This window comes from Zalophus californianus, chromosome 10 (genome assembly GCF_009762305.2).
Source record: "Zalophus californianus isolate mZalCal1 chromosome 10, mZalCal1.pri.v2, whole genome shotgun sequence".
Taxonomy (NCBI): domain Eukaryota; kingdom Metazoa; phylum Chordata; class Mammalia; order Carnivora; family Otariidae; genus Zalophus; species Zalophus californianus.
The window spans coordinates 11,689,827-11,757,097 of record NC_045604.1 but is presented as its reverse complement, the minus strand read 5'-3'; the positions used below and the strand labels follow the sequence as shown (position 1 = coordinate 11,757,097).

The following is a 67,271-nucleotide window of genomic DNA, read 5'->3' as shown; positions in this document are numbered from 1 at the left end:
GCCGCCACCCCCGCTTCCAGCCGCTTGCGGCCCAAGACTCGCCCTTCCCGAAAAGCAGCGAGAATTCTGCCCGAGTCGGATCCTGCCTCCCAGCCGCAGCGGTTCCCGCGGCGCCGAGCCCTCGGAGCGAGGTTACTGAGGCGCAGCTCCGGTGTGCTGAGGGGTGGCGGCCGCGCGTCTCGCTGGGGACTGGAGGGGGTCTAATACCCCCTTGGGTGCACGCGCGTGCACACCACAATTACACGCGTAGCTCACACATCCACATGCTCACATAGGCGCGCAGCAACGCAGACCCAGACGCACACAGGAGAGCCCAGGTACTGGCCATTTCAGCCTCTCTTGAGCAAAACTACACAAATAACGTTCTCCTTTCTCCAGACTGCAAAGCCGAGGAGCCTCACGCCGCCTTCTTCTGTCACGGTGGGTGGGTGGGGCGCTGGTCTCCAGAAAAGTTTCCTTGCGCCAAACCTCGCCGACCAAAGCACTGAAAGCCGGCGTCGCTCCATTTGTCTGTCGCTGTCCAGAGCGGGCAGGGACCCGGAGGCCGGGAGTTGCTGGGAGCGCGTGGCCGTCGCTGCCCTGCCCGCCGCCCCGCCCCCAACCTGGGACCAAAGCTGTCCGGCCCGGTGGCACTTCAAGGCGAAGTCTGTCTCCAATGGCCCGCAGACCAGTCAAGGAGATCACCTTCTGTTCTCACCCCACTACCACGCAAGGATTCGTGGGTACCGTGTGTGTGTTGGGGGTGGGGGCTTGCTCCGACTCCGGTTATCATCAATCCCTCTCACTCCTTGCGCACCTCAGAGGGGACCAGTGGCTTTGGGATCTTTCCTGTGGCTGTTCCCTCTAGCTGGGGTCTGAAGTGGGGTGTTGGGGGTTCTGGTTTGAGGCCAGCGCAGAGCAGGTGAGCTCTGAGTGCCCAGCTCGCTGGTCCCTCCTGTTCTAGGTACCGGAAGTCAACCTAACTGGAAGGTGACCCCAGATTTCCTTGCGGTCAGTCACAGTCTCAGGGAACTTAAGGGTCCCCAGGGCGGGGCAGAAACCAGAACCTGCGGGGGGGGGCGCTATTATGGGGCCGTTTCAGACTTGAGCTTTAACCCCTGTGGCTTTAACCTATTGAGTTTGAATCTATCCCCGCATCACACCCCGCTTCCCCTCAAGCCCATGCCGACCTCCAACAGACCCCTGGTCTGCGGGGCAGGGTGGTGGTGTTGGGGGGGTTGCTGAGGCAGCTCTGGAGCAAGAAATGGGAAGAGAGGTGGGAGGCTGAGGTCGATGCACCCTCCTCCCAGTTGCCGGCGGTTCTCCTCCACCTTCGTCCTCCTTTGAGAAGGAAGAGCTGGCTGAAGGACTGAGAACTCGGCCTTCCCCATAGGACGCGGTGACACTACTTTAAAGAGGGTAGAGAGGACCCTAAACATGCAGGGCCCTCACATCCCCCCTTCTTTAGTCTTTGGGGAGGAGGTTGCACACTCCATGATCTTTGTGAAGACCCAACTATTGGGTTTCGGAGGACTTTGACTGCAGGTATTTGGGCTAGGGGAGATACACCCCGACTTAACCGTGCTCGCGCACGCATCTGGCTCACCGTCTTCCCTTTGAGGTTGTAAGGGGATTGGCCTGGTCCTAAAGACCAATGAATGGCCTTTTCTGTGGGTTCTCCCAAAGCATGGGGATATTAAAACTTGCATCGGGACCCCCCTGTAGCCACTCTTTAGACTTCCTGACTGTTACACAGGGCTGGGTGCACTTTCTAGCTTATTCCCTCCCCTTCTCCCACCCAGGTTCTAACAGGCACAGGCTTTGCGCCTCTGACAGGTGAGCTCAGAGAATTGCTGGCCCTTGGGTCCCTTAGATGTTCTGCCTTCTGTCATTTTATGAACAAGCATAGATGTCCTCACAGGTGTGATTACTTCTGACTTCCTCATTTTAAGGATGAGGTAACAGAGTCTGGGTTCTTCACACTTGCCCAACGTCCCCTGGAGAGTGATGCCAGGACTCAGATAAGGCTGTGGGGTTAGTGCTTCCTGAGGTGTAAAAGGAGAGGATCCTCTGGGACACACTTGATCAATCAGATTCTGATCTGGATTGTTACAGCTCAATGGCTTTTTAGAAAGGGCATAAGAGGTGCTGAGACTTTGTGTGTGTGTGTATGGGGGGGCACTGTGAGCTCCAGTTGGCACACTTGCTCCAGGAGTTTCAGACCTGAGCCTCTCCCTGATTGATACTCCACCCTTCAGCCTGTGCCACCATTAGCTTTGCTAATATGTCTAAGGTCGGGACCACAGCCTGCTCATGGGCGAAGGCATCATCCTTGGTGTTTTTTCAATCCCATCAGTGGTTGCTGACATGTGGGATTCTGGGCAACACAAGGGGTTCGAGGCCTTATCATTTTTGTTAGGCAACTGCTGTGCTAGCACCTTCTTCCTCCCCCTGCCCTTGGACCTGGTCCCATCCGGCAGATACTAAGCCTCCCCTTTGTGCACTGTCCTCCGTGGGTGACATACCTGTAATAGAAGGCCATGGAGGTGACAGCGGCTACACCACCTGACCCATGACCAGAGCTCAAGGCTTTGGTGGCTCCAATGACTCTGGGGGCTGGGTATGAGAAGAAGCCGGCAGGTAGAGCTTGGAGTTAAGGGAGTCAGGATCATGGCTGACCCCAACGCAAAGTAGCCCAAGAGGCATCCATTCATTCACCAATTACTAAATGTGAGACCTTGGGAAATATAACCATTTGGCTTCAGTTTCTTCATCTCTACATTAGGAAATAATCAAAGTCACCTAACTTTGATTTTTAGAAACTGCTGTGAGAATTAATTGCATTATAAAATGTGAAATGAGAAAGTGGATGGCATACAATCAGCACCATACACTTATTATTCTTCCTCTCTTCATTTATTAATTGTGGTATTCATTACCTTATTAGTACTTGCACAGTTGAAAAAAGTGTCAGAAAATCCTTACTCTCCCAGAAATTAAATCCTTAGATGGAGGCTCATTAGAATTCAGGGCAGTCACAGTGTCCCCCAGAGAAACCTTTTAAAGGGTAGATCGGAGTGTTTGGATAGCGGTGTCCACGGAGGTTGAGCTCAGACCCACTGACTCCATGAGAAGCTCAGTGGCAGTCCTTCCTCTCTGTCCTCTAGGCACTGCACCTAGCACTCTGTGCACACAGCAGGTGTTCAGACAATGCTTGTAGATAAGGTTGGGAATTTTCCTTGGGACTTGGAAGGGGGAGGAGCTAGAGTTTTCTGACACTTCTGATTTGAGGGAAACTTAAGCAAGTATCTGGGGTCCAAGGAGGGAAAACTATGGGCCCGCTGGTGAGATCACGTCAGGACAAATGGCATTTTGTGAGTTTTTTTATTAAGTTCTTAACTAATCGCATAGAGGGAGAGACTTCAAAACGGAAACAGGATATCAACTGTCCATTTAGCTGGGAAAAGGCATCCTCTGCTTCTTGAGGGCAGGGTTGGGCTCTGCTTCACGTGGGAGTAATTCTAGCACCTAGCACAGCGCTTGGTACAGGGAAGAAGCCTTAAGAAGTGTTTATTGAATAAATGAGTGACACATTATTGTGGTCCTTGTGGTTATTTATAGTCCCAGTGAATCCTCAGGAACAATGTGATCCCGTGGTTAGCATTGTAAACACAGCAAGAAGCTGAGCAACAAGGCACGGGAGCTACTGAGTGGTGACCCCGGGAGGAGCGGACTTGGAAGTCCCAAATCATCTGGTTGAGGATACACAAGGGTCCCCGATACTAAGTCCATTGCTCAGCAAGAAAACGAGTTCCCAAGTTGCGCTCCATACAGGTGACGGCCGCACTCGTTCGCGCACGTTCCTCTGTGTGTAGAACGTCGCGCGCAGACTGGCGTCGCTGGCCTCATTCTGTGTATGGAGTGACTCGTCCACAGTCATCTCGCTAGCAGTCAACGTAAGGACCAGGGCGGAAGGCAGAAACTTTGTGTGCTTCCCGGGGTGGCAGCCTCCGGGCGTTAAGATCAGCGCGAGGGTCCCTCGGCACAGCGAAGCGCAGGGAGCTTGCTGCTCTGAATGTGCACCTTGCTTACTCCCTCTGCTGCACGAAAGCCTCAGTTAGTTTCCCGGAGTTCCGGAGCTGCCCTCACCCCCTACTCGCCTCCGGCGATTTCAGCGTCCGCAAATTTCAGCCTCGCTTTGATTTGTCAGGGCTGTTTATTTTTGTTTGTCGGAATGCGGTAAGGAGTGCACCGCGCACTTTCCAGCACGCGATGCGAGCTCAAGAAATGAGCCAATGAATGAACGAACGAACGAATGAATTTATAACTGAATAGGATTCCTTATCTCGCAATCCCCACAGGCATCGGTTAATCATCTGGCCATTTTCTGGATCCTTCTCTGGAGAGAATCACAGGCCTCGCATGCCCTCCAAAGGAGTGTCCCAAGACTCGGTGCGGCCCGGCTCTCCCAGCTCTCCCGGCTCCCTGCGCAGACCGCGCTTGAAGCCTTAAGCTTTTAGCGGGGGCCTACTCCGCGCCGCGATCACCACTCTTCTCAGATCCCCAACCCGCCGGCTCAGCGCCCAGTCCAAGGTCAGAGAGGGCCCTCAGGCCGCGACCTCGCCGGGGCTGGTCCCGACATCAGCCCCGCACGGGTGTGCAGCGCCCAGAAAATCGTCCCGTAAGCCCTCCTTGGGTCCTCTGCAGCGACCTAAGCCAAATCCCTTTGTTCTCATGGCCCGCAAGGTCCCTGCCTCCTCTATTGACTTCTCTCCCTGAGAGCACAGTTTTGGGGTTGAACAAATGGGCAAAAAAACTAGAAAAGAGTCAAACTAAAGGCTTTTCTGTGGCACACAATTTTAAAACCGAATGTCGACTGTAATGTAAATGTTCCCACTTCCTTCGCTCTCCACTCTCCCTTGTCCCCCTCCTCGCTTTGGGCATCCCTACCCCTTCCCATTTTTGTTTGTTTGTTTGTTTGTTTGTTTGTTTGTTTGTTTCCTCCTCTCCACTCCCTGTGCCGGGCTCTTCCTTTCATCCTGCGCTGGTGCAAGCTTCCACTTAGAATTTTAAGAGGCGCTGGGCCACGCTGGCTGGGTTCCGGGGCAATCGGGGCAGGCGATGTGGATGTGGTGCCGCTAGGGTGTGTGACGGTAGGTTTCCGGCAACCAGGCTGCTCCAGAGATGGTGGACTCCAGCCTCCTCCATGACCCAAAATGAAATGAAAGGCAGTTTTGTTTTTTTTATTATTAAAAAAACGAATGGGCCCGTAAGATTAAAAAAGAAAGAGGTGCAAAGATGCCATCCTCATCAGAAGCTTTGTTCAGGAGACAAGGGAGATGTGCCGGCGCACAGGGGCCACCCAAAGCCTCCGTGTCATCCATCAACACACGCATACACCATTTGAGCGCCTACTACGTGCTGCCGGGTTCTGGGTTAGAGACCACGAGCGGCTCCTGGTGGGAGTTGGAGGGAGGTGCCCTGAGGTGCATGGTCTGAACCAACAGTTTTAGCTACGGGAACCTTTCTTTCTCAGTCTTCCCCACTTCTTTTGGTTTTTCCATTGCAGAGGAATGGTCCTGAGGACACCCATCCTGCCTTCTGAGTCTTCTCCAGCTCTCCCACTATGCCTTCCCATTTTCTTCCCGTCAGTTCGCTCAGCAACCTGGAGGCAGTTCCATATCCCGGCTACATGGGTTAAGGGAGCGTGTCTGATACGGTGCACAGTCATTGAGGTAGGCACGGTCTCAGGCACACTTACCCTGCGCTCACTAAGTGAGACTGGTTATTAGACTATCACCGCTGTTACCGCCATTACATCGCTAATTTCTTCTGTCCCGGACGCGTCTTTACCTGGAAGTCACCCAAGGGAGGGGGCTGTGCAAGTGAAAACGGAGGAAACAGACTCAGTCGTTTCCCACTTTTTAAAGCAAGAATTTGAAAGTCTTGTATCTCATTTAACCTTCCCAGCAACCCTGGGCGAGAAGATACTATTCTTCCAATCTGACACATTATCCAGTTTGGGAAACAAAGAGGTTGGGTAATTTGATCCGGGTACTGGCTGCCGAGGGGCGTGGCCACGCCTCTGACCCCGAAGACCACCAGTTTCTTGTCCCAATCCTGAACTGGTGGGCTTCCCTGACTCTCTCTTCAAAGAAAAAGAAAAGTTCAAAGTTCAAAGAAAAGCTCTGCTCTCTTTTTTACTGAATTACTCCATTCATTATTTCAGATATTCGCTTGACATTGTGCGAGTGGACACCACCACAGAGAAATCCATTAAGAGTCGTCTTGCTGTACCGCCCCCGCCCCCCGCCCCAAGGGAAAGCGCGTTCCTGGTGGGCCCTGGCTGGTGTACAAGGTTGACAATCGAACGAGGGGAGAGTTCACTACAAAAGCATCTTTGAGTGAGTGGTGGCCACCTCAAGATGGAAAGAGATGAGTAGTCTAGAAGGCACAGAGGCTTGCCCCTCTGAGCTCCTAGTCACTCCTAGTCACTCCTTTCTCTTTCCATCTTCACCTGGCCTCCCCCAGGCCTCGCCTGCCTCCGGCTCTGCTGCCTCCCTCCGCCTCCTCCTCCTACGCAGCGGCCCGGAGCCTCTGGCGGGCTGTGACCCGAGTCCCCACGCTGCTCTGGTGCCCGTGCAGCGGCGAGACGGAATGCGACCGGCCTGGACCTGAGGCCAGTCCCAGCAGCGCTTACCGCCGGCCGCAGCTCCCAGGGCCGGAGCGAGGGGCCCGGCGCCGGCCGCAGCTCCCAGGGCCGGAGCGAGGGGCCCGGCGCCGGACGCGCAGGAAATTTATGGTCTGTGTACACTTTCTGGCTCCAGAGCCCCGCTCACCAGAAGGATGGGGCCCCGCGCGTCCCCGAGGCCGCGAGCTGGGGCCGTAGGCGCCGCGGCCAAGTATGGTGCCCACGAGTCTCTCCTTTGCCGCGCTCAGGCCATAAACCTCCCCGGGAGGGCGCGGCTGAAAATGAAAGTCCTGGGGGGAGGTGGGTGCCGGCCGAGCCGCCCTGACCCAGCCCCTCAAGCCTAGGACACCGGTTCCGAGGCCTGCGTTCTGTCGCCCTGGGAGGGAGGCGCGTCTATACCGACAGTGTGGCCTTGGTACGGGGTTAGAGGGTGGGATTCAGGGCCCGGTGTAGGACTGCGTGGCCCCAAGTGCGGACAGGTAACGCGCCCCGGTGTCCCCACCGCGCCGCTTCCTCCCAGCTTCAAGTCGAGGCCTCGGCTCGGTCCTCCTCCCGTGGGCCCAGATTTCCTTCTATTTCTCGAGTCCGCCCGTGGCCGATAAAAGGGCCCATCAAAAAGTCGGGGCAAATTGAGACAATTGCTTGGGCCTCAGGTACTGGAGGAGTCGCGAAGATGGTCGGGGCGGGTGGCCAAAGCAGGGCAAGACCAGAGCTTCGAGTGCTCCTGCTTCATTACTGCCGGGTTAGCACGAAGCCTGTCCACACTCTTTCCGAGGCCGGTCCACACCGGCGCATAGGAGCTGTGAGTGAAGCCAGGCAGCCAGAGCAAGACAGGTCCTTTTTTGTTTTGTTTTGTTTCACGTTTATATTATATTATATTAATTAATTTATTAATTTATCTATTTATTTATTTTATTTTATTTATTTTATTATGTTATGTTAATCACCATACATTACATCATTAGTTTTTGATGTAGTGTTCCATGATTCATTGTTTGCATATAACACCCAGTGCTCCATTCAATACATGCACCCCTTAATACCCATCATCAGGCTAACCCATCCCCCCACCCCGTCCCCTCTAGAACCTTTAGTTCGTTTCTCAGAGTCCATAGTCTCTCATGGTTTGTCTCCCCCTCCGATTTCCCCCGCTTCAGGTCCTTTTTATTCACGGTGTCACCAGGACTGGTGTCATGGAGTGTGACCGCCTAGCACCTTGAAGGACAGTTTAGCCTAACTCAGTTTAACTAATAATATCGGGCACAACTTTTGATTCACACGTAGCGGATTGTTGCGTGCCTCTGTGGCAGGCACTGTTGTGAAAACTTTATTAATTTATTTGCTTTTTACCAAATTCCAGTTAGGTGATGACTTACAGTGTCCCCATTTTACAGATGAATAAACCGTGGCAAAGAAAGGCTAATTAAGTCACCAAGGGACAGGCAGTTCGTAAGTGGAGTTGGGAATAATTTACATCTCCCTCTCTGCACGGCCTACCTTATCTAAACCAGGGAACTAATGACACCACTACTTATTTTGAATCTATTAAGAGCCACGCAGGCGAGGGCGGGCTGAATTTCCACAGAAAGCCCCAGGGGGTCGGTTTACCCACCCTTAGTCCTCTTCGGAAGGGGCTGGGCACTTGTCCCCTCCATGGGAGCCTCGAGCTGTCGAGGTCAGGCGGGCGGGGGTGGCCCAGTCCATAAATACGGGCCATTGAGCAATTACCCCCGGGGCGTGTTAATTGCGCTCGGCAGTAGTCATTGTGAGTCTCTTTGACACTGGCTTCTCGCCCTCTTGCTTTCTTTTGATTTACAGCTGGGCCGGGGCTTTAGGGCCCGGAAGCTTTTCGCTAACCCAGGCTTAGCGAAAACGCGTGTTCTGGGATCCACCCGGCCGCTCGGGCCGGCGGTGAGGTGCCTGCGCTGTTACTGCTTCTCTCCAGGGACATCTAACGACGCTTGTGGGTGTCTTCACTTTGCTCGGGGGAGGTGGGAGCTCATCAGGTGCGTCCATCAACGGAGGTGGCGATTTATTTGAAAATATGAGGAGAGGTAGAAGCAAAAAATGGAGCAGGGTGAATTACGAAATAACGGAGTGAACAAAGAGGAAGAAGTAAGAGAGAGAAGATGGAGATCACGAAAATGAGTGGAATTTTGAAACATTTCTCACTTTTTTTTTTTTTAAAGGCGGTGGGCGGGGTTGACACAACCGGTTTGGGGCTGGGCCATAAATTAATAGATTTATTCCTCAATCAGGAAAAAGCCATTAAGATATTCTTGGCTTCGTCTGTGGGAAAATAATTTCTTTGATTGAGTTGCCCCAGAAGACCCTCCGAAGCCCTCTCCTCTGCCCCTCCAACGGCCTCCTCTTTCCTGCCTGCCGGAAGGAGGGGAAAAGCGGGACACCCCGGGGAGAAGAGGCCTTTCCATCTTTTCCAGCATCTTGAATTTCACTTTGTAAGTTTCTTTCTACTTCTTGATTTGATCCCGCTGCCTTGGAGACTTGGAGCCTCTGAGGGAGAATGCTCTCGCAGCAAGCCTCACCACCATCTCTGCTCTCCTTACCCCCCCACCCCGTTCTCAGCCTTGGGGGTGATAGGGCGCTTCACCCCTGGCCAGCCGCAGCGCGCCCGACTGGGTCTGTGAGCGAGAGAACCGAGCTACGGGGGGCCCCCAAATGGGAGGAAGGAGCCCCGGGGGGGGGGGCATGAAGAATGGTTCCTTCTGAGCAGGAAGGAGCAGTGCGTCTGTCCAGCTCCCCCTAAGACTCCCGGTATGGTTCCGGGACCCCTCCTGGTCTCTAGGACACTTTCAGAAGATCCCTGAAGTCAAAACTATTCTCACAATAAAAGGTTTTTGGCTTTTCCACAAGGGTGCAATGGAGTTTCCCAAAGGTCACATTAGGAGTGGTGATATCATGGCTCCGAGGCCTATGGAATGCGTGCATATTCTAGTACGTTCCAAAAATATGGTTTGGTTTTCCATGTGTGTCTGTGCCACGTGGTTATTTACACTTAAATTAATTAGAATGAAATGAAATATTTCTTTCTTCAGTCACCCCAGCCACATGTGGCCAGTGGCTGTCACATTGGACAGTGACGATGTACAGAGATGTTCTATCATCATAGAAAGTTCTCCTGGACAGTGCTAATTGGAAGTAAATGGAAACGGGCAGAATCACACAGATACATGTCCTTTAGTTACTTCAATACTTTTTAAGATCGTAAAGGAGTTTTGAGGCCAAAAATGTTTGAGATTCTCTCCTGAGAGCATCTCCAAGTTTATAGCTCAGACATAGACCTTGGAACTAGAGAGGCTAGATTTGTGTCTGGACTCTGCACCAGCTATCTTCCTGGTGATGGACCATTTTCTTAACTCTGAGTGTCAACTTCTGCTTTTGCGAAATGAGGCCAAGAGTTTCTGATAATAAACTTTGGAAAGGCGGTATGGCTGGTGGTGGGGAGCTTACACTCAGGAGAAACTGAGTGGGCTTGTATCTCAGCTCAGATGACTCTAGGTTAGTGTTAGAACTTCTCCAACACTGGCTCAGTTTCCTTATCACGGAATTGAAATAATAATAGTAATGATAACAATGCTTTCTTTATATGATTATTGTGAGAATTAAATTAGATAGTAAGTGAGTGCTTAGGTACTTAAGTACTGGCACAATGAAACTTCTAACTACTGTATGCAGGAGATATTATTATTATATATACAAATTGCAAACCTTACTGGGCGACAATAAAATTTAATCCCCCTCCCCTTTCAGATTTATATCTGTATTTATCCGTTTGTCTATAGAATTGTGCATAAAATACACAAAACACAAAATTTATCATCTTAACCATTTTAAGTGTACAGTTCCCAATCTCCGGAAATTTTTCATCTTACAACACTGAATTTCTATATCCATCAAATGATAACTCCCCTTCAGTCATATTTTTATGTTGATGTGAATGGAACTCCAGGTATTAGAATTTTTGTCAATACTTTCGTCTAATATTAACCATTCCAGTTAAGAAATCAATTAGTCAGTCATTCAGAATAGCTGAACTTGTTGGGAAAAGATAGCCAGAGTCCTCAAAATGTAATCAGGCTCCACTGAATATGCCATTTCCACGGATTCCTCTGTCTCTAACCCCTTGGATCCCAACAGCCCACTGCTGACTAAGCACTGGATATCCCCTGGGGTTGAAGATGATGTGATGTCCCCCAAATGAGTGCTCATCATGCATTTACAGAGTTAACAATGGCTGGTGGGTTAAGTCACTGGATCTTTTTCATGTTTCCAGTAAATGCCTAAACAGTTGTTACAATAGCAGGTAAAGAAAGATAAGCTCCAGATTAGTCTCTGCTTGCATCCCAAACCCTGGTATTGGGTAGCTATCATGAAGAGAACAAAAAAGTCAGAATATTTAGTAATATTTTTGGTGCAGTGCGGCAGGAGGAGAGAAAAAAATATTCCCTAAAATGATTGTAGTTACTAGAAAGAACTAAATGCTTCCTTTTGGTAAAGTTTCTCTTTCTCCAAGAATTTAGTTTTCTGTCATTTTAAATTTAAATTTAAAAAAATTTAAATAAAATCTTCAGTTGGAAATGTTAGATACACACAACAGGTATACTATATAGGATGGTTTCAGATGTAAGCAAAAGAATTCAGTGTAAGATGGCACATCTAATAAAGGAAATTTATTGCTTCCCATGATTGAGAAAGTATAGTGGTAGAGTGAGTTTCAGGCATGGTTTGATCAGGGCTCTGGCTCTGTTTTCTGCAGGCTTCTCACCTCCCTGTATTCACTTCATGCTCAACCTGGTCTCCTTCCCAGTATCAAGGCCTACCTCACATCTATACATGCTAGTATAGAAGACAGTGCCTGATTGTAGCTGGAAAGATAATCACTTGGAGATCTTCTCAACTCTTGAGTTGATGGCTTTCTTCTTACGTCTTTAACACTGTTGCCCTTTTCTACAATTCCCATATTGTGTTCCTATCTTTTCTTTTTTTAAAGACTTTATTTATTTGACACAGAGAGACACAGCGAGAGAGGGAACACAAGCAGGGGGAGTGGGAGAGGGAGAAGCAGGCTTCCCGCCGAGCAGGGGGCCTGATGCGGGGCTCGATCCCAGGACCCTGGAGTCATGACCTGGGCCGAAGGCAGATGCTTAACGACTGAGCCACCCAGGGGTCCTATTGTGTTCCTGTCTTACAGATGCTGTGACCTGTCTAATCATCTTGGATATTTATTAAAATCCAGGTTCTTACTGCTTTTCGACCAGGTTCTGCTTCAGTAGGTCTTGGATGAGGTGATGACTGGATATTTGCATGTTTGATAAGGTATCCAGGAGATTCCTACTGTCAGGCTAGTTTAAGAACTAGGAACCTAAAATTGATTATGCCTTTTTTCTTTGCATTGGATGCCGGGGAGCTCCGCAGGTCAGTTCCCAAAAAGTGTTCCGGGCTGTACGTATGCATGGTGGTATGGATTTTGTATACTAATATTCATCTTTACATCATTTCTTTTATCCTTATTTTCTTTTTCTCCCAAATTTTCTCTTAAACAAAATAAAAAAATATATATTTTTTGATATTCTATTTAAATTCTTTTTGTTTTAAATTCTTTTTGAATGAAGTAGGATATATCAGATAGGATTCTGGCAGGGAACAGAAGGCACACTCAGCAGGTTTTTGAAGGGACTTTTTTGGGAAGGACTATTCGCTCAGGTACGGACAGGATTCAGGGGACCCACAAGAGACGTAGAGGGACCAGTAAGAGTTGGAGAAACATTATCATCCCAGCTCTAAGGGGCTGGAGGAATGCATTTGTTTCCTAAGGCTACTGTCACAAATAACTACAAACTTCATGACTTAAACATTAGAAATGTATTCTCTTACAGTTCTATAGGCCAGAAGTCCAGAATGAGTTTCCTTGGGCTAATGTTGTGGATGGGTTGGTAGGGCTGAAGGATCAGAACGCCGCAGGGGAAAGAAAATCTGCTCCTTCCCTCTTCCATCTTCTGGCTGATGCTGGATAACTTGGCTTATGTCTGTGTCACTCTGATCTCTGCTTTTCTGGTCACACAGCCTTTCCTTCTATGTCAGATATCCCTCTGTCTTCCTCTTACAAAGCAAACTGTGTTAATCCAGATAACTCTCCATCTCAAAATCCTTAGTCACATCGGCAAAACCCCTATTGCTGTAGAAGGTAACCTTCAAAAGTTCCAGGGATTAGGGACTGGTTATGGTTAGGGGCCATTATTCAGTCTCCCATACATGGAGCCATGCTGCTGGAGCCTAGAGCCTGGAGCTGGGGAAGAGAAGGCTCTCAGTTGAGGTTAGAGGGCCTAGCTGTTGATATTATGGCGTCCCCTGTCCCTTTATGGAGGGAGCAGGAGGAAGAAAGACGCTTATCTCTTGGTTCTCCCCCCACGCTCCTGACTCTGATCTCCTGCCAAGGTGTCCCATGAATGAAGTCGACCTCCTGGGAACAGAGCAGGGTGAAACAGAGCAGAGCATGGATGTGGAGAAGAGCCAGCCTGAAGGTGCCCAGAAATACCCGAGCCCTGCTGAGCGGTGGGCACCAGGGCCGTCCTGGACTCTGAGCTGTGTTTCTCAGAGGAGGGCATTATGCTCCAGTTAGAGGCTCCAGTTCCAGTCACACACATGCTCCAGTGTTCTCATGGGGTCCTGGGTCTGGGCCCTGCCAGGTAAGAGGAGAGAGTCTGAGAGATTTGAGGCTGAGTTTCAGCCCAGGTTTTGGATTTTAATTTGTAGGCCCAGTCCCGAGTCTAAGGTGGAAAAGGGCTGTTTGGTTGACATTAAAGGGAAGGGGGCAGTAATGGGATCCTGGGCACTCAGGAAAGCACCCTCTGAAATCGGCATAGTCCCCTCTCTTCCGAAGGTTCCAGGCCCAGGCACTTCGGCCGCCTATCTTGTCTTTAGGAACCCCATGCTGTTCTGGAGACTTGCAGTGGAACTGTGATACCTTGCATACTGTAGCTGGCATCTCCATATAGAAACCTAAAAGCCAGCTTGGATCATCAAGAGGCTGGGGCCAGGCCTGGGTTATGGTGAGGCGGCCCCAAGCGCTGCAGGCCCAGCCATCTGCCTGCTCCTCAGCCCCCAGCCCATGCACCTCTTGGCTCCTCTTCCCATCCACACCTCTCGGTACCCCCTTCCCTTCCTCTGCCCGACCCACCTATCGGCCATGTCAATCTAGCCCTTCTCCTCCACCTGTCTCCCCCACTGAGACCTGAGCCACCCCTCCTGGCACACCGGCTGGGATCGACATCAGGTGTGTTGCGAAGCTCCCATGTACAAATTCCTGCCTTCTCATGATTGCCCTGATTTTTTTTTATTGACATTTGAAACTAAAGACAAAACCAGCTGCTTCTTGAGGGGAAAAAAACAAAACATGAAAAGAATCTCCCATATAACCCGCTGCCCCCCAAAGCCTAAACCAATAAAATGAGTCTAACTAATAATTCAGTCTCCCTGCCTGGTTCCCTGTGAGTAAAGCCCAGCAGAAGCAGCGCAGCAGGGAACCGTCATTGACGAGAAATTTATCATTGGTAATTTTATTAGCTTTAATGTAGCCAACAGGGGCTACTGATAGTTTCATTATATTTTTTCCTGAGGGATTTTTTTTTTCCCCAGAAGGACAACTGTTCTATTGTACTGATATTTGATTGTCTTTATAATTTAGCGTAGCATGGTTTGAATGGCAAACTTTTCAAAATGCTCTCACTAAGCAAAGATGCCAGAGGTTGTGATTTACACAGATTTGCCACTCACATCTTTCTTTTAAAAATTTCTCAGGGCTCAGAAGCATATCTACCACAATTATATAATAATCCTTTAAAGGAGACACTCATCTGTCATGGTTGAAAGCAATTTCTTTTTAGTGGGAATGCTTTAACATATCTTGTTTGGACAGGAATGGTCATCCATTCGTTGGTAATTTAAGCAAGTGACTGAAAGTCAGACAATTAGGTTAATGGGACAGTTGGCCTTTTGAAGTTGAATGGGATCCGGGATGAGCTCACCACTCCTCTCGAAAAGACGTTAAATCTGATTGGAGTAAAAGGTGGAGGGACATAGCTCCCTCCTGCAGTTTCGGGGAAAGATCAGGCACACACAGATTTAGTTCCAAGCATGGAAATCAGATGGTGGGCCCCCTGGACTTTCTGGCAACCACCGTGCTATGGAGGAAGAAACAGCAGCTGCCCCAGCTATTGCTGGGAAAGATGACAGGCCTGGATTAGGCCTTTTGTGGAGGCCAGAAACTTGAGGGAGCAGCCCCTGGCCCTGACACGACAGAATCACGGACACATGGAATATGCCCCAAACTGAGGCAGATGGAATTGCTGATAAATGAGTTGAAATGGTAGTGGTCCCTCCAGTGAGAGCCGGTTGGATTTACGGAGAGCTGCTCTATGGAGGGGCAATTTCAGGGCAGCCAGGCTGCCTTTAGATGTTAATCAGAGGCATTCATATATTCTGTCGTTCACCCTTCAAAGGAAGGTGTCAAATGTCTTGATGAAATGCCTCTCCTGCTTACTCAGACATGGGGAATCAGCCACCCTGTTGATAAATGACTCAGGGCGAATCGATAGCGTGAGGGTCAGGCTTGGCTAGACCCATGGTCACAGGGCAAGAGTAATTATGTCATAATCGGTCTGTGGGGCAGAGCGCAGGCAAGGCCATCGTCCATGTTGGAAGGCAACATGTGGAATTGGGGCTGGGGTGGGGATTAAAAGGGATGGGAGCGAGAAATGTGGGACGACTGCGCTCTGATGGTACTAGCCCTTCCAAATCATCTTGCTGCGCCAGTTGGGCAGCCCCCCGAGATGGCCGTTTGGATGTAAGAAGTGGCAGAAATGCTAAATGTGGGTGCTGTGGTGTGGAGGCAAGGCTGCTTTCCGAGTCCACTGCGGGAGAAGCCACTATGCCGAGGCTGACCCTTCTGTCACCTCCACCTGCCTCTGCCCCTGCCTGCGACCTTTTATGCACCGCAGAGTAACAGAAGAGAGGCACCCTCAAGCACCCTCAAGATTTGGGGAGATAGAGCCTTTTTTTTCTTCATGATGTCGATAGGAGGGAACAAGGGGTAGAGACACAGAAAAAACCCTGCATTTAGGATGTTTCTGGGACGCCACTACAGACCATGCCAGGTCCTTATGCTGCTGCCAAGGGGCAGCCGCAGTGAGAGAGGAGGAAGTTACTTTGGCAACTGGTGTTAGAGATGCCTAGGGTCATGTACAGTGGTTGGCTGATGCTTCCTGTCCTTCGCGGTGGCACACATCTCTCCCTACTTTCCATGCTGCTTCTTTTCCAAAAGCTGCCCACATGTCTTCTTTCCCACTTCAGGACTATCCCGATGTTTCTTTTGACCTGATGTCACCTGGAACCTACGGAAGTAGCCATTGTGATTGTCTAGGTGTCTGGGCTCTGGGTTGTTCCAGATTTAGTCCTTCCTGCCTGATCCCTTTGTAGTTTTGTCTTCTTTTTCTTGGATCAGGGTGAGCTCTCCCCACATTAAAAAAAAAAAGAAAATTGAGTCTCTGAGACAGTTGTGCATGGCCTTGGTCTGTTTTGACCAGCCTCATGGTTGAAGCACTACGCCCAGTTCGGTTGCCAAGGCTGGTCAACACATGGCACTATACTCAGAATACGCTGTAGGGTGTGGGGCAGGGTAACTTGGATTCCCCAAAGCCTAGGCGAGATGGATGTGGAGGGCCGGTGGGATGATCCTGGCCAAAGTCAGCCTATCAAGGTGGTGCTGGGCTGATCAACAGCACTGGCCAGGACCAAAGCCATATCAGAAGCAAGCTTCAGGGCAGCGAAGATGGATGCTCCTAGGTCCCCCCTATCCTGAGTTCCTTCATTTCTGGGGTACTCAGAACCACTTCAGTGGGGGGTTTGTGGACATTCTTAAATCTTTATCAAGGACCTTGATGTGCCAGGCACTATTTTAGGTCCTGGGGAAACAGCAACAAACAAGAAAAAGATTCCTTCTTGGGATTTAGAGTCAAATGTAGTTGCAGACAAGAGGACAAGAAATTATGATACAATGTAACAATATATGCTAAGATAAGGGGATTTTTGGGTGCTGGAGTTGGATCAGAGAAGGCTTTTTGGAAAACTCCATCTCTCAGCTGGGACCCTTGAAGTGCTTTTCAGGCAGAAGGAGGATTGTCTTCAAAGATCTAGAAGAAAGAGAAGGCACAGCACATTTCATCATGGGTGTGGCCAGAATGTAGACTAAGGGAGTGGAGAGCCAAGTTAGAGACCTTGCTGCCTAATGCAACCTCTGCTACCTACCAGGTGGGAAAATCTAAGGAGAAACACATCTCCACTCGTTTCTGAGGCTCTTTGTCACAATGGCCTTACATGACTGCTTCCAACACCGTCTGTCCCTGGAAGCAGGTCTTGACCAAAGGGAGGACATCCACAGGTTACAGATGCTGTGTTTGGATTCCATCAGCTGCCTGTCCCAGGAAGGTGGCCTGTAGTGGGGTGACTTACATCAAGCCATTCAAGTTATCTCTTATTTTCTTCTGTGATTAAAGGCTTAACAGCCTGGGTTGGACGAAAGGCTCCAGTTGATCTTATTTGCCACCCTGAGGCCTCCCAGACCTTTCTCTTTTGCTTCCAAGATTCCCCCCCTTCTGCCCACCTGACCAACTTTGCACAGGAAATCATTTCTTCTTCTCAATTAGCCCGCACCCTTTCTCCTTTATCTCTCACATTTCAAAATAAGGTGTACCTCTTCCAGGAAGTTTGCCTGGATTAATTCTACCCACCGTGCTAGCATCTCCAGTGGCTGCAATCCCACATATATAATTGAAGTATTTTAAGTGTGGAGCTTTCAGTCATTTCTGAGCATTGGCTTTGCTATTTTGTGAGTGGAGGTTGTATTTTCACCTTTGCTGCTGCGTATGCAGTTTTGAGACCCGTACACCAGGTGGTGGTAGTTTTCTCATGCTCGGATTACACATTGTGAATAATTTGCAGAGGAGGAAAATGGAAAGGGGAGAACTAATTTTTGAACGAGTACCTACTATGTGCCAGGCCCTGTGTCACAGCTGATTTAATCCCAAGAAATATTCTGTGTGAGGGAGATACTGTTGTTTTCACTTTCCAGTTAAGGAAACTGACTTTTGGGAGAGATAAAGTAACTTCCCCAAACTCACAGCATCCTTCGTGGTGAGACTGGGATTGGCACCTGGGTCTAAGCTCTCTAGTGTTGCTTAAGATGAAACATGCAGATTTTCTCTATTCTGTTATGAACACAAAAATGAAATCAACCATCATTTCAAAGTGACTGTTCTCAAACACCTCTGGGATAATTTGGTATCTTCCTCACTAATTTTTATATTGTAATAGTCCAGAATATTGGTAGATGGGCAAAGAAAACTGGCTTGGAGAATTTTTCTTAGCACTGGCCACATGTTCCCCCCCTCCACGGTTGCCAGCTTGGGTGTTTGGATGACTCACCAGGATCTCTAGGAAGGTTTATAAGCACTACTGAGACTTGGCAAGGTTGGGAGGGGATCCAGTCAGGATCTGGACTCAGGAATCAAGGTTCTGTGATTCTAGGGGTCAGAGATAGTGAGAGGCTTGGGGACTAGGTTGTGAATGCGGTGGGGATTCCAAGTCTTGTGGGCAAACCTAGGGTCTCAGGATTGGCATTCAAGGCAGAGGAAAGAAATCACTTAGTCTCCAAGGTCAAAGAGGAGATTCTAGGAGGCCGGGCAGAGCAAAGGGTAACACAGACATGCTTTTACTCTCAGAGTTGGAAGGGAGTCTTTGACTTTCACCTTGGGGTCCAGGGGGTTGGGAAAGGTTGTCGTAGCTCTCTGTAGACTGGGTCTGTTCCAGCTGCCAGTGTGTTCAGACCTTTGGGGCAGAGAAAGGAGGGCTGGGTCCAGGGCAGGGAGAAGAGCAGAAGCAAGGCTGGATGCTTTTTTCCTTCTCCAATTGATTGTTCCTTTCCCCCTTTCCTTTCACTATACAGACCAGATAAAAAGCTCCAAGAGTAGGGGAAAAAAAAAAACTTTTAAGCATCTAATATCCAAAAGTATACTTTCCCCACAACCAGGTTCTCTGAAATTTCTAAATTATTTTTTGCTATTTGCCCTATTGCTTTTACTCTGAGGGAGGACATCCCTGTCCAATGACTTGAGAGCTGAGACACTTGGGTTCTCTACCCAGCTCTCCAGGCAATGAGAAATATTTCTTGAAGTAGAAACCCAGCTCTCCAGGCAATGAGAAATATTTCTTGAAGTAGAAACCCAGAATTCCTCTCTGGGTTTCAATTCTGCATGTGTGCAATAAGGGGGTTAGAACTGAGGCTGTTTCATTCCTGTTCTATGGTCTGGCTGTTTATTTGGCTGTGCTGTGGCCTCCATTCAACAAATATGGAAGTGTGCCACCACCAGGCACTGCCCTTTCTGGGTTGGTTCACGTAATAATCAATGATTATCTGTAATTATTCAATAGTGAAGATAACTCAAAAATCAAAATAATTCAGTTTCATTAATCAAAATAATCCAGCTTCTCTTAGCGTAACTCGCTTCCCAGTTAAAGGTAATTTTCCGGATATCCTGCTTAGGTCGTCTTGCCCACCCCTTGTTTCCATGAACAATCTGTATCATTTCTCTGGTGAACATCTTCCCCAGGTCTGGTCCTTTCTGGACTAGGGGGATGGTGTGTGTGTGTGTGTGTGTGTGTGTGCGTGCGCACGCACATGTATACACATGTGTACCCACATGCACGTGCATGCATATATGTATGCAGACACACACGTATATGTGCTCGTGCACATGCATACACATGTACACCCACATGCACACATGTATGCAGGCACACGCGTGTATATGTGCATGCACATGCATACACATGTACACCCACGTGCATGTGTATGCATATATGTATGCAGGCACACACACGTGTGTGCGCGTGCACATGTATACACATGTGTACCCGCATGCACGTGTATGCAAGCACACGTATGTGTGTGCGCGCACACACGTATACACATGTATACCCACATGCACCTGTATGCAGGCACACATATATGCGCACACACATGTATACACATGTATACACACATACATGTGTATGCATATAGGTATGCAGGCACACGTATATGTGTGAGTGCATGCACATGTATACACATGTATACGCACATGCACGTGTATGCAGGCACACGTATATGTGCGCACGCACATGTATACACATGTGTACCCACATGCATGTGTATGCATATATGTATGCAGGCACACATGTGTATATGTGTTTGTGTAAGTTTATAGGTGTGTATGCATTCATTTTTCAGTTATAGTCTCCATCTCACAGCAGGAATATCTGTAATTCTCATTTTTTCCTTGTCATTTGGCTGCGAGTTCCAATTTATTGGCTTTTAAAAAAAGATTTTATTTATTTATTTGAGAGAGATAGAGAACACGAGGGGGGAGGGGCAGATGAAGAAGCAGGCTCCCCACTGAGCAGGGAGCTGGAAATGGGGTTTGATCCCAGGATCCTGGGATCACCACCTGAGCCGAAGGCAAACGCTTAACCCACTGAGCCACCCAGGCACCTCTCCAATTTGTTGGCTTTTTAATGGGGATTCCAGAGAGTACGTCCAGAGGAGCACTTCCCTCCCTGGAGCATCCCGCTCACCATTACGGGCATCTGTGCCAGACACCGAGGGAATGAGATGAATTGGGCGGGGTGCTCAGAGCACAATGAAGGAGATGGGTGAGCAGACTGCGGGTCATAGCATGATCAGTAAATGCCCTGGGGGTGTGTGCAGCGGATACATGCCCGGGAGCATGGATGAGGGGCATTCCAATCACTTGGGGTGTGGAGAAGCAAGCAGAACATCAATGGCTTCAGGGTGGTGACGTTGGCTCTGGCCTCAGAGGATGCCGGGCACCACTGACTGGGTGGATAACATGCAGAAAGATGCATGGCTTTCCTGGGAAGTGTGACTAAAGTTGGGGCTTAGAGTTCAGGTATGTCTGTCATGAAAGTAGACAGGACAAAAATAGATCTGTATCATGAAACTGTTTATTTTCTGTCAAAAGGGGTTCCTAAGATCATCCTTAGGAACTTATTAGGAACAGCCTTATTACTGATGTAACACGATAGCAGTCAGAGAAGAAATAGTTACCATGCGTAGAGTAGCTGGATTTTCAGGTCCCTTTGCTGATCCCTGGCATAACGTTAAGAAAGGCTCCCAGGCAGAGGGCCTGGGAGGCTCAGTCGGTTGGGCTCCCGACTCTCGATTTGGCTTGGGTTGTGATCTCAGGGTGATGATCTCAGGGTTGTGACATGGAGCTCTGCATTGGCTCTGCGATGGGCGTGGAGCCTGCTTGAGATGCTCTCTCTCCCTCTGCCCCTCCACCCCACGCTCTTCATCTCTAAAAAGAAAGAAAGAAAAGGGCTCCCAGGCAACTAAACACCAGAGATCAGTTTGGCAGTTCTGGCTGAGCTACGATCTCCCGCTTGACTTGACTCTCCAGGAAGGCTCCCAGTCCCACTGGCCGCAGCCCTGCCCCATTCTGGGCTCTTCACGGATGCTGCTCGGAGGGCCCACCCTTCCATAAGACCGGGATGGGGTGGGTGGGAGTTCCACTCTCCTGTAGCTGCGGTGCAGAGACAGAGCGCAGGAAAACCCTGCAGGGGCACCAGCGATGCCAGGAATTGGGGATCAGGCAGCGACTGCAAAGGGTTCTCAGGCCTCTGGTTCCCGGGGCCACAGTGCTTGGGAACACACGGGCAATGGAGCTCCTAGGTACAAGAGCGCTTCGTGCTTCACGCTCAGTCTGTGGGCGGGACCAAGGCAGGCAGCTAAAGCCAGAGGCCCAGTACCTGTTGCTCCAACCCTGCGGCAAATCACTGTGGGGCTCCCAGCCTCAGTTTGCTCATCCTTCCCTCAGAGGGTTTTTGTAGGGTTATGCAAGATAGTGTCTGTGTAGGGGCTGTAGATGTGGAAATGTTGCCATTTTATGGGCAGCATTTGTTCAGAAGGGTTTATTGATGCATATTATTATTATTAATTATTAATTATTATTATTATTTGTTAGTGCTGTATCTTTGTGAAGTGTGTATGTGCCGATAATGTAAAAAGTCTAGGAACTGATGTGTTATGACTTGAAATACTACTGGGAACAGCATGCCACTAGGATTGTGATATTGGGACAAGAGAGGTTGTGATTATTTTTCCTACGTAAAAATAACTTTTTGTTTATAAAAACAATACACGTGATTCACAGAAAAATTTGGAAACTTCAGAAGAGACAAAAAAATTCTATGATGTGGTTATCTTGCTACCAACTTCCATTAATAACAAAATGCATGTTTTGTTTCATGACTCGCTTGCTTTGCTTGTTTCACTTAACACCGTGTGGAGGCGTTTCCTGCTGAGAGCATTTGCTCTGGGCAGACATGCTATCATTTCACACACATTTACATTCATTTCAATTTTAATTCTTATACATAATGCTGCAGTAAGCGTATTTATGGGTAAATCTTTGTATTTGCTTAGGATACATTTCCTTAGGATACATATTTCCTTAGGATAAATTTGTAAAATAATATTATGGATCAAAGGCTTTCTTTCCTTCTTTCTTTCTTTCTTTCTTTCTTTCTTTCTTTCTTTCTTTCTTTCTTTCTTTCTTTCTTTCTTTCTTTCTTTCTTTCTTTCTTTCTTTCTTTCTTTCTTTCTTTCTTTCTTTCTTTCTTTCTTTCTTTCTTTCTTTCTTTCTTTCTTTCTTTCTTTCTTTCTTTCTTTCTTTCTTTCTTTCTTTCTTTCTTTCTTTCTTTCCTTTCTTTCTTTCTTTCTTTCTTTCTTTCTTTCTTTCTTTCTTTCTTTCTTTCTTTCTTTCTTTCTTTCTTTCTTTCTTTCTTTCTTTTCTCTCTTCTTTTCCCCTCAGGGGGAGAGAGAGGGGAGAGGGGAGGGGCAGAGGGAAAAGGAGAGAGAGAATATTAAGCAGACTCCACGCCCAGCATGGAGCCTGAGGCGGGGCTCGAACTCACAACCCTGAAATCATGACATAAATTAAGAGTCAGACACTTAACCGAGTGAGCCACCTAGACGCCCCCAGAAAATGTGAATTTTTATGTAATTAAACATTTAATTGTTTTTCCTTTGTGGTTTCTGCCTTACAAAGTTCTTCCAAAGGTGACATTATATAAGTGTTTATCAATATGTCCTTTATCTTTTTTTTTTTGGATTCAGTAATTACTTACCTTGCAATATAGTGGACTGTCGTCCACCTGAAATTTATTTTGGTGTGTAGAACCAGGAATCTTTTTATTTTTTATTTTTCAAATAATTATTAGATCATTTCATGATTTATTTTCCTCACTGACTTGAAATGTCACCTTTAAGCAATTTTATTTTTAAATAAGAAAAATACCTTCATTGCAAACATGCATTACTGACTTGTTCAGTCTTATGAAAAAAACATGTTTTTAGTTGTTGAGGTAGATGGAGATGGTGAGAAGATCTCTGGGAAAGGGGACTAAGGAATGATGGCAGTAATAGCAATAGGAATGAAGGACCAAAGTGGTTGCCAGCAAGTGAAAATTTAAGTTTTACTTCATTGGTTTTCTTAAGTTCATCGCACCAAGATGTATTTGTTAGGAGAGCACTCTTTTCTTTCTTCTAGCGAACATTTGTTAAGTGACTATTTCTGGACCAGATTCCAAAGGGGGCTCAAACATAAATATGGCCTCTGTCCTTGAGTTTTTCATCATCTGGTCCAGGAGCATATTAGCTGGGAATGCTTTTAGCTCCAGTAAACAAAATACTCAACTAAAAATGGCTTGAACTAGAAGTGTGGTGCTCTGCACATTACCAAGGCTAGTTTAGTAGCTTAATGATGTCAAAGCTCTGAGTTGTCATCTCTTTGATGTTCTTGGCCTTCTTCCTCATTGTCACAAAAAAGCTGCAGCTGCCCTAAACATTTTGCCCTCCCCCATCCACATTCAATAGCAGGGGAAATGGGCAATGTGGGGCAAGAGAGCTTCCCCTCATGGTGCCTCCTTATCAGGAAGGAAAACCTTTCCAGAAACCTCAAACAGACTTCTTTTATCTCATGGGTCAGAAACCAGAGGCTGGGTCCATTTCTAGGGACCAATGCATCTCTGGCCAGTACTGAACAAAATTCTGGTTCTGTGAATAAGAAAAGAGGAACAAGTTCTTTTGAGGAGGTGAGTTACAGTGTCTGGCACAGAAGGACATTCATTTATACAAACATATACATATGGAAATATATATTAAAAATATGCTTATATATATCCATAGAACATATACTAAAGTAAAATGAGTGCTAGTGGGAGTCTTCCAATATGTGTCCTGCTTTTTATGACTTTGGTAAATCTAACCCCTCTGCATCTCAATTTTCTCTTCTGTAAAGTGGAGAAGGAATAGTTGCTCTGCCCATATCCAGGGCTATGTGACCATCATTTTAGCTGAGTGCTTTGCAAACCATAAGGCATCAAGTACCTACCGGCTTCTCAAGGCAAGCTTTGCCCTTGTTAGGGACGGACGACCTGTGTGATTCTGCTGATCCGTAGTTCAGCAGGGTCGGTTTGGACCTGGGGGTAGGGCAAATGGCAGAGCCTCGACAGGACTGGGCTCTGGGCACAAAGGTGGCACACTGGGAAGCACCTGGAAGCTTGTGATTACATTTATGTGCACAAATCCCGAGCCAGCCAGAAGTGGAGAGAGCGAAGTCTTGCCTCCCTTACTGTGGTCTGCCCTTGGGGGCTGTGCTTTTCAGTGCTAGGATTTCTTGTTGATGTGGGGAGGCAGATACCTAGGAGTGTCCCACAGAGGAAATCCATGGTGGACGCCACAAAGAGGAATTCACAATCCTTCCTTTGACGCTTTCTCTCCTGGGGGTGGCCTGGTGAGTAGAAAGCTCCCAGAGATCGCCTGAGGCAGGTGCTCCTTCCAGAGGCGCAGGAGGGTGGTGGGGGAAGACTTTTCCCCCTCAGGCAAAGAGCTGTCGCTCAGCCTCTAAAAACAACTTGGACAGGAGGAAAAATTGAGTTAGCTGGAATGAGAGGTTGGTCAGGGAGGATTTGAAGGGGGACCTTGGTGATTAAGTTCAACCGTTTCCTTTTTGTGGGTGTGGGAGAGAAATATTTCTGAGTTTGCCCTGACCTTTTAAACTTTAGCCTGCTTGCTAATCTGGTTGAAGCCCAAGTTCCTCTTCTAACCACAAAAGTCCTTTGCTTTCTCCCTGGAAATGTGGAGCCTTGCCATTACCCACATCTGCCAGAACCTCCCCTCTGTAAACCTTGCTTGAACCTTGGTCCACGTTTAACCAACCTGCTTCCATTTATTGAGGCAGCTTGCTGAACAGACAGCTCTGGGTGCAGTTAATAATCTTGTCATTTTTTTACCTTGTGGTCTTTTATATCTACCTCACCCATCCAGTTAAATTAAATTACCATCAGTTTCTTCCCTGCCAGGGTGAAGATTAATGGGTCTTCAGCTGTCCCCTTAGAACACATGCAATCGTCACGTCCTGAAGAGAAATGCAGTGGCTCATAAATTATGGGCTGTCATCAGAGAAGATGGTGGGTGACTCCAGAGCCCTCTGTTCATGGGGCTTTGAACTGAGCATGTGCAGGGTCAAGGATGGGCAACTTGCCGCAGCCTCTGTCAATGCTCATGTTTCTGAGAGGTGCACAGGAGGTTGGGATACTGGGAGTATGGGAAGTGCATGGCCATGGGGTAGTTTCTGCTGAAGTTGAAGTTGAAGTTGAAGACCTGTAAGTGTTGGAGTGGGTGGGTCTTTACCCAGAACAGATGGCCTTCTAGTGGTTTTAGGGGGCAGGCATTCATTGCTACCAAGGCCACCCCCAATGCCTGTTTCAGCTGTCCCAAGGACTTGTCTTCTGATTCCTCAGAAGGCTTGTGCCCTCTGCCCATCGAAGGTGGCTTTCTAGAGCATATCAACTGGTTGTATCTTGAGCCCTCCCTTAGCACCTATGGGGCTCCAGGGAACTTTCCAAAAAAATCACTGTCCCACAAACTTGAACTGGATTTAGAAAATGTGTGGTGGTATCAATGTCAGTGTCCCTCCAAAACTCAGGTACCCCACCCTCTCCTGCTGGCCACTCATTTTGCGAGCTTGCAAAGTCATCAGTGGAAATAAACCCAATTTTTATTTTAACGGAATGGATTCACATTGCAGTTGTTCATTCTTCTCTTGATGGATTGAGTTCTAAAAAGACATAAAATGTTTTAAAATAGAAATCTTACTGATACCAAATGTCCTTTCTAAGGTTCCTTAGAAGTAAAACCAAGAGTACAGTTGGTAAAGCAATTCTCTTGACCCAGTCTGTGCCATTGGATGCTTTTCCCTGTTTCCTCTCTTGATTGCTAAATCTCAGGGGAACACTGACCTTGTTAATGACGTTCACTCTGTTCTAGGAACTGTTTCCCCTGCTGGTTGGGTCCCTCTGAAGGGGAAATTGGTTCCGGCCGGGAAGCGGACCTCACAAACCCAAAGGACTCATACCTATTGTTTCATCCTTTGCTTGTCAATGAATAAAACATTATGATATATAAAACCTTAATCATAATGCACATATATTCTGAAGAGCTGTGTGACCTTGAGTGACTAATTTATTTTTTTTACACCTGTAGTTTCTTTGCATGTAGAATGAAGATACAAATAACCTGCCATATGGCTTCCTAGCTATGAAAACCCACCTAGTCACAGCATTCACTACTAGGTACGTAAACGGGATCTTCACGAGTTTTCAGTTCAGGGGGTGAGTGGCATTTGTGGCGTGTGTTACGTTGGAGCAGGTGCTTCATATGCATTGTCTATTTCATTATTAGTTCCTAAATGGTGTATTTGTCGTAGGGTATAATTATTTCACCCCCTTTCCAGATAGTAATAATAGCTGACATTTACTGTTTTCTATATGCCAAGCATTATTGCAAGCCATCTACACACTTCCATGTAAGCAACCCTCACAGAAACTTATGAGATGTTCACACTATTATTATTCCATTTCACAGATCATGACATCAAGGTGCAGAGGAGTTAAGGATCTTGTCCCAGATTCTATAGTAAGCAGTAAAGCTGGGAATCCAATGGCAGTGGTTTGGCTCCAGAGTTCTCACTTGTAAGAGGCTAAATTGTATAATTAGCAGCCAGTGAGCTCAGGTCTGATCTGGAATCCCAAGGCTTTTCTTTACCCATGCCACCTCTTGGTTCCCACATACCCAGGGCATTTATAACTAGTTTTAAAAATCGTTATGGAAACTGTAGGTACATATGGTACATAAATACACACTTATCTCCATATATTTAGACAATGTCCTCCAAATATGTTTGCACCAAGAATCCAGCAGACGCTTCCCATTCAGATTAGAATGGGAAAAAAAGTGATAAAGGACTTCAAACTGGAGACCTTGCCATCTCGACAGACACCGTTTATGCTGAAATGTGCACTGTTTTCAGCAAGAAGTATGATCCCAGTTTTCAAAGGTCAAATAAATCACCTTTAAAGTCGTGAAAAGGTAAACAGACTGATGCCTGGGCAGCTTTTCTGAGTTTATGAGGTCTTCTGGCAACAGGGATATACAAAAAGCCCCATCAATCACCCCTTCCCCGCTCCCATCCCCTCTCCCAGCGCATTTATTCTGGGGGGGAGTCACTCTCCCATACAGGGTAATTTCCCCTGCAACTATTATTAGAAATATTAAATCAAAGGACAAAGGAACCCCCCAGCGTCAACACACTGCTACAGAAAAGTATTTCCCCTCTAGGCAAATTTTAAAACTGTAGCTGAGATCCAAAGAGGCTGAGATTCAAGGAGGCTGAGATTCAGGGAGGCTGAGGTAGGAGAATGGGGGTGTTAAGGAGGAGGGAAGTGGGGAGAATGGTGGAGAAAAGTGGGGAGAGACCTGGGCATAGCACAACGGCAACAAATTCGTTGCCACGGAAGGAATTTAATTGCGTAGGGCACGCAGTGTTATGTTTGATTGCTAGTCAGTTTCTACTTGACCCGTGTCACCGCAGAAGTCCTCCGAAAGGACCCTAGGCACCTGCTTCCAGCACATTCTTGTTATATACATATATATATGTATATGTATATAAAGCTCACTGTAAATCTACGAGTCATCCTGGAAATGACTATTCCATACAAGAAAATAAATGTCTTTTAAAGACCTTTTCATCAGAGCACTTCAATTCTGTGCTATAATTTCGCAGGCCTGTAATGAAAGACTGCCTGGTGTAACAAAAACCCTTTCAAGAAGTGATTACAGTCACACCTTGTGCGCTGCCGCAAGGATGGATGGAGCCTTGACCGTAGAGCTATACGGAAGTTCAGACTGAGAGCTCTTTGGGGATTTATTCTCTTCTCCAGTTTTTTCTTCTGGGTGCAGTAACTGCCCCAGATGGGTCCTTTCTTCAGGAGAAGCCTCCCCCAGTTTAGACGTCCTGTGGTGTTTTCTGCCATTCTAGATATCCTGGGGACATGTGGGGAGGAGGCAGGCCGAGTGCTTTAGAGCTTTGTCCATAAGAACCTGGCTCCAGAATTTTCTTTGTTTATTTATTTATTTTTGCAATGGACAAAGGAAGAGGGTCAGGAGGAGGGAAGATGAAAACTTGATTTCTTCGAACTCTCACTCCTTTTGAAATCAAATGGTGTTCTAGTAAATCCATCTCATTTGCATTTGTGTTTTGATCCACTTTCCCCCTACCGCCCCCCCTTTTTTTGGCCTGGGATTTGTCCAAGTCAAGCTGGAGAGACCACCAAGTGTTCTCATCAACCAGAGACCTAATTGTGGTCATTTATTATAGTCACTTATCTGATAGTAGCTTCATTATCTGTGATAGTTTTACAGGGACAAAATCCACCAGGCATCCAATGGAGTATATAAACATGTTACCTTGTGACAGGGTGTCTGTTACTTACTGTCAACACTAACGGCCACATATCTGCAGCTTATATGAAGTAACGATGAGTTTAATAAGCTCCAGTGAAAGCTGCAATGTAAACATCGCATCAGGAGCGTTTGCCTTGTCAGTCCTCTTAAACAAATAAAGGTGATGGAGAAGTACAAACAAGACTGGATTGGAGTCTAATGAGATGGCCATTGGGTGGCGGAGGTAAATTCCATGGCTGCTTCGCTGCAGACTGCATTATCATTACAGATGATGCATTTTTAAAAATTTATTATTATTATTTATTTTAGAGAGAGAGGGGTGAGGAGGGGCAGAGGGAGAGGGAGAGAGAGAATCTTAAGCAGGCTCCTCCTGACACGGGGCTCCATCTTGCAACCCTGAGATCATGACCTGGGTGGAAATCAAGAGTCCGACGTTTAACCGACCCAGCCACCCAGGCGCCCCACAGACGAGGCATTTGAATTTAGAATACATTAGAGGGGATGCGGCCCTGAAAATCTCTTCATTTGAAGTTTGCCCCAAATTCTGATTTGAGGACTTGAGGGAATTTACCAATCATCTGGGGGCAAAAATGTGCTGAAATGGGAACTGATTTCTCAGGATTACCAGCTTCAGAAAATATCTAGTGAACCACCTGTGTTTGAAAGACACCATGTTCAGCATTATACAGCTAGCATTACATGGACATATCCCTTTTGTTAGAAAAATTTAGTGTATGATGGGCAGTATGTTTCAGTTTGACCCTCTTGGAATAAAACCATGACCCAAGCTATTAACAGATGTCAGCCTGTGGGCTGCACGGATCGGAGTGTCCTGAGTTATTCTTATATATTCCCACTCTATAGCTGTGCCTCCATACAAATCCATGGCTATTTGCATCGTCTTACAATCTTAGTTTAGAAGAAGTTGGGAGGCTCCCTTGCTCAAGTGGGAGAAACTTTCCTTGAGCCCATGGGGAAGGGGCACTGTGGTCGGAAAAGAAAACCAGCCTCCCTGGCTTCTTCCAAATCTTACATGACTTCTGTCAACAGGGATTCATTTCATTCTTCTGGGATTAAAGTATTTTTTTCTCTTTGACTTTAAAATGTAAACAGCTCTGAAAAGTGAGCCTATTAACCCCTTATTGACAAGAGTGGCTGGTTTAAAAGGAGTCATTAGAAGACCTGGATTTAACTCTCAAGCTGACATCTCCTGGTTGGGCAAGACTTGAGAAAGTTCCTTCCCTTCCTTAGGGCTCATTTCTTCACCTGTAAAATGAGGATGCTGCTGCTTTTTTTTTTTTCCCAAAATATTTTGGGGAGTAGAAACTAGTACCAAATAGCTGCTATTATTAACTCAATGTGTCATTATTAGCTCAATTATCCAACTATTCTGACAGAATGAGACACCAAATAGGGGGAATTTGATGGGACAGGAGGATTTCAGAGGAGAAAATTGGTCTGCAGCAGAGTTTCTCAAAGGGTATTATTCTGCGGACTGGTAGTTCATCCCTTGTTAGGTGTTACTATAAAGGGGGAGGGTGGTCAAATGCGTTTGGGAAAGTGAGGTTTAGCTAAGTTTCTCTAATACCGGACTTCTGAGAGTCTTCAATAATGTATCTTATAAATATCTAAGAGGGGGAATTTAATATGTAAACTTACTTAATTGTGAGTTTCTCTCTTTAATAATTTCTTGAAGACAAGTATTCCTTAGAGTTCCCAGTTAGAAATTCCAGCCTAGAGTATCAATTTCTGTTTGGAAAATGTAGAGCTTGGTGGTCCTCTGTATCTGAGGGTCAAGAAGAAGATCTATATTTAAGTTGGCAAGGAGTAGAAAGGGGTAGGGTGGTACCTGGTGGATGCCAAAAGTGAGGAGACGAGATGTGGCTAGGGAGTGAGAGATAATTGAAAGCAAACACTATCATCTTTAGAGTTATGATCAAAGCAGCTTAGGGAGTTGTTTTGAATCTTTGGAAACTGATCAACAATACCCCACAGGGCTGTGCCCCTGTTATGGGAAAGAAATGCATTTGGGAAATATTGGGTTAAATAAGCTTTTTTTATTGCAAGACTTCTCACTGATGTGCATTGTCAATTTACAGGAAGCACACACAAGCCCTTTTAGGCACAGTCAAGTGAGAGGTGAGAACGCAGAGAGAAGGAAGTCAGGAGAAGGGAGAAGGAGATGAGGTGAATGACCTGGGTGTGGTGGGGTACCTCCTGGGCTCTTCAGAGGCATCACCACCATCACGTCCTCCACTGACTTCTCTATGGGCACGGGATTTTGCCCTATTCTCACTCCAGACCAAGATAGGTGGAAGGTCATTTGGATGCACTAGTCTTGTTCTGCGCCTCTGCCAGGCACAGCCTCAAGACCCACAGAAATAGGCGTGGAGAGAGGGAGAGACCTGCTGATGTGGCAAAGGCTCAACTCTCCTAAACCTCAGCTTTGTCAGTGCCTGGATAATCTTTGGCCTGTAGTAGCTGCTTAATAAATATTGGCTGAATTAAATCGAATGTATGTGGAATCTGAGAGGAAGACAGAACCTTGGCCCTTTCCTCTCCATGCCTTGAAGCACTATCATCTTTAGAGTTATAAAGGTATACAAGGAATATACCATATAGTTTTCTTTAAATGAGAAAAATGGAGTTATACAAGACAGCACTAAGAATAATATTAATAATGAGCAGTATCTTGTCTTGTTTTATAACAAAGGTGTTCCAGAAATTTTGGTACAACTCAAAGCCCATCGACCATTGTCCTGTGCTATGATTTTAGTTCCTTCTTATCTTCATTTCTAACAACTTTCCAATGGGCAGGAATCCCAACCCCTTCCTACCCAGATACTCCTGCCCCTCTTAACAATTCATACAGCATATGTTATGTGAGGGATCCTTTCATAAAGCAGCAGTTCTTTTCAGATATGAATTTGAATATTGATAGAGGACTTTTGCCTGTAACCGACCACAGGGGAGGATAGAACTTGAGCTGAGCTGAGGATTCCTAGTGAGCCGGAAGTCCCTGGTCCCTGTGTCTTGAAACATGCAGTGTGTGCTGAGGGTGGCCACATCTAGGGTACGGGAAGGGTCCTTCAGGAAAAGCAAGTATTTTAGCAGTGCTATGGACTGAATTGTGTCCTCCTAAAATTCATATGTTGAAGCCCCTGCCCCCTGCCAAATGACTATATTTGGAGATAATTAAGGTTAAATAAGGCCATAAGGGTGGGGTTCTGACCCAGTAGGATTAGTGTCCTCCTCTCTCTCTTTCCCGACCATGCGAGGACACAGTGAGAGGGCAGACATTTGCATGCGGGGAAGAGAGCCCACATTAGGAACCAAATTGGCACCTTGATCTTGGACTTCCAGCCTCCTTCTGTTGTTTAAGCTCCCCAGTCTATGGTATTTTGTTTTGGCAACCTGAGCTGACCAACATAAGCAGCAAAGCTCCAGTTGGCTTCTGAAGTTTGCCATGAATTTGGCATTATCACTTCCAAAGGACCTTTATCTTATCAATGCTGGTCTTGAATGACATTGGGCAGAACTGGGCTCTTTTTTGCTTGGCCTTTCCTCAAATTCTTTCTCCCACTTTTCTTATTTAAGGACACACAGCTCCATAGACATAGGCCCTTTCAGGCTGTCAAAGGGAAGTGTTGTCTCTCCATCTGCATTCCCTCCCTCCTTGCTCAGCTTCTCCGCTACTTTCCACAAGAGTCAACCACCACGTATTAAGCGCATAGCAGAGTTGGTGCCAGGGACACAACGATGCTTTGATGTGTGGGTAACATGCCATGTTTTTGGCCTGCGATGACAAAATAGGTGCTGAGGCTCTTCCCCAACAAATGGCAAACTACCCATACTTCCTAGCAGGAAGCCCAGGCCCATGCCGTGGTTTCAGACTCAGGAAGGACATCTGTGATGGGAGAGCTCAAAAAAGCAGATGGTTGTTTGAGTTGCTAGGAAACTGGGTTGATTATTTATTTGGGAAAAAAAATACAGCATATATTTATATATGTAGAAATTCTCAGTTATCTTTTTTAAAAAAATTGGTTAATGCATGGCAGTGAGTACCATACCCTGCCACTTGAATAAATAACTGAGTTGGACATTTTCTTGTGATTCCTTGTCTCTCCTCAGGTTGGCCCTCTGTTCACCTCGTGCTCAGTCAGGGAATAGTCTGGGTGACAGGTGAAGAGCTCAACCATGAGAGAGATGTCAAAATTCCCGCAGATTAAAAAAAAATATATATATATATATATTTTAATGGGGATGGGCATAAAGAAATCAAAGATGGCACTAAGTACATTCTGTTTCCTCATAAATGTCAGGTCCGGGTCCAAACAACTTATTTTTAACAGAGCAAACTGCTGACCTGTCTCCAGAGAATCAGAGTTTTCGTTGGAATGCTCAGGAGCAGGGCTGAGGGCAGGGACGGGAGAGAGGAAAGCTTGATGTCCCTGGCAGCTGAGCTACCACACCAATTTAGATTTTGGAAGCCTTGGAGCAATTAGCAGATCACCGTGCCATCTGTAGGCACTAATTGACTGGCCTGGCCACCTGCTACGGAGAGTTGGTTTCATTTGACAAGGAGCAAATTAGATTAGAAGGTTGGAGAGCAGTGGAGACTGTTACTAGCCTCCTGTATGCTGATGGTCTACAATAGGCCAGCCATTGGGCACCGATGTTGTCTAAGCTTCGTACCAAGATTAGCACTATGAAACCATCATATAGCAATACATCTTGCCCATTTTCCGATGAGAAAACAGGCTCGGAAATTGACTTGCCCAAGGCTCTGTGGCTGCTAATGATCAAAGCTGGGATGAGTGCATCAGTCTGCACTTTTCTCTTCTGCCAAATTGCCACTGTAAATAAGATGAATCGCCTATACTCCAATGGGGCACAAAATGAATGGAAGTCTTGTTTTTCTTATTTTCTGAAGTTGGCAGACCTGATGGAAACAAGACACACTTTTATAAGTGCAAGAATATTTGCAGACAATCGACACAATTGCCGAGTTGCAGAATATAAGGACATAGGTCCTGGTGGAAGGGATGCAGAGCATGGGATTGATAAGAAGTCCTATAAACCTGGGATGATAGAATCTTTGGGTCTTGAGGACTAGAGGCCATGAGGTCACACCCAACAGACTTAAATTCCATGGAGGCAGAGACTTCGTCTTCTTCACTACTAGCAAATGGTCCCAGACCCATAGCAGATGTTCAAAAATTAATTAAAAAATGAATGAGTATATGAATATATATGGATCTCCCAGCTGCTTTTCCAGTTCTCTCTATAGCATTTCATTTGCATGACTGTCGTTTACTGCCACGTACTGACCTAGTGCTCAGCCTTTCCATGGTTGCGGTGCATTTTGAAATACTAGAATATTTGGCTGTGCACTTGAAAGGATTAGATGTTTTAAAGCTACACTCAACAAGTTAATAATAGTTAATATACAAGTACTATTATAGCACAAGCACAATAAAAACTCACAGTGTTTGAATAAACATCCACAGTTTCTAGACCATTTACTTATTCACTATGCAGACATTCTTGGTTACACACTTTCCTGGTGCAGTTCATCTTCCATTATAGAGGTCAAAGTAGAGGCCAAAGTAGAGACACCTACTTTCCCAGACTCTTTTGTAGCTAGGGTATGACCATATGATTCCATATTGGCCATGGGACTTGAGGGACATGTGACTCTAAGAAAAGAGACCCAATCGAAATCCTGTGCTGAACATTATTACGTCTACCTGTGATGACTGGAACTAGGCAATAGATGCTTAAAGACTAAGTTGATGGGATTGGGTTTGAAGATTGGAAAGATGGAAGAGTCTGGGATTAAATGATGTAATTGAGCTGCTGGACCAATATTTGACCCACCCTCCTTGAGAACTTTTGTTATCAATATAATAAATATTCTTATATGCTACCCATTTTAGTTGGGTATTATGTTATTAGCAGATAAACGTATCCTCAAGTACTCCTGCTGTTCAAGTAGCACTACTTGTGGCCCAGTAGCACTTTCTTTCTTTCTTTTTTTAAAGATTTATTTATTTATTTTTTGACAGAGAGAGAGAGAGAGAGAGAGAGAGAGAGACGGTGAGAGAGGGAACACAAGCAGGGGGAATGGGAGAGGGGGGAGCAGGCTTCCTGCTGAGCAGGGAGCCCAACGCGGGGCTTGATCCCAGGACCCTGGGATCATCGTGACCTGAGCTGAAGGCAGACGCTTAATGCCTGAGCCACCCAGGCGCCCCAGCCAGTAGCACTTTCTTATACACTTACCAAATACATTTCTTACATTTTCTAGTAAGGTGCGATTTTTCTTTGGTGTAAGCTTGGCATTCATTGTTCCCCGCTCTACACAATGTTGTCTCTCCACTCAGCTCGGTGATTTAGCTGATGAACATAACTGTATTATACTCGGCATAGCAAATGTTCCTTTTAAACATTGTTCACAATTTGGCAGTATAGCTGTGAAGTGCTTTGGGTATATCAGTGTATGATGGCCGAGTGGTTGGGAAACACCACTGTCTTGAAATGCTCTGGCTTGGTAGATTGCATTTTCTTAGAGGACTGGAGAATAATTTACTGATCATTACATCCCCAAGGCTTAGCCACTGTGTAATCCTAATAAGGATTACTATACATGGAATGCTTATTTTGTGCTGGGCATGGTTTTAATTATTTTGGATATATTACCTCATTTAACTTAAAAATATCTAAAGAGATGGTGACTCAGGATGTGGACCAGGCAGGATGGCTCAGAGCTTGTTCTTGAATCCATTATACTCCATTTTTCACCAACAGAAGCTTCCAAATAAGTGTAGGCTGAATTGAACAGAACTGAAATGGCTCCCTGACATCATGCTCTCCGTGTAATAGGCACGCAGTAAAAATTTGTTGTGTGTGGTCCAGCCTCTGCTCAATTACTCGGGGTAAACTGGGGAAGAGTCTCTGGAGAGGTTATGCTTTGAGCAGGGCTCTGAAGGAGACAGCTGCTCGTGGGCACACTAGAGCCATTTCCTTCGGGGTCACCTGCTTAGGTTCAGCCCCGGACTGACTCAGCAGACGACGATATCTGTGTGGCAGACCAAGGGGAAAAAGTGGTGACTTTAGCCTAGTGCTGGGAAAAGAATCTCTTTGGTAAATCTAAATTCTCCCCTGGCAGCCCGGGCGGAACGCAAGAAGATTTAGATGGATCTCCCTGTTGCTTAGTGTTGGGATTTCCCTGAAGTCAATGAAAGCCTGTTCTGGCTTTCCCTGCCCACACCCGAGGGCTTGGAGAGAGCTGTGGGTGAGGGAAGGGAATGAGAGAGGCGCTCTCCTAGCGTACCCCATTCATAACATCAAGGGGGGATGGTGGCAGGGAATGTGGGTTCAGGGTTCAGCAACATGAGGGTACAGTTAGGGATGGGGAAGTAGTTAGCTCATCATACTATATTTTATGATGCTATATAGATTACATATAGAGATATAGATATTAAAGATATCATTTATATCTATAATATATATTTATAATCTACAATCTATGTCTACAATATGTAATATGATCTATAGCTATATATAGATAATGTAGATAATATATTATACATTATGTGCTGTTATATATATATTTAGTTGAGGAGGTTTTGTTAGAAATGGGATGGAGTCCCACAGTGGTAAATGAGAAAACCCATGGTTGCTATAATAATGAGATGTGTTACTGCCTACCAGTCTTGCCCATGCCTGAGAAGTAGAAGTTGTTTTGTAAAATCTCATTTTTGTCCTTGGAGGGTGGGGGTTTACCAGCTGCCATATGGGACAAGCCAACAGGATGCCTCTTCCGTGGCTTGAACGTGGGCATGAGTAAGCCCCCGGGGGTCCTCTCACTCACTCTCCATTTATCATGACCTCCTCAGTCCTAAGCAGCTGTGATAGGCTTTCCATCTTATACATTGCTGGAATGATTTAGCACCTCTGAAATATGTGACAGTGGATTTAGCCATTGGCAATAACCATCCGAGCTAGTAAGTGATTGTGCTCAGAGCACTCACGTGGATGGAGCTGTTTTCCCAGGACCACGGGCCATTTCTATTTCCAACCCTCAGCCCAGTCCACATGCCCGTGAGGACCGTGTGGGCACAGGTGATTCCAGGTGCTGACCAGCAGCCCTCCTCGCGGCCTTCCGCGGCCGGCTATTGTTTCCCCACCATGTGACCACAGCCTCTTGCTGTCTCGGGCTGATAACAGGACCATAAATCTCCCTTCTGGCTGCAGCTTGACACCTGAAACCTCAGCCCAAGCCTGATGTGAGAAAACAAGATAAGACATCAGGACGGGGTATTTTCAAGTTATCCAAGGAGGTAGGGGAATCGTGGTGGGTTACAGGCAGAGATAGCATTCCTCCAGGTGCTGTCTGCCCTGCCATGTAAATCTCCATGAGTGAGACAAATGGTGTTACCTGTTGATAGCATCTACCTGCTGGCCCTACTTCAGTGTTTGAAACTTGTCAGCACTTCTGTGGGTGCTACTCCCTGCAATAATATAATGGGCTTTGGCAGAATCAGAGAACAAGCTTGGGGTTGTTCTGACCCTGCAGAGAGCTGGGAGTTGATGGCTTACTACTACCTACAAGATGCAGTCCCCATGCGTTGATCTAGCTTTCAAGGCTCCCTACAATTTGGCCGCTTCTCTACCACATCCCGAGAAGAACTTCTAGCCGTGAACGCTCTCCATCATGGTGTTTGCTGCCTCTGATGGCTGAGCTGTTCAGGTAGAGGCTAATTGACTACTTTTCAGGGTATCATTGAGAGATCACATATAAAAAGGGGATGTTGAGCTGTTCAACTTGTAAGAAGTTCTTTCCTTATGAGCTTCTATGACTTGATCTTATAGTGTAGAACTCTTGAGACCTCCCAAAGCCCTTCTCAATGGGGGTTCAGTAAGAGAATTAAGCTGTATGTGAAAGGCATCTATTGTATGTCATGATTCAACTTCTTTCCTCTGCAACTGAAATAGAACTAATTATGTACTATCTTTGGGAGCGAGAAAATAGTCACCCCAACACTTTCTGGGTTCTGTGGTTCATAGGGGAAACCCTAATTGAGAACGTCTTTAAGGGAAAATGCAAAGCCTTAACTCAAAAAAGGGATTATTACCAAGGATAGAACTGCTTGTAAGGTATATGGGATGGGTGGACAGAGTAAAACTATTTTTAGGTTGTACATTATCTCATTCTCTGAAACATAAACAACACATGCATAGTTGTATAGCACGGTTTGGTGATCTTGGTCAATGATGAAGTATGGCCGATAGGACCATAGGCCTCCCTGTGGGCTTGGTAACTGATGACGTCTGTCAGATATGGAAGTAACCAAAAAAGGTTTACTAAACTCCAGGTCATGTCATCTTCTCACATTAATGCTTAATACTTATTCCTCTCACTGCTGGTCTAGCCCGTCATGACAAATGGTATGATGAGCTTCAGAGAGGGAAGCCCATGGTGTGCCTCCCAGCAGGACCGCACCTTGAAGTAATTTTGATGTCTTCATCTCAATTAGGTTAAGCCCACAAAAATATTGTCAAAGGGGAGCACACCCAGAATGCACTGGGAGATCATGATAAACACTCCTGATGCTTTGCAGCTGGGCCCATCATCTGCACATTTCACAATAAAATTTTATGATGCGTCCAGACACCCAGCTGCTTGTGTTCATGGGGACAGCATTTCCTCTGCTACACCATTCAGAACTGCCCCACCTGGGACTCATTTCCCTTTTCCACCAACCTTTTTCAAAAGACAATGAAACTTCATTATCACACCGCTCCTGGGACAGAATTTGAGGAATGTCATATCCAAAAAAATGTTCTATAGAGGCAACTTCATTTTATGGGACACAGAAAAACTATTCCATGGTCCCCAATAAGCCATAGGGCTAGTCAGAACTTTGGGAAACATTTTAGAAGGGGCCACTCCAAAAACCCTAATCCTCTTCCAATGGGTAGAGTCCCCAAATTTTAATGCACTATGTGGCATATTGGTTAAGAGAGTGGGCTTTGAAATGAAACATGGGCTTTGAAATGAAACATACCTGCCTTCATACCTCAGCTCACTGCTTATTATGAACTTGATTTCCTCACTTATATAGTAGGAATAACTATACATAACTGACCAAGAGGCTGTGTGTGAAGCACCTAGCACTGTGCTGGGCACGCACTAAGCTCAGTAAACCATGCCTGTTGTCATTACATATTGGATGATGAGACTGCATTCTAGGCATTAAACATGAATGGGGATCTAGTCCAACTTTCTACCTAATACACAACATCCCTTCCCAGTGAAGAATTCTCAAAGCGAAGGATTTATATTTTTGCGTTGGGAGCATTCACAGTGAATTAATTCAACCATGCCATCCTGCCCATCTTAAGGCACAATCCTACCACAGGTCATTGCACCCATTGTAAGAGCTGCTATTTTCTGGTAGTTCTATTTTATAGCTTCCCCTGCAGATGTGGAGAGAGATAGTTACCTCTCCATTTTTGCATTTAATTGTTAATTTTTCAGGCTGTACATGAATATTTTCTCCTTGTAAAAACTATACTATTACACATCCGGCTATACTCTGTCTTGCTCAGTCCCCTTGGGTCCTCTGATCCTCTCTCTTTTCCTCTGCCCTCAACCCCAAGGTAACCACGTTCAGTGGATTGATGGGTACCTTTCCCCACATTTCCCAATCTATTTACATGCCTAGTGTTGTGTTCATAGAAAATATCCAGGTTGTGTGTGTGTTTGAGTGTGTGCTTTAAGCACACGGGTGCCTGCCATGTTATTTACATTTGCTTCTTCTTTTTTTTAAAACTTAATTTGTCTTAGAGACCTACTCATGCTGGTGCAAAGAGTTTAGTGGCAGGCACTTCCTCTGCTGTCTGCACCATTCAGAACTGCCCCACCTGGGACTCATTTCCCATAACCAATGTTAGTTAGTATGCGTCTATTGGTTTATTGTGCCCTGTTGTTGGGCATTTTGTTCATTTCCAGTTTTTCAGTATTATAAAAAAACACTGCAATTGACAGCCTTGTGTCTGCTTTATTACTTTTATTATTATCTTATTCACACATGGGTTTTCCAAGCGAGAAGTAGAATACGAAGTTGTAGGGTAAGATCATTTCAAATTCTGACAGATGCTGCCCAATTGTTTTCCAGAGGTGCTTCACCAATTTTACTCCCATTTTTGTTTTCCATATTTAAAGGAAATGTAGCTTGCAAAAGAGGTCTTGAATTAGGCCAGGTGGAAGTTACAGCTGGTGTGCCCTCAATCACAGGCCACGCCCCTTGGCATCTACCCTCCATCTACTGACTTATAGTTAGTGGATTGGCTGACAGTCAAAGGTATTATTGGTTGACTGGGACAGGAATGAAGATCCAAGGAAAGAAAATCCTTCCTCAGCTCCAGACTATCTGAACCCACAGTATCCTCAAGTTTTGCAATTGTGTTTTGGTTGACTTGGAGGATTGAGAGGATGGGGCAATACATGCCCAGAAAACCCTGGGATGCTGGGGTCTAACTCTGGGGCTCTAGCGCTGCCTTGGAACTCTGGGAGGTTGTGAAGAAGGTGTGGAGAGAAGCCAGTCATCGTGACTCCGATGGATCTGTGGCTAAACAAACACAGGCCCAGAAATCAAATGTCAGGGTCCCAGAAGCATTGTCGGGTTGTGTCTGGGATGAGAAACTAGTTAGGCTAAACCTCTTCGTGGGGCAGGAATTCTTTCATCAAATGTACAGACTTATCCTTACATCCTTTTGCCTGGTTCTTCTGGTGACAACTCAGGGATTGTAAAATTCCGATATTCTTGAAAGTCTGCTTCTCCTCCTTTCTACTCATTCTGCTCTGTCCCAGGTGCTGTGATCAGTGCTGGGAAACCAGTGGTGAACAATCTACAGTCTGGTTCTCACAGAGCTTGTGGTCTGATGGGGAAGAGGAGGGTGCTGGCGTCAGGATGATGCAGTGTGATGTTATAGGTATCATGGGTAAGAGAGGTGCTTCTCTAAGGATGTGGGACATCACTCTTTCCTGTCCCTGAGAGCTGGGCTAATTTGAATGTTTCTATCCAGTGTTTCTGAAAATGCAATGGACCTGAAGCCTTGTCAGTCTCTGACCCAGCAGGGCATTGAGCCTTGGAGATGGGGGGCAGCAGGATCAGGGGGAGATTCAGTCCTCCTGCCAGCATACCTAGTCTGTGACACCATCACACTTGGAGTCTGGGCAGAAGATGCTACACAGCGGGGTTGAGAGTTGTCATGGAACTTGAGCTCTGAGGAGACCCAAAGGGCATTTCTAGCTAGGGTAACATCCAGAGTGGCCCCACAGCTGTCATTTGAGGGAAATTTCCTGCACTATCTCATCACGGCTAGAGAAGCAGTCTCCACTGAAAGGGTTGTAACCCCTCCTAGGTCAGAAGAGGAGTCCTATGGATTCTCCTGTCAATACCAAGAGTGACTCTGCACCACACAGAGTGGCAAAGGAGACTACCCACCTAGGAAAGTCCCAACGCCACATGGGCAGTGTGGATTGTCATGCCAACTTGGCAGCTCTAAACCTTGGATTGAATGCAGAATATCGGGTCACCCCTCCTCTTAGCCTGGATTTCTTTCCCCAAAGTTCTGATATGTCTAGCTTTGCTTTTCATGTCTTACTGAAATTATGAAAAGCCCAGAATTGTGAGTCACTCAAATTGGGGATCATTAGAAAAAGTTAGGAGACTTGTGTTGGGGCAAAGAAAAGAGACATCATGCCAGATGCAGAGCAAGAGAGAGAGGCTTAGGAAGGGGACTTTGGCATGAAGGACTCTGTGCAGGGGAGTCTTTATACACGTGTGTGTGTGTGTGTGTGTGTGTGTGTGTCTAAGAGGGGTAGAGGGAGGTGGGGAGTTAAAAGGATCTAAGCAGAGAGCTGAGCAGATTATTTAGATAAAGGTTAGTGAAAGCTTCTTCTGTCAAGCTCCAACGTTCCTGTGTTCCTTCTGAAGCAGGCAGAACAACTTAGAACCATATAACCAGAAAGGCATTGGACAGTCGGATGAAGGACTTGATACAGAACGGGTACCTCTTGGTATGTGAATTATTCAGAACAAAGCAAAATGTATCTACAAGCATCTCATTGAAATGCTGAGAAAAGAATACCAGAAAAAGGATCTGGTTCAGGGATTCTCAACCAGGGGCAGTTTCTCCCCTGGGGACATTTGGGAATGTCTGGAGACATTTTTGGTGGTCACAACTGAGGTGAAAGCTACTGGCATCTAGGGGTACGTGGGTGGCTCAGTTGGTTACGCATCCAACTCTTGATTTCAGCTCAGGTCATGATCTCAGGGTCCCCTGCTCTGTGGGGAGTCCGCTTCTCAACCTCTCACACTGCCTGCCCCCCCACATGCTCTCTCTCTAAAATAAATAAATAAATCTTAAAAAAAAAAAAACCCAACTACTGGCATCTAGTGGATGGAGACCAGGGATGCCGCTAAACATCATTGAGCGCATAGGACAGCCCCTCCCCAAATAAGAATGATCTGGCCCCAAATGCTAATAGTGCTGAGTTGGAGAAACCATGGTCTAGTGAGGAAAGGATGGCAAATACATATTTAATTTTGTGGTACTAATGATTATTTCAAAATACTTAAAAATTTAAATTGTGTATTTACTTTGCTGTTTTTGTTTTCATTAAAATATGAAAATATTTAGGAGAAGTTTTTTTTTTGTTCCTTTTTTAAGTTCTTTTGGAACTTCTGTTTTCCAGCACAACTGTTTCTAATAAGATCTTCAATTCTTCAGTTCACATACCCTGGGGATTTCAAGAATTTAATTCTTGCAATTGATGAAGGACTACTGGATGGCCGCTGTTGGTTAAAGAATGAAAACTGTTCTGTTTGAAACAATGTGGTCAGAATTTGGGAGGTGGTGTCTACACAACCATCCAGCGAAAGGATTTTCCTGGGAATTCAGGTTGCCAGTATTGTGGCACGATATAATCGGAGAATAATCAGGTTTGTCTTGTGCCAGGGGTGTGACTTTGGGAAACCAAGTATGTGTAGGTATTAAGGCTCTGAGAAAAGATTTTTGTAGGTCATTTCCCACATCCTCCCGTATTTTGTATAACAAATTTCTAAACATTGTTCGAAAGAATTTTGCAGTGAACACCACCAAGATTATACAGTTAACTTGTGCTGTGTTTGTTTACACATATCAACCTACCTCTCCATGTCTCCATTCATCCATAAATCTACCTTCTATTTTGATACATTTCAAAGTCCTCCATTTCATCAGTTACTCCTAAATACTTTACTTTGCATTCACGAACTAGAAAGCAGTGTCTGATTAGGGTGTATTTATTTATTTATTTCTTTATCTATCTATCTATCTATCTATCTATCTATCTATCTATCTATCTATCTATCTATTTATTTATTTTTTAGGTGGAGGGTGAATTCTACACACAAAGGCGCAAATCTCTGGGTGTAATTTTCAATCAATTTTGACAAATTGATACACCTTTGTAACCCAAACCCCTATCAAGGTGTAGAACATTACCATCAGTCCAGAAAGTTCCCTCATGCTCTTTTTCTATAAGTCTCTGCCTCCTGGAACACCGGTCTGACTTTTTTCCCACCCTGGGTTGGTTTTGTCTGCTCTTGCGAAGCATTCTTGGCAAACCAGGGATGAATTCTGGCTCTCCCTCCAAATCAAGCTGGCCAAGCATGTCAGCACCCCCAAATGGGAGTCCCTCCCCACCTGGCTCTTTCCCTCAACTCACCGCTGTCCTAGGTGTTCGTTAGGCACCATCTCAGAAACCACTGGCTACATGTCTCCTGTCCAACCGGGTAGCTGCTTTGCATCCGCTCTTGCTTTCCTCCCTGTCCTCATGGGAATAGAGCTAATACATGACAAAACAGATGTTATTATTTGAATCACTCTTGGATGATCCTTCTATTACTTGTAATCAAATTCAGACTCTCTACAGCTTATAGGCAGAAATTAAAATTATTTTGAATTAAATACGAGGCCCATCAAGATCATATGCCTGCTTCCTTTTCCAATCTCATCTCTTATCAGCTCTTCCCAAGCCCCCTATATTCTGGCTATACTCAAATCCTGGTAATTACCCTAAAAGGCTAAGCTCTTTGCTGGAATACCATCTTTCCCTTGTTTGCTTTGGTAATTCCAACATAGTCTTCAAAATTAATCTCACTTAGTTCTGGAAGCCTTGGCGTATCTCCTCAACCACTTCTCCTAGAGCTTATGCATTTAGAGGGCCGCTGTTATGAGACAGGTGTATCCTTATAGAACTTTATCAGTGCATTTATATGTAAAATAGAAATAACATATTTGTAGAAATCGTAACTGTCATAATATTCTATCTATTAATCTTCAATCAAGTATTTGCATAGTTTCCAACTCACAGACCACATAATCCATCCCCTAGTTGCTTCCCCTCCATCTTTGGGATGTGGTTTGGGTATGGCTTGCATGGAAGAACTATAGGGATTAGAGGTTCCTGTAGTTTGCTATTTTTATAGGAAATTCAATTCTTGTTCTTGGCCCCAAGTGTATTTCTCCCCCTGTATTGTCTGACTTCTTGAAGCTGTAGAATGTGCTAACAAATATACCGCAAGGAAATCAGATTCAGTGACAGAATCACCAGGCCCCAGTCAATGACCTTGAACGGGCCTGCCCTGGGCTGAGGTATTCCAGTACCAAGGAAGTGGATGATTCTGAAAGGCTTAGAGCGAGGTCCTGCCATGTGCTACGTGGCTGGTAAAGCTTCCTCCTGAGGTGCTGTCCCTCTTCTTGGTCTGACCATTAGACCAGGAGCCCCATAACTGTCCCCTCATACCGGCTCTGCCTGATTCACGTTCACATGTTTCCAAAACCCATTTTACCACCTAGTCTCTGAAAATTTCTCTTGAGATAAAAACAGATGCTCAGAAACAAATTTTTCCCCTGTTTTATTATATTATTATATTTAAGGGACAAACTGCTTTGGGCATTAAGATACTGCTTTCTCTATCTGTTTGCATCATTTAATTTCCTGCCAAAAATTTATACACTAACATGATTTTAATGGGCAAAACTAAAGCTATCATTTCCTTTCACACAGGCAAGTCAGGGATGTGCATTTTCCACTGTCCCTACTCCATGCCTCCATCACATGAACCGTGCCTAAGAGTTCTCTCTTGTACTCTGGAGGGAAAACTATTTTAAAATATTTTTTTTTATAGACGAGTGGGGCTTAAGGGAAGCTAAGTTGCCTCAGAGCTCTGGTTTGATTTTCTTCTTGAGCTTGCTTTCTTACTTGGAAGGTTCCTCAGAAACAACTTTAGAAGTATGAGCACCTAAAATTATGTTTAAATCTCTTTTATAAATTCCTGAAATTACTGAGATGATAAGGGGCTAGAGGAAGCATCCCTGCTGGGTGATGTGTTGTCCTCATCTTCTTCCTGTCAAATGACTGAGTTCTAATCTAATATGATGCCATCTCTGGAAGCCATAAAGTGCCAAGTTCTAGAAGACCCCCATGGTTTGTTTGTGTCTACAGTGAAATAGAATTTCTTTATTTAAAGCTCACCCAAATATTTCTTTAAACACAAACCCTTAAACTATTGCTAACTTTCTGCTATGCTTTGAGTGTCAGAAGATGAGAACCTCTTCCAGGGAACTCTCCCTGAAGAATCTCAACCTCAGTTGATTCTGTATGTCATGGCTCCAGTGGATACAGACTCAAAGTATGCTAGGTTCTCAACCACTAGACTTGAAGAGCCAACAGAGGATGTTGGAACTAGGAAGGGGGACTTGAACTGGAATTCTAGCAAGAACAAGGAGAAGACCAAACTGGAGTACATATCTGGGACACCAGGCACAGGAATGATTCAGTCAATGGTCAATGTGGTTGTCAGGGCAACTAAGCACTATGGTTCTGTCTGACATCAGATGCTGGAATATTGGGATGCTGGAACTCAGGATTAAAATATTGGCTTTTTGAGTGAGACTGCATCTCATGGCAGGAGTTCAGTAGACCTGAGAGCTCCAATGTTGGAGGAGGCAAAGGAAGAGGGTTGCAGTCTCCAGGGGCAGGGTATCAGAATGGGTCAGTAGTTTGGTGGTGGTGGTGGGGTGCGGGTGGGGGGTCCAATCACTTCATGGACTAGAAGACTGGTTTCAAAGGAGCACTCTGTAGAGGGATTGCTCAAGAGCAAAATGAAGAAATGTTTACTAAAACATTTGGATTATTTTAAGTAATATTTTCCCCAATTAAAACATTAAAATACAAACATATCAGTGTATATAATTTGGAAAAAAAACTCATAGAAAAACACAGAGAGGTTCCAGGGTTGGCCTGGGCTGGCAGTGTCATAATAGAGCCTGGGGTGAGGCTGCAGGACTGACCTGCTGACCGCTGCTGGCCTCTTCCTGGGAGGAAGCCCAGCAAGTGCTTCCCTCTCACTTGGGCTGGTCTGGGTGCCGGGGAGTTGGACTGGGAGCAGCTCTGCTGGTGCCATCTGCTCTGCGGCCGAGATCTGGTGATTTTGAAGAGAGGCCTGAACAGCCAAGATGAAAACCCCTGCTTCTTTTACCTGAGATGTGACCCTAATGCAGTGAGCACAAAATTATTTTCTATAAAAAATATTTCACATTGGCATCCTCCAGTCATGCTTGTAAAATAAATTTGCTCTCCTTTGGTGAAAAGCAGTGGGTGTTCCTCAATAAAGTTATGGTGTAGTTTTCCACAGATTCTCCAGCTCTGTGACCGAGGAGTGACTTCCAGAGGGTCCAAACTATCATGGAATCATGGGGTCAAAGTTGTCACCTGGTGCTCAGCAGTTGATGAATATGGCTCAATTTTAGGAGCAGCATCGTATTCCCATTGGAGAGCAGCTTTAGTCAGTTTGGGGAAATATTGGACGCCGATGTGTGATTGATCTACAATCGTCCTGTTCTTCAGGAGCCTTGGAGAAGTCACCCTCCACACCTTTTCCTTGCAAAACTGGATTGACATCTAGAACTGTGACTGAAGCCTTCAATGCTTGCACTGGGGAAATTCCACAGTTACCGGTGGAGGAAATATATGTCAGATTGTGTAAAATTTTACCCCCAAACCATTCTCTTCTTGAGAGTGACCTTAAAAATGCAGTTTCTTCTTTCTTGCCAAAGAAAGCAAGTGACAACTCAAATATACCTAACTCTGAGTTGCTGCCTTTTCTCCAGAGTTTAAGTAGTCTTCGAGTTAAACATCTTTGCGTGGGACAGTGTGATTCCAAAGAAAGACTTTCAAATGGAGAAAGGTAAGTGCTTAACATGGACAAGGTAGTACAGATATTTATTACATACTTATTACAAAGCCAAAGCCCCCAAAGATCAAAGCAACTGTTTTTAATGTCATTTGAGAATCATCATCTTACTTATGTAAAGTGACCTCAGTCTTCATTTTAACTGTACCTGTTACTGTAAATCTAGTGCTGTGCACTACGATGAACAGGATAGGGTCATAAATTATTTTTATTTGCAATATTTTTTACTTTTATTCACTTTTATTTTTGTTTAAGTGTTTCAACTTTTTAAGGATTTCTGTTTTAAAAAGATTTATTTATTTATTTTAGAGAGAGGAGGACAGAGAGAGAAAGAGAGAGTGAGCAAGTGGGGGGAAGGTGGGAGGGAGATGGAGAGAGAGAATCTTCTAGGAGACTCCCCACTCTGCACTGAGCCTGATGCAGGGCAAACTTCTTAAGGATTTCTAATGCAATTCATCAGGCTGTATTGTATCTGTACTTGATTTAAGTATTGTTTTAATTTCTACAAAGACCTTATGTTTTAGGAGTATAAATAAAAATATAGTATTGGATATATTTTTCTTCTTCTTGGAAAACCAAGTGCTTAAGACTTGTAACCTTTAATTTCAGACCATGAAATTACATTTTATATTGTTTATTTCAGATAAAAAATTAAATGTGATGTTTCTGCAACATTAGTTTACACTGGGGCCATTAATTTTATGTTCTGTCACACTGGAGCTATGTTATGGGATAAGGAAGAAAAATCAGAACTGGCCCATTTGTTCAGATTATTACTTTAGATTTAGTGTCTGATGTAAAACAAGAGAAGTCATGTTGTTTCATTTCAATAAACCCAGAAAGTATAAGGAACGCAATAGCCAAACTATGGAAAGAGCCGAGATGCCCTTCAACAGAGGAATGGATAAAGAAGATGTGGTCCATATATACAATGGAATATTACTCAGCCATCAGAAAGGATGAATACCCAACTTTTACATCAACATGGATGGGACTGGAGGAGATTATGCTGAGTGAAATAAGTCAAGCAGAGAAAGTCAATTATCAGATGGTTTCACTTATTTGTGGAACATAAGGAAGAGCACGGAGGACATTAGGAGAAGGAAGGGAAACATGAAGGGGGGGAATCGGAGGGAAAGATGAACCACGTGGACTCTGAGAAACAAACTGAGGGTTTTAAAGGGGTGGGGGGTGGGGGGATGGGTCAGCCCGGTGATGGGTATTAAGGAGGGCATGTGCTGCATGGAGCACTGGGTGTTATACGCAAACAATGAATCGTGGACCACTACATCAAAAACTAATGATGCAATGTATGGTGACTAACATAACATAATAAAGTAAAATTAAAAAAAGAAAGAAAGGATAAGGAACTCTTCTTTTCTGAGCTGATAGTGGTTCTTCTTTCCAGAGCCTTTTTCTGATTTGCTTAAAGCATAAAGTGCTGAGGCTCTGCACCGAAGGATGAAGGCATACGAATCAAGGAGAAGACACATCTCTCTGGCAGACATAATTTTCAGAAATTAAATTGTTATGTTATATTCCTCCAAGGGTCATATATTTGCATATAAAAAATAAATGCATCTACTCTGGAAAAAAGAGAAAAGAAAGACCCCAAGAGGAAAATTCTCTTTATCATCCAATTAACCACAATTGGTACATGTCCTTCAAATCACTCTCTGTAATTTAAAGATTGCTATCATACATATAATTTTGAGATCTTTTTATAATATGAATTCTGTATTATTAATTGCAAAGCTATTTTTACATACAACTTTCTGCACATCTGTATGCTTTAGAACATATTCTTTGAAGTGGATTTTTTTCCTGGATCACAGGGAATATTCCTGTCATCTAGAAAGTTTGTGCGGAACTACACTTGTAGGAGCAGTACCCTCTTTGTCACTGACAGCAATTTTCTGAGTCTGAGCTCCATCGGGGTCTCAAGACAAGATAGGGATGCATGGAACTCAGGAGGCTCGTTCTCGGAAAATCCTTTGTCCTGGGGAGTGAAGAGTTTTTGAGGCTTCTGGACATGGCTCTGCCACATACCTCATATACAACCTCAGGCAAATAATGATCCCTCTGGCCTTTGTTTCCCCATCTGTAAAATAACATGGTAGGATTTAATAATCTCTCAGCTCCGTTCAAACTTTGACACTGTTTTATTCTCAATGACAGTGAAAACACTGAGTGAATCACCCAGCTGAATATTCACACTGAATGCTTCATGAACTTGGTTAGTCTTTCAGAAGAAGTCCCTTTGCTGCCCAGATCAAGAAGGAAGACAAACTTTGGGTCCTGGAACATAAAACTCACTGCTCCCATCCCCAACCTGAGACACCCAGCAGCTGTCACATTTTCAAGAGTGAATTACAGTAGGACCTCTCCCCTTCTTTTGTGCTCCCCTACGTGGCAGAGACAGTAAATTCTTACTTCAAGGAATTAGTTTCTAGGGTGTCTTCTTTTTTCCTCTCATGTGGCCGCCTCATAGAAACAGATGGGGAAGGGGCAGAAATGAATGGCAGAACACGACCATGCAAACTCATAAATATGAAAATATGAAAGTGGAATTTCGTGAAGGAATCCAGGCAACCCGACAGAGGGGAGCTGCTGCCGCATCAGCTCAGGAAGGTGGACGGCCCAAATGGACCACAACAAACCATGGGACAGCCTTGTGCTCTGGCCCTTCTCAGGGCTGCCTCTTTTGCTCTGACTCAAACCCTACAATTGTTTCCCAGCTTTTCATGCTGCACATAAGGCACATGGTGAAATCTGGTAATTTAATCGGTTCCTCCTGGTTGATGGGACCAGCAGATGAATGATTAATTCTTCTCTCGACGCAGCTGAGATGCTGTTAAACAGTGCTTCTAAGCGCTTGGAATAAAGCAGTATGGGGGTGCCTGGATGGCCAGTTGGGTAAGCGTGGGACTCTTGGTTTCTGCTCAGGTTGTGATCTCAGGGTTGTCAGATTAAGCCCCACATCGGGCTCCATGCTAAGCGGGGTGTCTGCTTGAGATTCTCTCCCTTCCGCTCTCTCTGCCCCTACCCCCATGCTCTCTCTCTCTCAATCAATAAATAAATCCTTTTTTTTTTTAAAGAGGGAATAAAGCAGTATGTACAGGAACCCAGTGGGAACCTGGTGGAAAGATGGCAATCCCATGGCTAATTTATTTCAAATCACGCCCAGGAAATCCAGTTTACTTCAACAAATCCTGGGCCAGGAGTTAGGGCTGAGGGAGAGCCACCAGGAGCGGCCACAAATATTAAGTATTGCAGAGCTGGATAAGGCAGGGCCGGAGATTTGATGACTGCTTAAATTATTATAGAATGTAAACTCATCAGATGACATCTAATCCGGCCATATTTCCCTCAATTATTTCACCCCAGCAGGGTTTACTTTCCCATCAGTACTGGATCACAGAGCTGTCAGCTGGTGTTTTTGAAGGGTGATTTGTTGCCCTAATGATGATACTGAAATCTGTTTATGGTTGTTTATCTAAGGGTCATCTTTCCTCTGAGGCAGCTTTCTTCTCTGGGATTCTGTTGGGACCGCTCTTCAATTCCCCAAACAGAACAACTGTCAAGGTTTCAAAAAGGTTAAATATTCCATCCCTGTTAATTTTATGACCTATGACTATCATCATTATCTAGCCAACTATGTTAATAATGATGTCTTCTACATGGAAGTTGCTTTAATGTTGACCCAGCACATGCATATGTATTATTTCACAGGCTAATGATACCTAACACAATGATTCTACAAATTAATTGTACTATGGTAAAAACAATGATGATATACATATTGGGCAATTTGCAGGCATTGTTCAAAGCAACGATCCCAGGATGTGAGTCCTACTATCATTTCCATTTTATGGAAGAGTAAATTAAAGCAAAGGAGGGTTAAGCAACTTGCCTAAAGTCACACAGCTGGTAAACTGGGAGACTTACTGAAGGCAGGAATGAGAGCCTCACAGTGTGGACAAATACAGGACAGAGGGGCCTGAAAAAGCACTTCTAGGGGGATTTGGCACTAAAATCAATGGTGACTCTCAGAAGGCTCAATATATATATATATATATATATGTATATATATATATATTTATTTATTTTTATTTATTTGAGAGAGAGAGAATAAGAGATAGAGAGCATGAGAGGGGGGAGGGTCAGAGGGAGAAGCAGACTCCCTGATGAGCAGGGAGCCCAATGCGGGCCTCGATCCCGGGACACCAGGATCATGACCTGAGCCGAAGGCAGTCACTTAACCGTCTGAGCCACCCAGGCGCCCTCAATATATATATTTTTAAATTATGTATTTTTCTTACAGTTTTGTGCTTATTCCAGTGTTTCTACAGAGTACCCCTGGGACCATGCACAAGTCTCATGGACGTCCAAGTTTGGAGTTTTTTGTGTGTGAAGTGAGGAGTTGGATCAGAGGGTTTGTTCTTACACTAAGTTCTAGACAAATGTGGACTTTCTGATGCTCAGAGGATTCAGTTCTTCATTGACAGGGGGCTTTGCCTCATCACTATGGATCTGTGTCCTTGGCTTTCAGGGGATTCACAAATTCATGGAAATCATTTACAAATTTGATCATAGGTAGGCATATGTATTTTTCCAGGGAGCGGCTCCATAATTTTCAGTAGATTATCAAATGACCCATAACACAAAAAGTTCACTGAGATTAGTGACTAATTTACATTATCGGTTAATAATCAAAAGAGAGTGGTAGAGCTTGGGAGTCTTTGACACCAACAGGTAATTCTGATATCCATCTGCTATTAGCTTTTTGTATACCAAAGATAATTCCAAAAAAAGATTGTTAAGATTTTTACTAGTGTTAAGAAAATGAAAAGCCAACATTTACAAAATTTTACTTTTTTTCTATAAAAGTGCTCTACTTTGTAAAAACGGAATTGACATTAAAGAAAATGCTTTTAAAATTTTCTTATTTAGTCTTTTTTTAAAAAAAGACTTTATTTATTTATTTGAGAGAGAGAGTGCATGAGCAGTGAGGAGAGGCAGAGGGAGAAGCAGACTTCCTGCTGAGCAGGGAGCCCGGGATGGGTTTCAATCCCAGGACCCAGAGACCCTGAGCTGAAGACAAACAATCGACTGAGCCACTCAGGTGCCCCTAAAAATTTCCTACTGAGTCTTCATTTTAACATAACCATTCATCATTTTGGTTTATTTTCTTCCAAAACTTCCCATATAATACTTATTTATACAATAATTGTAGTTGTAATACAGATACAATTTATATCTTACTTTTTATGTATTAGTATATCATAAATATTTTCCATAGTTTAAAATAAAAATAACTTTTAGTAATTTAAGAGTAGTCCACTGAGTTGTTGTTTCATTCCTATTTTTAATAGGGTTTTGGAATTATGCACTCAGAAAAGTGTACAAATCATAATTGTATAGCTTGATGAATATTTACAAAGTGAACACACCCATCCACGTAACAAATGTCCGGATCAAGAAGTAGAACATTACCAGTCCCTTTCCATTTACTATCATCCCCTCTTTCTCAAAAGGGGCCACAATCATGACTTTTAACACCATGGATTAATTGTGCTTCTTTTGAAATATATACACTCACACACACACACACACACAATCATATGGTGTATATTCTTGTCTGGTTTTTTTCTTTCAGCATTATGTTTGTGAGATTCATCCATCATGATGTGTAGCAGTAGTTCATTTTCATAACTGCATAGTATTCTCTTGTAAGATTTACCACAGTTTGTCTAAATCTTACTGTTGATAGACATTTGGGTTATTTCAAGTTCTGAGTTATTGCAAATAAGGCTGTTATGACCATTTTTGTACATATCTTTGGGTGTACATAGGTAATAATTTTCTGTTGGGTATATATCTAGGAGTTGCTGAGTTATGTTGCATATGCTATGTTTAGCTCTCCTAGATACTATGGACACCTCTCCAAAGTGATTTTACCGATTTATACTCTCAGTAGTCGTAGTCCACTTGTTCCTAGTATTTAATAAAAAGTTGTCAGATAGATAAATGGTGTGCGTGTGTGTGTGTGTATCTGAGAGAGAGAAAGAGTGAGAGAGAGAGTTATCATATACAGACACCTAATAACATTGTGATTAATATGTTTAAGAAAAAAGAATACATGACTAAAATTTTAGAAATTAAATGTAATCTATAAAAAAGAAACAAATTTGAGAACTAAAACTAAAAAATCTGGAAAAAGAAACAGGCTTTTATAAAAAGATTTTATTTATTTATTTATTTTAGGGAGAGAGAGAGCATGCAAGCAGGGGGAGGGGCAGCGGGAGACAGAGAATCCCAAGCAGGCTCCATGCTGAGCAACAGAGCCTCATGTGGGGCTACATCCCACAACCCTGAGATCACAACCTGAGCTGAAACCAAGAGTTGTACACTCAACCAACTGAACCACCAGGCTCCCCAAGAAAACTATTTTAATAATAGATTAAATACAGATGGAGAGAGGATTAATGAACTAGAAGATACATCAGCAGAAAACATATAAACTTAAGTATAGAGCAGAGAAAAGAATAATACAAATAATAATGTAACTAACATATTGGGACTTTTGAAAAGATCCAATGTAATTCAAACCTCAGAAAAGAAGAGATAGAAAATGGTGCAGAACAAATGTTTGAAGAGATTAAAAGCCACAGATTTTCCCAGACTGACAAAAGACATCAAGTCACAAATTCAAAACTCACTATAAATCCCAAACTCGCTAAAAGAAATCCACTCCTAGTCATATCATAATAAGACTTAAGAAAGTCAAAGACAAAATAAACACAAAAACAAACTTGAAAGCAGCTACAGAAACCTTGAAAGGAGTCTTCAAAGGAAGAAAATAAGACTTTAACTATTTCTCAAGAGAAACAATCAAAGCTGGAAGACAATGGTATAATGTACTTATTTTTGAAAGGAAATAACTGTCAACTTAGAACTCTACACTCAGAAGAAATATTTGAAATGAAGGCAAAATAAAGTCACATTTTATAAAAACAGAAACAACTTATCAGCATATCTATACTAAAAAAATACTATAGTGAGTTCTTCAGGCAGAAGTAAAATGATCCCAGATTGGAAAAAAATTGTAGAAGGAAACGCAAAACAATATAATGGATAATTACATGGATGGATATAAACTACTATTTTCATAGAAAATAATAATAATGTCCTGTGGGTGTGAAATATATGTGAATACAATACTTGACAACAAAGCTTGAAAAGAGAGGAAGAAAAGTGGAATTTAAAATGTTGTTTTAAAAAGATTTATTTATTTATTTTAGAGAGAGAAGATGAGAGAGCAAGTGCGAGCAGGTGGAGGGGTAGAGGGAGAGGGAGAGAGAACATCAAGAGGCTCCCTGCTGAGTGCGGAGCCTGATTTGGGCTCGATCCCAGGACCCTGAGATCATGACCTGAGCTGAAATCAAAAGCGGTGGCTCAACTGACTTAGCCACCCAGGCACTCTGGAATTTAAAGTGTTTTTAAGTCCATGTTTTATCTTGGGACATAAAAGTTCTAATTTATGTTAGACGTCACAAAGTTAGGGATAGATGCTCTAATCTTCAGGGTGACCACTAAAAAGAAATAGTAGAAGAATGTATAATTAACAAGCTAATAATGGAGAACAGAAATCTTAAAAAAAACTTTGAGACTTTGTTCAAGAGAAGATGAGAAAAGAGAGTAAAAGGAAAATATAAGCAAGACATTATGAAACAAACAGTAGAATAATAGTTTAATTACAAATATATTGGTAGATACAGTAAATGTAAATGTACTAAATGACATTATTAAAAGACAGGGATAACAGGCTGGATTAAAGATCACAACCAGCTATATGATGCCTGTAGGCAACAGACCTTAAATAAAAAGATACAGACATTTTGAAAATAAAATGATGGAAAGAGGTATGATGTAATCATAATATAAAGTAAGCTGGAATAGCTATCCTGATGGATAAAGAAGACAAAGTCCAGAAGTATTACTGTAGCAAAAGAGGGGTAGTTGATAGTGATAAAATGTCAATCCACCAGGGATACAGAATAGTTCTAAAGTTGTATATAATTTATAACATAGCCTCAAAATACATGAAACAAAAGAATGACCAAGTTAAAGGGAAAAGTAAACAAATCCACAAATATAGAATACTCAAAATTCTCAGGCTGTAGCTTTTGAGAATATCAAGGTCAACTATTCTTTTCTCATATGTAATACTAAAAAGGATTTTAATGTATGCAATATGTTCTATTCTTTTGAATAATTTCTTTTGAATAAGGAAGAAGTAAGAAGATATAATTTTTTGACTTTGATATGAATATACACATTAAGTTCCCAGGGAGCTCTATCTATTTGCAGTGAATGAGCTTCTTTATTTTCTCATGTCTCCCCCCCACTGGACCTCAGGTGCAGAGAATTGTCTTATTTATATTCCTTAATTCAGAGCAGATTGTCATCATCTGTACAAAGCCTCTTTCTTGTTTAAATTTATTTTATTTTTCTCCTTTTTCAATTTCTACTCCCACTCAGTCTCCAAATCCCACCTTTCTTATATGTTCTCCCCAAGTATCCTTGGGAATTACAGTGTTCAGAGTCTCTTGACAGTAAAGTTCCACTTTATATTTTGTCAACGAAAAATTCTTATAAAGGATTTGGAAGGATATAGAGAATAGATGGAGATGTCATTAATTTTCCTCCCTCTGTGGCATGCAGACATCAGGATTTAGACGGATGAGATTTTACAACATTTTACTGCATCCTCTGCAACAGTGAATTCCTGCAGTTTTGACCTGGTTGACAGAAACCTCCTAATTCTCTGAGAGGTAGAAACAACCTTCCTTGACCTTTTACTCCTCCAGCAACTCCGTCAATTTTTAAGTACCTAATTACTTGTATTAAATCCTTTCCTGCTCAAAATACATTGCGTGTTAGTGTTTTCCTGACCGAATCTTGACTGATAAAATATTTTGTATCAGTAGTGGTTGTAGGAAATATATCTTTATAGATGGAAAACTTGGATTTGTTCTTTGACCTAGTTACATTTGAAAGCAATGGTGATATCATTGCCAGTGGTGTGGGTATTAATCCATGGCATGCACTAACGAAAGTATTATTCAAATTATCACCTGTTTTTGCCTGCAAATTTTCTTTTGAAGATGAGACTTTGAGTGACCAAGAAGCAGTTGCAGTAAACTTTTAAGGATGGAAATAAAGACTACTGGGACTATGGAGTGGGACAATGGCTTACGACTGCTTTAGAGAATTTAAATTATCTGATTAAAGCACAATCGGGGAACCAGGGAGCCTGGATGACTGAGCTAAAAGAATCTCTTAGATGTTGTGGCTGCTGGGCCAATGTATAAAAATGTCAGATCCACAATTTGATCCCGTGTCTTATAGAATTACATTGCAGGTTGAATTCACAGCCTTGCTATGTCACACGTGAAAATTATGACATTGCTTTGCAAAGGGAGGGACCATAAAAAGTGAATTGGGAACATGTGGGAAAAGTTGGTTGGATCTGATTGCCTTAAAGCCCACATCTGACTGGCATTCTCTTCCCAGCAGCTTCTCCATTATCTGAGGAGGTTGGTGTAGCTGGAAAAGACTGCAAGCTTGCTGGAACTGCCTGGAGCAATTCTCTTATAAGTAGATCTTAGTTTTTCTCAAAACCTGCTCCCGCCACTTCTCATTACCTATAGACTTGTAACTAAAGTCAGAGCCCAGCCTAACCCAGAGGGACAAGTACAAGTCTGACTGGGGAAGAGATGGCTGATGATCTTTGATCCCCACCCACCTGCCCATTACAGGATAAATCAAAACGAACATGAGATCTGTTGAAGTTATTGATTTGGGTGCATTATCAAAAAATTATGGGTTCAGAGTGTCAATTTCAGCAGCTGGGAATGACTCTACAGTTTTCTCTGTTGGCTGACTCTGTGATGATTTGTTTGCAAAATTTACTCAATAATTCTTTCCACTCCTGTATACCCACCCCTTTGTAATGGGACTTCACCACTTCTTCCATCAAAATGATTTCACTCTTTCTCCACTTCTTGAATCTGGACTTGACAATTTAACCTGCTTTGGTTATGGGACATTAGCAAACATGATCCAAGCAAAGGCATTGCGATTTGCACTCTCTTGCTGGTGGGAACCATTCTGCCACCATTTGAACAAGCTTAGGCTAGCTACTGGTGGATGAGTGATAACTTGGAGACTTGGAGAAAAATCCTCAGATATGTGATTTATCCTAAATCATTCATTCTTAAGCCCAAAGAACTGCTCAATAATCCCAGAGAATCCCAGAAATCGTATTTGCAGTTTTAATCTATGGTTTTTGAAAGATTGTTTATGCAGCAGAGGTTAACTGATACAGGTTGAAGACTGGATTTAACTCTGTCCCACAGTAAATAAATTGATATGCCAGAATTTACTTACCTATCTCCTTACTGGCTCATTGGAAAGGGGCCAAATGACACTTCCTTCAGAAAGGCATAAAACATACATTGGTGAGGGGAGCACTGGCATTCTTTGAAAGCTCTGTAGTGACTTTCTCTGAAAGTTGAGAATGAAGGCAGGAGATAGTGCCATTGAAATGCACTTCTTCCCAAACAGCAGAGACCAAAAAGCAACATTTAACCAACAGAGACCAAATGAGCAGATTACCCATAGAAGGGTTAAAGTCGGTAATAAGGGTTCGACCTCCAGAAATCTTTGATATATAATTGAGCATGTTCTTCCAAGAATCAATAGGTGGAAAGCTATATAAGTCTTACTTGATATGCATAAACAAAAATATTTTATGTCTTAAAGTCATCATAATAGTTATGGCCCTTGATCCAATTTCCATTCCTAAACACGTTTGTGGACCTAGAATCCTTAGGATGAATTGTGGAGCAGGTCTCCTGGGGGAAAAAAATCTGATGGCCCATCTATGATACACATTTCTTCAATATTTACTCTACATTTATTTACATACATATATACATGTGTATTTAGAACCATATCAGACAGTGTTATAATTTTTACTTCGACCATTAAATATGACTTAGAAAATGCAGGAGGACAACGACAAAAGCCTATTGTATTTACTCATATTTTTTCTTACATTCTTCTTCCTTCCTGAGGTTCCAAAAGTTCCCTATTTTATCATATTCTTTCTTTTTAGAGATTTTCATTTAGATATATTTTTAAGACAGCCCTGCTGGGGAAAACTTCTTTTAGTTTTTCTTTATCTGAGAATGTCTGATTTTCTCTGATTCCCAAAGGATATTTTCACTAGTTATAAGATTCTGGGTTGAGATATTCCGCCCCCCCCAGCTCTTGAGAAATGTTACGCCACTCATTTCCGACTTCTGTGGTTTCTGCTATGAAGTTGTCATTCAAATTGTTTCTTCCCAATAGGAAAGCTGTGACTTCTTTTGATAGCTTTTTCCCTTGTCTTTAGTTTTTATTACAATGCAATGGAAGGTTCTCCATTTTGTTCTCCTCACGTCACTGATCCAAGAGACACAGAAGAGGGGGTGTTCCTGTGTTGTCTAAAGGGACCAATTCTTAAATAGATTTGCTGCTTTAAGACAGAATCAGAAAGCACATATGTGGATTCTGGGGAATTAGGGGTGTCTACTAGTATTTTCATGCCAGTGAAAAATTTAGTGGAAAACTATGGTAGCCCAACCGAGTCAGGGCCACTAATGGTTCAGGCCCTTTAGGAATAAAGTTTTGGGTCACCGTCCTAGATCAAGAACCATGGTCAGTGGAAGTGGTTGTTGAAGAACAAAGAGATCATGGAATAGGTAGTGGAATAAGAGTTAAAAGATCAGCTATAATCTTGGGATCGATTGTAGAAATGATGTCTATAGCAGCATTCATATTTTCTTGGGTATAGGTTCCTATGTCTTTATTTGTCTATATTAAGCAATATAGAATTTCCATTTCCCCTCTTCCTTTCCCCTACTATTTTATGTAAAATATGCTGTTGGTGGTTAAGTACATGTCTTTAGATTGATTCAGTGACATTGAACTAGGCAATGATTGCAATGATGTTCCACTTGGGAACCTCTTTGTGGAGAGGGTGAATGCCTCTTTATTTGCATGAGGGATAATCGCATCATGTAGGCAGAAAGTGTGCTGCTGATACTCTTGTTGTTTGGAAGTTAAATACGGAAGGGTGTGAATGGGTCCTGGGCAGCCAGAAGAGTGTCTGTTGGTATTCAGTGCCATTCCTACGTCCTTTCAGGTGCTCCCTGCCTCACCAAGCTAGAAGCTTATATGTTCCAGATTCCATTATCAGAAGGGTGCTAGTTTATACTTCACTCATGAGAGATGCTGTCATTAGAATTAGGAGAACATTATTTTTCCTCCCTAGTTGCAAGCAGATGTGTGGGCTTTGGCGGATATGAAATCTTGCAGCAACCTCTGGGCTTCTCTCATAAATCACTTGCTTCAGTGCGAATGCAGTTGTACTATTGGTGGTAATTTCCTTTAGTTCTTATGGGTGACAGTATCAACTTCCTATTTTTTGAAGTTTGGTAGGGAACTTGGGAACTAGTGGTGGTCTTCTCTGCCCCTCACACCTTTAGCCCTTCCAGTGTTTTTGAGTGCACCCCAATCCCTTCTTGCCTGGGGGTTTGAATTTTCTTGACTGACTCCGTTCTAATGTGTCCTTGAATTTGTGTTTTTATAAGTGATACACTGGGATTCTTGTGTATGCATTTTTGTCTTCTTCTTTTTATTTTTACATTAACGGAATTGTGTTAGAAATTTCATTTTGTTTCTTGCTTGCCATATATTTTTTGAGATTTATCCTTGCTTTTTTGTTTATTACTGCACAGTATGCTTTAGCTTGCATTTCTTGCACATGACTTATTCATTATCCCTAGTGATAAAAAACTAGCTTGCCTCCAGCTACTTGCAACTACAAACAATGTCATAGGAGACATTATTGTACACGCACACTTATGGACCCATGGGAGAACTTCTTTGGGATTTATACCTAGGAGTGAATTCACTGGGCAAGAAAAATAAACGTTTAGTTTTGCTAAATGCTGGCAGATTCTTTCTAGAATGGCAGTTCCAGTTTACACTCTCACCAGCTGTTTTTTCTTTCTGAAAACTATAAAAGTTACCACTTTGTATCTCATTGTTTTAATCCAGCTTCTCTGATTATTGGCAAGTTCGAGTGTGCCTTAAATGCTTTTTTAGACATCTGTGCTATTTCTTTTGTGAATTGACTTTCCATATGGGAATTGATTTCTCCTGAACCATGTACTAAATAATCTGTATTCCCTTTATTGGTTTGTGTTGCCATCTTTATCATATGTTAGGTATACACCCACCCACCTAAATACTCACAAACCCACACACATGTTAATTTCTGAGTTCTCTATGCTGTCCCATTGATATATTTGTTTCTGATGCAGAAGTTTCTGTTTTGACTAATAAGAGTTTATAATATGTCTTAATATATCAATATACTTATTACTTTATTTTTATTATGTCATATTTATATATTATTATATTTATTAATTTATGTATTGATTTATATTTTTACTCCTAAGAGAAAATGTATTTCCAGTGTTTTTCACTATTTGCACCTTCTTTTGTATGAATCATCTATTCATACTCTCTACACATTATTTTTAAAACTTCCCTTTTTTCCTGTAATTTTGAATCGGATTTTATATCTTACAGAAAGTAATGTTTATCTGTAGTATTAATATGAGAATTCTTTTGCTTTTCACGTCAAACTGACAGCTGGATAACTGTTATGAATGTTAATATAATTCACTAATGAGTGATTGGGTGTGCACACGTGCGTGTGTGTGTGTGTGTGCGTGTGCGTGTGTGTGTATCTATAAAATATGTGCTAAGAAATGAGCACAGCAGCAGAATCACCAAGGGTTAGAGCTGCAGCGTTGGTCTAGTCATTTACAAATGAAGGCTCAGAAAAATTCAGTCCCTTGCCAAAGTTCCCACAGCTCATCATTGGCAGAATCCAACCTGGACCCCAGGGTCCTGACTCCCAGCCAAGGCCCTTTTTTGGCACACTTTCTGGCTTCTCCTTCAGGGAGTAGTTGACAACTTGTTGGAGGGTAGGAGGAGGCTTAGGGAGCATGGGCTGGGGGAGGAGAGTAGTGTATGGACGCCTGCTGGGGAGGCTGGTAGACTCTAAATAGAAGCACTGCCTCCTTCACAGATTTCAGCTGCAGCACTTCATTTTTGGCTTCACATTTTTCCTTTATGTGTCTGTTTCATGGCAGCTGGGTCCCCTACAGCTTTGACTGCTAATAGTGCAGCCCAGAGTTATGCAGTAAATAATAGCAGACCAAGAGAGAATCTCTAGGGGAGAGCAGACACGTCCTAGGGTACCCCTGACTCCTATCTGTGGAGGGTACACTGGGGACTATAACAGTCACTGGTCAGGTCCTTGGGGAGAAGGACTGTCCTTTCTGGAGGAATGTAACTTCCACAGAAAGTTCCAGGAAACAAGGAGATCCTGAAGGAAAACCATATTGTGGAAATGGTTGTTCTGCAAGAGTCAGGCACAGGGGACTGAAGACAGGAGGGGAGGTGAGGAGAGAGCCACATTTTCTTAAGCGGCTCTTAGATTAGCCCCTGGGTGAGTGGCAGGGAGCCATGTTCAGGGGTGGCCTGAGGGACCCTCTTCGGGCTGTCTGAGAGAATGAGGGTTGACGACGACGATGTTAGCAGTGATGTCACCACCATCCCCATCCCCACCATTTATTGGGAATTGGTGTATTCCTGGTCTGTGATCAGTGCTTTACGTGCATGATCTCACTGAATGCTTACGTGGTCTGGTGGGGTTTGAGTGAATTACTCCAACTTACCACAGAGGGACAGGACCGGGATATAAACCCACCTCTGATTGACTCGACAGCCCATGCTTCCAACCACTTTCATAAAAAATTAATGGTTTTCCTTTTTTCCCCTTAATTGACTCTACTCCCAAACTGCAAACTTTATTGGCCCATCCTTCTCATGACACCACGTTGGCCCATGAGGTGGTGATGTCTCCTTCCCCAGACTCCAGTAACAATCTCTGCTTGTTTTACTTTTTGGTGACTCAGTTTTGTAAAACAAACAAACACGTTTTCTCTTTGTGTGTGATTCTATGGTTCTTCCTCTCTCAGACTATATGATTCTGAGGGTCTACTCATCTCTGTACCACCCACTGTCTCCTGCCACAACAAACATAAACAACGGTGCCTGACACCAGAGATGCTCCATACTATTCGTTTATTTTTTGAAATGATAATGGAAAGGCCACCTCAGGGAGAGAAGAGAGCAAGAGATCTAAAAGTCCTGAGGCCTGAATTTGACTTCCGAGTCAGTCACCTACTACTTTGGAAAACTTGGACCTCCATTTCTCTATGTATACGTCAGGCATAATAATAAGACCTACCTCACACGACCATGAGGAAAATAAACAAGGAGATTGTTGTGGACATCCTTTTATAACCAAAGGATGACACACAGGTATTTTTATGGTTGGATATTTCTACTGCTTACGTTAAAATGAGGTCCATCCTACCACAGCTTCATCATCGGTCTGGCTGAGCTTTTCTCTCAGCTGTCCGCCTCCACGCTGTGCTCTTCAGGTGTCCTCTGGATACTGTGACATCACACCACCCTCTCTGGTAAGACCAGTCAGCAAGTGAGACTCAGGAATCATGTCTGCATTTCCACTGTCTCTCAGAGCATCTCGTATTTAGTAGGTGCTCAGTAGATAATTAGTAAATGAACAAAAGCAGTGAATGAGTGTTTGTACCTAACGAAATCTTTTTGCCTCTCTGCCTGGTACAATAAGGCTAGCATGGCCAAGAGGGGAAACTTCTATACTGAGTAAGAAAGGAAAAGGGCTTTTTCTGGCCTAGCTGCTCATTCATCAACTTAAAAACCAGAAACTGGAATAAGTCACCTCTCAAGTTCTATTCCGGCTCCAGAATTTTATGATTTCATGAAGTGAAGTGTGTTGAGTAGCAAAACAACTTAAAATGTAAGAAGTGCAACCCAAACTATAAAATACCCCCTTTTTTGATTTTACCCAAAAGCTGGAACTATTTCTCCCTAGTTATTCATGTTTTATGTATTTTTAAAAGATAAAACGGGGACAAAACCAAATAGTGGCATCTGCTCTCCACATTTCCCTTCCTCTGACGTCCTCAGGATATTTTCTCCTCTGTTATTTTTTTCAGATCACATACATCTGAGAATTAGGGGATAAATGTTTCACTTGCTGTTAAACAGCTTTCTGAGCTGCCGGTGAATAAAGAGAGGTGGGAGGAGGGCGGGAATGGGGCCCTCAGCCTGCAGGCCTCTCGGCCCAGGTGGGGACCCAGGGAGCCTGCAGACGGGGAGCCCTGAGCTGCCTCCAGGCTGAAGACCTGAGTTTGCAGCAACCGCCACCAGCCCTGCTTTGCCATTTGGTTTTTGCTGAGGATGGAAGACTCGTTATTGAAACAATTTGAGAGGAGATGCAGGACAACAAAGCGCTGGGAGAGGCAGGGCCATTTGCCCAAAGGAAACTAGGAACGGAGTATAAGAAAGCCTAACAGATTTGTAACAGAAACTCCTTTTGATGAAGCCTCTATCCCATAGCCCTGGCCACGTGCTCTGGGCTTTACTGAGGGAGTGGTATTCCAGGCCCTTGAGCTTGTCCAGACCATTATCTGTGGTTTTCTATGATAAAGACAATGTATCGTTTCTTTTACCCCTGTCTGGAAGGGGTTATTAGTGAGCGCCTACCAGCCTGAGCAGGAAAGCTGACAGGATCCTGCTCAAGGGTTTCTTCAGCTGGGGCAGCATGGGGAGGTTGGCCTCTCAGCGTGTTTTTGTCCTGCTATCTCCCCAGTCAGCCTCATGCTTTTCCACTCTTAAAATCTTTGCATTTGCTGTTCCCTCCTGGGATGCTCTTCAAGATATTTCTGTCTATTAAAATCCTACTCATTTGTGGCTAGGAAGCTCAAATAGCACCCCTTCTGGAAGCTTCGCTGGAGTCCCCAGGCTGTAAACACTCCCTCTTCTGAACTTGCCTAGCACCAATTTTAGCTTCTGTCCCCTTGGCTTCATGCATCTCCAGCCTGGTGCCAAGGGGATTTGCTTGCTAGCATTTCCAGTCTTCTTGCGTTCTCAGCCCTAGAGGCAGAGACCTCTTGACTGAGGCGGATCCTCTCTCTCCTCCATCACTGGCTCAGTTCCGTTCTTCATCATCTCTCAGTTGGATGACCGTAGTGATGGCCTCCCAGCGGGCTGCCCCGACCTCCTGTCTCCCTGCTCAATGAATCAATGCTCCACGCAGCCCCACATGTTCGAAGATGCAGATCTGACAAAGCCTCTCCCTTGTTAAAGTCATGCTGGGGGATTCCTGTTGCATTTTGATAAAATCACTGCATACAAATCTCCCCACAGTTTGGCCCTTTCCAGCGTGTCTGGTCCCAGCTCTACCCCTTCCCACAAGGACCCTATCATCTAATGGTGGTGAACCACTTGCTTTTTCTGGAACATCTCATGCTTGTTCCTATCTCTTTGATGCCAATCCCACTGCCTGGAATGTCTTTCCCAGACTTGATTACCAGAACTCTTACACCGTATTTTGGGAAAATTCAGTTTAAATATTACTTCCTTGGGGGGAGTCTTCCTTCTCTTGTTAATGATTTGCTTGGTAGAGTCTCCTCTTATAATACGCATTGCATAATGGTGATTACACAAGATGAAGCACATAAAGAACTGAATGTAGTAACTGATAGTAAGGTTGTCTATAAATTTAGCATTATAATCTGCTATTATTATTCTTAGCAAGTGAACCAGCAGGCCACACCTGGGAAGGGAGAAAAATCACCACCAGAATGAAGAAAGCCTAATTTGGAGTGTGGAAGCTGAAAAAAACTTTCAGCTTGATTATTAAATACATATATCAATATCTAGCAATAGAGAGAATAACTCCTTCACAAAAAGAAGTGGTCACTTTCCCTTTGCTATTTTGTTCCCAACTTGCAAGAGGAAGCAGTGAGTCCCAACTGCTGTACTTAAGGGAGTTATAGACTTACAGAGAAGCTCATTTGGGGAGTCTTGTCATTGCTCAACCAGTTTTGTCTGTCTGGAGCATCTCCATCTTCTTGGATATCTGGTGTCACCCCATCCTCAAGGTTCAGTTTCTTCCCCGCCTCTTTTATAAACTGCCCCCCAATTATTCCAGTCCATTGGGCTGTTTTTCTGACTCTTGTTGTTTTCTCAGTGTGGGGGAGAAAAATAAGGAGTGTGGGAGAGAGGGAGAAAAGCCATTTTCTAAAGAGGACCGTTGCAGTATTTGCCAGGCTGGCAGGCTCTTCTGGAGCAAACCAAACTCATTCACTGTCCTTGTTGGGTGAAGCAGATGTGGACTTTTCCTTAAACAGGGGCACTCCATGCCAAGTGAACTGGAGGTTTCTGGTTGATTAAAACATGAATGGGTATGGTCTTGGCAACAACAAAGACCATTCAGAATCTCCCTCTCCCATGGTTACAGGGACAGGCAGTACCAGTAAGTTGGTCACACAACAAAAGAGGGGTTGAAAGAGTCACACTGATTGTACCTCATTAAGGAGCGGAGTCTCCAAGCTCTAATGCTGAGTCGCTATGGTAATCCTGTCCTGAGAACTCCTAAGCTCATGACTGACCTTCCAGTCTACTTTTGGTGAGGACTGCTTTCTCATTTCCAGGTAGACTCTTGCCTTCTCTTATTAATAGCCTTATAACAACTCTTGTCCCCGTTTTTAAAGATAAGGGAGCCATGAAATGATTCAGATGTCAAATTCCTATAGGGCAAGAATGTCTCTCCTGTGGCACCTTGGCAGAGCTGGGCATGTAGAATGTTCTAGTGAGGGCTGGTTGATTAATTGAGTTAACTGGATTGAGTTTAACAAGATATAAAACTCTTGATATCTGGAGCTGCTTCTTCTTCCAGCATCTCCCACAGAGAATCTAGCCTAGATGTGGCATATAATAGGTGCTGCACTTTTATAAGATGCTTGTGGCCTGAAAGACTGGCTCTAAAGATCTGGATTCATTTGTTAGCAGGTGCTGCTACAGATTTGCCAAAAGAACATAAGGAATTTTATGAGCCATCTGGTCTTAATTTGTGTCTCTAAAATAATCCAAAAATGACAATTCCGTGCCAACCTTGACAGGTGATGTTAGAATCAAGCTTTTAAAGGCTCGCCCTCCCTATTTACCCTTTGTATAATGGTTTAGCATTATACAAAGAAGCTTCGTATCAATTCACTTATTTGAGCTTCACACAAACCCTGAGAAGTAGTTATTATAATTACTTTCATCTAAGAGATGAGGAAACTGAACCTTGAAGAAGTTATGAGACATTGGCCAAGGTCTCATACAGTACATGGCAAAGTGGAGACTTGGATCTCACCTGAGTCCCAGGGCCTCTCAATGGACATAGATTCTAACTACTCACCAGTCACCAGTGTTCTTTTAGCTTCCAGGAGATCTGAAAAGTTAGAAGGAATGAAACGTGGTTCTTGTCACTAGGGGAGAAAGACGAGAGTCTGTGCACCTGTTCTTCCATTGAACCAAATACCTCCAGGACTGAGGAAATACCTGTAGATCAGTTTGGTACCACATTATGTTGGTAGCCTTAATCGATGTTCATCAATGACTCGAAGGCTGGATATGGAGGCCATGATAAAACGCAAAGCTTTATAACTTGAGTCTCTTTACCTTATAACAGATCAATTAAGAATTAGAACTGTTAGAAACAGAGTAGTTGGAATCCCCTTCCAAACCTCTTAGAGTCTTCAATAAATAACAAATGGAAAAACCACCAGCCAAACAATCCATCTAGTCCTGAGACTCTGAAAGAGCTCTGGGGGCATTGTTGTCTTGGAACATCGCAACACATTTTTTAGGATTACAAGGTAATTCAAAGCAGATCATAGAGGAACCATAGCAAGACCCACTCCAATTTACAGAGAGACAGAAACTACGAGGGAGAGGCAAGTATTAGCATCACGGTTCTTGAAAACAGGTTCCTTACTGAAGGTTTGGGGAGTAGGAAGTGGGGGGATCATAAAATAGCTTCACTTTTCTCTACTGTACCTGTGTTACTGAAAAGCCAGCAGACAATGGGATGCTGTGGGGGCACCCCAGGAGAGGCAGCAGAATTTGTGGGATCTAGAAATGAAATGACCTGTCTTGGCTTTACTCTTGGTGAGGCAGCAGCCCCTTCACAGAGACAGGGGGGTGGCTGATTGTTTCTCTTTTTGTCCAAAGTTGGGTGAACTTTGACTCAGTCAGCAGTGGTTGACAGGCATGAGCA

The 67,271-nt window shown here is 44.1% G+C and overlaps 1 pseudogene; it reads left to right on the top strand.

Annotated features, from left to right (window-relative positions):
* Positions 1 to 7,343: 7,343 nt before the first annotated feature.
* On the top strand, positions 7,344 to 46,919 carry LOC113932645 (annotated as a pseudogene).
* The last annotated feature ends 20,352 nt before the right edge of the window (positions 46,920 to 67,271 follow it).